This window comes from Danaus plexippus, chromosome 14 (assembly GCF_018135715.1).
Source record: "Danaus plexippus chromosome 14, MEX_DaPlex, whole genome shotgun sequence".
Lineage (NCBI taxonomy): Eukaryota > Metazoa > Arthropoda > Insecta > Lepidoptera > Nymphalidae > Danaus > Danaus plexippus.
Window position 1 is genome coordinate 5,728,985 of NC_083546.1, and position 72,089 is coordinate 5,801,073.

Genomic DNA, 72,089 nt, shown 5'->3' on the forward strand with positions numbered 1-72,089 from the left:
ACTTTAATATTTGTATTTCTCAATCCCTTTCGTTGCTTTATCAATTTAAATATAATTTACCAGCGTAATGTTTTAAAAAAATATATTTATTTATTACATATTATTGGTATACTTACATTTTATATCATTTAAACCCATGTTAATTTGTGCAATTTGTAAGAGACATATTGGAGACCAATTAACATCTTATGTCACTTACCATCATGGTCCCCTGTTATTGGATACAAATCGTGTACCTATACTAATAAATGAGGTTCCGCGGACTAATTTTTTGGCGGTATTTCCACAAAAAGGCTAGAAAATATAATTACAAAACTTGATAACGGACAGGCGCTCCATCCGGGAAATGTTTCAGCAACTGTGATTTTCAAGGCAATAACTCCCTCGATTACTGACATTTTAGAAGCAAGGTCCCTAGTCACCGTCAGTCATGATACCGGTCATGATAATAGTGTAATAGAAGGTGATAAAAATCAAGTGGCTACTGCAGAGAATCAAGAACAACTGCACCTGGGTTCTTATAATGAACGCTCTCTCCGGGATCACAATTAGCTAACCGAATCGTAAATAGAGTTGTGTTATATTAACCGATAGATAGTGGGTTTGTCAGGTATTCGACAACGTGGGGATAACCTGTGAATGTTAGATGTTGGACACTTATTTTTATTTTACCAATTTTCATTGGCTCAGTAATAACCGGAAATAGATGCTGGGAAACGTTTTTTTATTAATTCCTTTTACCACGGATAAAACTCCAATTGGCTACCCTGATTGTGTGTCAAAAACGACATTGACCTTGTAGTTATTTTTAACGATTTAACCAATTTTAGGTTTCAAAGATTTAGCAAGCGACGTGCCAGTTAGTTATACCACTTAGCAACAAATCGTCTTACATCGATATAGACTAGGATAGGATAGCTGTCCCACGACTTACTAACATAGAAATTCTGGGAGAGGATGGAATTACAGTTGACCTGTTTGAAGTAAAGAAGGACCCCGGTTTCAAAAGAGCTAACAAAGCTACTCAATTCATTGTTTTACATAAGTATTACATCAAAAGCATGGAGTAAAGGTGTAATGTACTGTTTTTTTTAAGAATGGTGACAGTATTAATTTGAAGAACTACGAACCGATAACCCTCTTATGAAATGTCTACAAGTTGTTCTCAAGAGTTTTCGAGTATTATCTTGACCATAACATCTCCGATCTTTTACTCAAGTTGGATTTGGAAAAGGCTTCCGTACCATAAAACATATTCACTCACTCCAAAAAACTCTCCAAAAGACCAGGGAATATGATCAAGTTGTATGCCTTGCGTTTTTTAATTATAAAAATATCTACAATACTTGAAACATGGGCTAAGTTTTTGTCTTTGTAGAGTTAAATTATTAATAATCGACAAATCCAAGTGTTGAAAAATTTGTATAACGCTACCACGAAGTCCATCCAATCACAATGACCCAGAATAAGAACAATCCAATTATATCAAGGGATAGGAAAAGTAGATGTGGTGTTTGCGAAATTGTGTACCCATAGTATTAGAAGACGTTTCTAAGACATTTGAATACAACGGCCATGGAATTTTCTGATGATATACTCATCTTGATGAAAACCTGGAGGACTTCAAAGTCATGCTGAAAGACTTGAGCCATTTTTCAAGTAGGTTAAGGACTTAGGATAAACCTTGATAATACCGAAGTAATGGTTAAGAGCCATATGTCATTAAGTCATTGTTGTGTATTCGTTATTATTAAACACATAAAGAAAACATACATTCTTCAAATAATTAATTTTGGCTTTTACAACTCTGAAAATGAAGCCATAAAAAGTTTGGGAAGCTACGACACATTTTTGAGTGCTTTAGACCCAAATTTTTCAACCAGTGTGTTCTAGTAGTTAATCTACGGGACCGAAACGGGGACAACCATTCTAGTGATCCCTAAACTCAAGTAACGAAGCAGTTGAGTAGGTTTTGTTTCACTAAAGTTATTTTATTAACCTTTTTTTTTATAATATAAAATGCTAATGCAAAACAATTTCTCATCGTGATAACATCTACATTATAATTAGAATTTTTATCTGTCTTAATATCAACCCTAGTTTCTGCGTACAATATTAATTAAAATTTATTGACCATTTGTGATATATTCCGCAGTTACCTAAATTACTCGTATTTGGTATAAAGGAATGTTTACAAAACAAATACTTATATTTTCCAAACTCATATTAGTATTATTTATTAAAAAATAATCAGTAAGGTAGTTGTACCTTAACAGGAAAAACTTGACCTTTCGAGTTTTTTCTTAGTTCATCCGTCTATGAGCGTCAGATTTAAAAAGTATGAATACGTGTGCGTTACAGGCTGTTCAAGGTGGGTATTGACAGTGGGCAGAAACTTGAAAAAAATAGTTTAATTTACAAATAATAGTTAACTTTATTTTTAGAAGGTGAATATGATCAATATGATTAATAATCATCTACTAAAAATATGATTACTACTTTAAAGTAAAATTTAACAGCTTCTCAAATATGATAGTAAATAAATTTCGTATGTTATTAATTTCTTTTTTAAGAGGTGCCTACTATAAGAAGATGAGGTTATTAATATAAAGTTTTATGAGACGAAACCTCTTAGCACTCTATGAACGTGCGGGTGCCGGGTTCATCGCGGCATCGATTTAATTTCAATTCTTATCTAAATTTTTGAGAATATTTAAAAATTCGTTGAATACCTTCAATTGTATAAATATCTTTCATATACTATACATACCTACTTTATCTAAAAGTAACTTTCACACAGAGTCGAAACCTCTCAGCATTCCATGGATTCACCGTGTGGATGCCGGGTCCATCGCGTTGCAGGGAGAGGAGCTTCAACAGTGCCTTGGACTTGCGACCCAGGCGTAGGTTTAAGGGGCCCCTATTTAATGCCTTATTATTAGTTCTGAACAGGACCAAGTCTTTTAGTAGATTGTAGAGACATTTTGCCGTTATACCTCTCGCTCCCACTTCTACAGCGTACAAATCCACAAAGAGCTTATTTCGACTGAGTTTGTTTGTAAGCTCGTAATATTTATTGACCTTGATGGCATGGTCTTTTGGGATGTTGGTTTTCCAAGGAACCATAAGCTCTATAATCACAACGTGCTTTAAAATTCGCTAAAACATAAATATGTCTGGACTGGAGGCCGACCCACAAATATCTTCTGGGATTTTGTATTGGTTCTCATACATATCCATCATTACAGTCCTATCCGAAACCGCTTTAAGTATAGAGTAAGGCTTGACGTTTGGTTTAGTAGCCCTAGTGCCTCCTCTCACAAAACCTACTGATCGCTCGTTTGTGGTTATTTCCCCTTTGTTCTGACTACCGATAGACTAACCGGATCACATATGATTTCCAGAACCCTATCGTGACGACGCGAGTATTGACCGCTATCCAGGAGTACCTTACATCCTACTAGCTAATGCTTAGAAGTTCCAACTGCCTTCCCGCAGATATATTATAGATTTTTTCGGTACCTTTACCACAACTTACTAAATGGCTTTGATCTGGGAGAGTCGTTTGGAACGCATTGAGATACAATTTTAGCAATGCTGACGACCTATCATGAATTAAGGTGTGCCATTTTAGTTCTAATGGGATACAAAAATCTCCTGTGTCCAACCATTCGTTGTGCATCTCTAAACTTATTGTATGAATCTTATATTTAGCAATCTCGACCTACCGAAGCAAAAAAAACACATTATGTACGTATTGATGTTTATTTTTGTCCATTTCAAATGTGTTTTATTCACTTAAATCAATTACGTTTAGAGATCCTTTTGAAATTCATCGAAGGTTTTTCAAATGCAGTACCAAAATTATAACTATGACCAACACTGTTGTAAAATTTTAGTGTTGAAATTATATGAATAATATGAAGAGACTCTTACAAAGTTACAATACAATATTCAAAAGTTACGCAATGAGAACAAACAAGACTATAAAGAGTTAATCTGTTTTGAAGTAAGTTAAAATTTTTGGAATGATATTTTAAAACAAAAAGGATAGAAAACAATTTCATTAAGAAAGCTGCAAAAGTTTATCAAGAGAAATATAAATACCTTTTTCATAAAGCTACCTGTGTTTCGGTTTGGATAATAACAAATATCATAATTTTAATCACTCCATGAATATAACTCCTCATTAAAATTAAATGTATGAAGTTTAAAAACTGCCACGCAAAAATTCGTGAAATATAAATTTTTCCTAAAAACATTATAGGGTATATTTTGTAGAACAAGTTTCAAAGTTTTGGATGTGCATAAAATTTATTTTTATGGACAGTTTTGCTAGCTCTGCAGGATCCGAATGTCGTGATAAAAATTTTGTAAAAATACAAATTTCAGGGCTATCAAAATGTAACAAACAAAAAAGAACGATTCAATTGCTGGTCTCTCTTTTGTGATAAGATACTTTGATGCAAAATATAAGTGAAATGCGGTATTTCTTCTTAAATTAAATAATTAATTGAAATACCAATATATCAATTCATTTACGCAATCTGAATATTAAGGGACTGTACTGTATGAAAACACTATCATATTTTTTTGTGGATTCATACTCGTAATATTTTTTATAGAAAAAGTATACTTTGTTAGTTAAATACATATACTTCACAAATAAAACTAAAAGGGAACATAATATTTAATGTCTCTTAGAAATCCTAGTAAACATTACGTACGGTCAGTTATTGACGTTCATCAATCATAAGTCGAAAATAGATCTTAACGGCTTATCAAACAATATTTTTGTATTTTGATGGCTATTTTGATAGTGCTCAATATATATATATATACATATGTATATATATTTATATATTAGATAATGTTAATGATACTGTTATTATGGTCTTGTTTAAGTTTTTGTTATCCTACGATTTTTAAATTGATTTGAAGATAACCGAAACCACAGGAAACTGTTTAATTTTTGTTATTTATTATTTGTGATGGAAAATATAGTTTTTTTTTTTTGTAGAGGTTCGAGTTTGTTGCCGTTAGAACACTTGGGTTTGAATTCGTTCCAGTTTAAGAATTATACAATAGAATGGCAAATTTATGGTCTATTTAAAAGTACTCATTCATTTAATGTTTGATCAGAAAGGAAAATCAAAATACTGGCAACCAGTAATTACAAAAGCCGTTTCGTGTTAAATAACTAAATATATATTTAGTTTGTGTAGATTTTTTAAGTTTCTTCTAGATCCAGCAAAACAAAAGTTTTTCTAGGCCACTCTACAAGATCAAAGAGCTGCCCCGAAGCTATCTGTGAAGAAATTTATGACAGGAATATGAAGGAAATTCTAAAAACAAGACCGTGGCCGCACTTTATAAAGAAAATAATACCCGTTATCTTTCTGACAATATGTATAGAAAATTTCACACAGTTCACTGAGCCACATATCCACTGACTAGCGTTTTATTTGATATTTTTTTTATTCTGATATATATTAATATAAATAAGAGCTCACTCTAAACACTTAATTTTAATTTTCTCAGTATAATTTATACTGTGTTGCAAATAAGTAAGTAAAGTTATTAATAAATTTCACGACACAAGTATAGTAAATCTATTATTTAATGTTGAGTCACATACACATTATTTTTATTACGTAATGAGGGTATTTTTAATATTGTTAAAGAGTTTATATATAACCAAATTATAATTGATATGATGTCATTTAAATTAAGTATATTGCTTTACTTCGCTTAACAATGAATAATTTTCAAAATCTAATAGTAATAGTCTAAATATTTTATTATTTGTTGAATTAAAAATTAATTGTAACAATGAAACGAACATTGGCTAGTAATATTTTTATTATATTAAGCGTTAACAAACCTGATTCTGATATCCCTTTCAAATAAGGGCTCATATTATTTTAAAGGGATATTAAAAGTATGAGATAATTGAATTTTAATTTTAAGAAAAGTGTAATACTAGCTTGTGTGTAAATTTTAGTCTAATTCGTGGAGTACATACTCAACGAATTGTGGAACTCTTTATTACTCAATATTATTACCTATATACATTGAGATATGTATTTACATCTATTATTGCTATTTACACTAAAATTATTTCGTTGACATTAGTGTATAAATAATATATAAATATTATTCTAACTCAACAGTGCTATGCACCAAAAAAAATCTTTTATATACACTTATAATTTTATAATAGATTCTAAATTGCAAACAATTTTAGGAACTAGTTTAATTATATACAATGCCAACTACGTTTTTTCAACTACATATATTTTTACTATTCTATAGACGGTTTCATTTATAAAGACTAGTTTCAATTTCGTTTCTATAACAACATACATATGCATATATAAACATTTTTTACTGAAAATTTTTTTGAGCAAGATAGCGGCATCAATAAGATAAAATTATATAAATTTGAAACAATGAAATCTTACATTCTAATTTTTGGCACCTATTGCGTACAATACCTTTTTTGTTATGGCTTTATACATAGAAGTTTTTTGAAGGCGCGCCTGAAGTCCATATTAAATATGGTGTATATTAAAGGATTTAGGGCTGAGTTTATGTATCCTAGCCATGTCACGAAATTTATAAATTTATTTGAATAGCAACAACTTGAACAGAATGGAATAACTACATAAAGTACGAAAAATGGTAACCAACAAACGACAAAGACGCCCATAATAATACCAAGTGTACGTGCCGCTCTTCGTTCTCGAGTAAGCGATATACGCTGTTTCTCTTCTATGAACTGGTACACAGTATTTTGCTGACTTGTTTTCTGACGTTTTTGAACCTTAGCTATCGAAGATTCAATGACTTCTAAATCGTCTTCGTGGGTTTCTTTGGAATTGCTCTCTGAAGAAGTATTTCTGTTTTCTAAATTCTCTGCCGCATCTGTTACAGAATTGTCATAAGATAAAATTGGTATAATAAGTTTATTGTGAGATTTATCGTCTTTACTCCAATATTTTCGGATCGGTCTAGTTTTTGAAGTTGTGTTTATTGATTTCTTCTTTTTGTTTTTACTAGAACGTAATTTTGTATCTCCTTGGTTATCATTGTGGTTAGCATCAGAGCTTACCGAGTCTTGATCATTTTGTTCTTTCGATGAAAATCTGTTTTTGCCACTAGATATAGTACTTATTTTCGTAGCCTTAGCTCGATCTCTCAATCGTTTTTTAGTAGCTAAATAAATTTCAAAATACACTACTGTCATGATGACTAATGGTATATAAAATGATCCAGAGGAAGAAAAAATAACGAAACCAGGCTGCGAAGTTAATCGGCAAGGCGTGTCTGGTTCAAATATATCCGGCCAGTCGTTCCATCCTAACAAAGGCGGGGAACTAATTATTAGAGATAATATCCATACTATACCAATCATTAGAAGTACTCTTTCCAATGTTCTCTTTTGTGCGTAATTTATTGGGTCAGTTATAGCCCAATATCGGTCGAGTGCTATGGCGCAAAGATTTAATATAGAGGAAGTGCAGCACATTATATCGCATGTCAGCCACATTTTGCACATATAAATCCCAAAAATCCACTGTCCCAAAATTGAGTATGCAACATTAAGAGGAAGAACTAAAATAGCTACCGTTAAATCTGCTACCGCTAATGATACTATGAAAAAGTTTTGGACAATTCTAAGAGGTTTATAAGTAAATACACTTAATATTACTAATATATTGCCAACAATGGTCGAAATAATGATAAGGGTAAGTATTATGGCTGTACAAATCGCCTCCCATTCCGGCACAGCCAATGTAATTCCGAAGCTACTTGGATATTTGGGTTCATCTGCCACGGCACAGGCGTCTTTATCAACGTCTACAACATAATAAGATTGCGAATCATTTATCGAAGTAAAGTTAGCGAGAACATGCGTATATGTTTGGCCCATTGTAGATGTTTGATTAGCTTCATTTCATACAGCATTATTCATGTTGATTTTCAAGATATTGTGAATATCTTAGTGAGTGAACACGGTTTGTCTTCATTTCTCTCAAAGTGTTATTTCTCAGGAGTATATTTTTTATACGGCAGTATTCTGTTAAAAAAATTAAATAAGCTTTTAGTTTCAATGAAGAAAAATAGGAAAGTTTAATTCAAAACATTCAAGTTCAAAATGAAAATTACCCTCTGCTCAAAGCTTTTTGCGGAAACATCCATTTACATAACCGGTTCATTATACAAGATGAAATCTGTAACAAAAAAAGATCTATTTATACATACACATATATAATAAAGTGTAGAAAAATTTCATAGACAGTATAAATTATAATATCCAAATTGATTTGAAGCATGTTTCCTAAATATATTCTTTAACATTTAATAAATTCAATTAATTTATAGATATAAGATGTTCTTATATTATTACAACTTAATGATTTTTAATCATCTGAAGAATTTCAATTTATTTTAATTAGGTAATTTAATCATGTAATGTAATCTAAAATAAGGTAAAATTACCACAGGATGTAATTAATGGAATATCTCATTCCTGGAATATTTAATCCAACCACATACATTCCTAAGAGAAAATTTCTCCAAAGAAATTAATGATAGCTGTCTTACCAAAAAGTAGACACAAAACTCTTTCTAAATTCTAAATGTTTTAACTTTAATCTACTAAGTAATTCCATTAATTAGGCAGTTGCTTCTTGTTTTTCTGTTGTTTATTTTGTTCATAATTCTCTTCATGCATATTGCATTTTGATTGTATTAAAAGTTTTTTGATATATATTTTTTTTACTAAATTAGAAAGTTTAAAGGAAACTAATACTTTTCGTATATACTACGCATGCTTTTTTTTTGTAAAAAACTACATACTCCCGACGTTTCGGTTACTTTTCAACAACCGTGATCACAGTTGCTGAAAACCATACCATCAAACCAAACCAAGTTTCATTTAAATGAATAAAACTCGCGAAAGTCTTAGATCTCAATAAATGAGAAATCCAAAACCTCTCACACTCATTGATCTTACTAGGAGAAACAACATCACATTATCATTAAGTCACAAAATGTTTATATTACTTTTATCTGATGGCATATTATAACGCAGGAGTATATAAAATTATATACTTAAGTGGATATAACCATTATATTTACACATAAGTTTAGTACATATAATTATTTTAGTCTTGCTACTGAGGAGCTCCTAATTGGGTACAATTAATGTTGCACGTGTAATGTAATAAATTTGAATTATTGCACATAAAGTTATTGCAGGAGATTATATTTTGTTACCTTTATTTATAGACCAGGTCTTTTCCAACACTACAGAACGGCATATAATTTGCGTTCATCCTTAAGTAGGTTAATAAAATGCGCTCTCTCTTTTTCATCATTTAATATATTGACACTTTTTATTGCTTTAATGCAGAATGATAGACATCAAAATCAGCGACAAAGTTATAAAGTGATATTTATAAATCATAATCAACAATGTAACATAAAAGAAGAAAGGGAAAATTTGATAAATGATTGAATAACGGACGACGTGACGTCTATAGCTTTTTTAAGACCTTATTGTACGGCATATCGATTTTGACTGGATAAATTATACATTATGGCTAAATTAATATAACAGCATTTTTATATATGAAACGGATATTGGTTATATAAAATTTAAAATTATAATAACTTAAATACAAAGTTCGTGTTGCCACAAAGTAACTGGGACGCTAATCTTGAAGACATACAAAAGTAACCTAAGTTTCGACTTTTGCTGATCCTAACTTATTGCTCAACTTTAACTTGCATATATCAAATAGGTTTAGCGAAATATATTCCCTTCTTAGTGTGCTGTGTTTAACAAAAACGGGCCTCTTTCAATAATTTTAAATATTGATAATATTATATCAATTTTATACCTTACAAAACCAATTCTCGATATATTTTTTTGAACAAGATATTTCAGTAGCAATAAGATTTTATTTCATAATTAATCCTTTGTAATATGCTTTTGACGTGCTTTACTTAAGCGGAAAACGTCGTATACTTATAAGTTGATTATAGTGTTGTTGTATTACTATTATCTTAAGGATTTCTGATTAGAAAAGCTTATAATATTCAATTACATTTTATTTCATAGATTATTTTGTTTAAAAAGTGTTTTTTTTTTTATTTTTTATCTTTCTATAGTAAATTATCAAAATTACTTTTGTAGTTTTAAACAGAAAATTTTTGACTGCCTTTTGATCTAACACATATAATTCTTTACCTTGCAGATAATTGAAGCGTAAGAAGTTTGTAAAATTATTTAAAACGTAAGACTTTGGTGCTTCTAAATATTAAAATATATAGAATATGATATAAGGATCACTCTAACTTTATTATTGTTCTTTTTAAAAGAGACAACACGCTTAACAAAGACTGAAGTTCAAGTATCTAGTGAAGTGTTCTCCGTTGTTTTCGTGTTAAAATATAAGCAGAATATTTTTGGAGGTGTTGGAGGAATATTTAATTAAATCCAAATATATGAAGACTTAAAGAGGAGAAGATTTATAAATTCACGAACTTTGTAGCGACAAAATTAATATCTCAGTAACACCTTTGGCATAGACTATGTCCTTGTATTTTAATAATTCTTAAGAAGCAGTAAGAATCGACATTGTGATTTTGTTGAGTTGCATTAATGTACTCCATTTTAAAATTTTATAACATCAAATACAAGTGGTCATTTTATTCCTCAAAACAGTGAAATCAAAAATCAATATTAAATATAAAAACACAGTATACGGAACTCAATTCTTTAACATGATAGTGGACGGTTTTAAAATCATTAACATCTGGTGGGTAAATTTAAAATTGAACAATAAAATGAAGCAGGTAACAAATAAAAAGCAATTTTCGTAAAACGAAAAATAATTATATAATGTACAGTATTCATTAATAAACTATAATATTATAATTAAATAGCTAAGCAGAAGTCTAAAAAAAAATATTTCTTATTTTTGTTTACAAAAGAATATCTCACTTATTATTCACAAATTTCTGTAAAACAACACATATTTTAGAATCAAAGTCTTTGTTTTGTATTGAATGACTCGATCGGAGTCTGTTGCTCGCTGTTTGTTCGAAGCTGTAGTCATTGATTTTGTTTGTTCCATCGAACACCACTAGATAGCCTAGAATAAGATTAGATTTGTTCAACTGTATTAGGAGTTATATTTTTATACTATAACCTAAAACTTATACTGCGTATTTATTTATATAAGATGTCCACTATAGCAAAATAAAATAAAGCATTTTAAAGTAATTTATGGTCTCTGAAGTACAGGGCAAGTACTTAGGAGTTATGTCTTTTTTATGTCGCGAGATAAATTATTTACTTATAGACAGGCTTGATTTATATATAGACAATATTTTATAATAAAAATTTTTTATACGCTATTGTCTATTAAAGTAGGAGTATTTTGGTACACAGTGCTGTAAACAAAAATCCATGAAGACATTTATTTAGTTTTTTAAACATATAAACCTAGATAAAAATACATACTGATTTTATTCATAACTTTATTAGTTCATATAATTTTTGTTAGTGTGTTATATTACGATATAAAACAGAAGTATACACCTTCAAATACTTGGTAAATTTATCAACTTTCTTCCTAAAAACAGACCGACAATGGGAACTGAATAAGTATTGATAAGTGACGTACAAAAACTACGGATGTACTAAATATTACTTCTTATATGTTTATGCTCGATATATGAAAAAACGAGCTTTGAAATCAACTTTAACTCATACAAGCCACAGAACATACATTTTTATGTATGAGGGGTTGTTCTACTAACATTTATTTAGGGGTCTTTGCATTGCACTTAAGACGATGAGTATATAAGATATAAAAGATTGTTTTCAAGTAACCTTTATTTTATATGTTAAAAGGTAAGAAAATAATTTGATTTTTTTGTTATAAGTAAAAAAAAAGCGACACTTAAAACAATGCTGAAGGATTCCATGTGTCTTATAGATTTCAGAAAATTAGATAAATAAAAACCAATATTATTAGAAAAGAAATGGTAAACAAATCTGAGAACAGTTTCAGTAATAATCGGTAAACTATTGTTTAATAAGTATTTTCCTACTTTAAATATTATTTTAAATGTTAACAACAATAAAATATGTAAAAGAAATTTGTAAACATTTTGTTATTTATCTCTTTTTTATTTTCTAAGACGTTTTATTTTTTCTTTACTATTTCATAAGATTTATTGATATTCATCTCTGCGTGGTTGGCGGAACTTATGAAATATGTATGTCATAGAACACTTAGTCGAAATGTCGGTTTGTACATTGAGACTACAGAAACATTTAATCCTCTTTAGTTCTTTTTGTGTGATTGAAATATATATGGCCACTTAATTTCTTTTGTTTATTCGAAACTAAACTTAATTTATATTTTCTTATGTACGAAAAAAAAAACAAAATTAAAACTACCAGAATTTTGAGAAGAAAACCTTTTTATTATTCTAATTAATCATATATTTATAATTGTTAATTATTAATTGCAACATATAACATACACTTATATATAGTTCATAAAAAAATCTTTAGTCGTAATATTTTGTGGAAAAAGTTGGTATTTATATTTTGAACACCGAATTTATTTCAAAATTATTTTGGGCGTAATCATACCCTTGGTATAAATTCTTAATCCGTCGGGACTGTAATCAGTTCAAATATAATAATTTTTCTTTTAAATCTTTTACTCTTGAAGTTTGACTTAACTATAGGTACTTTGTGTATTCGCATGTTTTTCGCTTTAATATTTTTACCCTATTCTATAATGAGAATTATATAGTGTACTGACATAAATATGTATATTAAAATTATTATTTGTATTCTTATTTCGGATGGTCACCACAAAATGACGAAATAGAATTTTCCAACGCTTCAATAACCTTTAATTAAGGAACGTAAATAGTAGGTAATTATTGTTATATAATTGCCTAATTACGTATTATTTAAATCAATTGGTATCAATATTAAACAAAAAGTCGAGCGGAAAATAGCACACCATGAAATAGACAATATTATAACTATAAATTGTACTTGTATAACATGAATATGTCATCCTAAATAAAAAAAAAACAGCAAATTGCTTTTAAAAAGTATTTTGATAAAAAAATATTATATACAGCTTAGCATTTGTGTGATATCACTCTTTCTTTTATGATATAATGACGATATTTATAAAAATATTCATTTAATTTCTACCGCTTTAGTTTATGTTCGATGAGTGTCATTAATTTTTTGAAAGAGAAAAATTAAATTGATATGAAAACGTGCAACAGCTTATAATATTTTAAAATTGGCGCATCAATAGTACGGCTTTATTTGAAAAATTATTTGATATTTTTCTGTTTCCCTTAACAATTTATACATGTATATAATTTTATTTAATTTGGTATTTTGTAAAATATTACTTTTTTTGAAGCATCATCTTCTACATGCTTATTTAGAAAAATTATAAAACAAGAAACTATGCATATTATACGTATGCTTGAAAAATTCATATACTCGTATATTCTTAAGGTACTTTCTAATAACAGTATATCATAATCAATGATTATATTTTTTTTATCATTGTTCTTATTAGCAGGTTACTTTATATTATAAATTGCGACGGCATTCCTTTTCGAGTTCCTATTACAGGAAATAGAAAAAATATACAAATACTATTCTAGTCTTCGATAATTCCGAGTACATTAGTTTTGGATGACTTAGTTTTATATCTGAATCGAAAGCTAACTGAAGTTAATTTTTAATAGAGGTTGAGGAAAATGACAGCCCTCTGTATTTTGTTGTTTGTTTTATTGTATTATAATTTTAAAATGTATACAAACTGATCATCAAGAATAATATGATTATAATATTTGACGTATGTTTTCACCAAAAAAATTTATATCAAATCCTGAGTGATCTCGATCTTAGGAAACTAAGGTTTTTTCCCATAAAGTTCTGGTAAACAGTCCGAGCACGATTGAATTGTTTAAAAATCCTTTTTTCGATAAGGGTCAAGAGTACATATATGAACAATAATAATTTTTTGCTCCCGTGTACATATTTACATTATCTAACCCGAGTGACACTTTATAGTATGGATGAATATACCTTACTTCACTGACAAAATTTTGATTGTATTCTTATATTTTTGATGTACTGGGATTGCTGTGTTACTTGAGGAAGCACTTTACACCACTCACACGCTACAAAAGTACACTAACCAGTTTGAGTGGTACACGAACAAAGTCAACGCGTATTTTATTTTAAAATTTAAGCTATAATGTCTGCAAGAAATCGTATTGTCTCACAATTGTCACATCAATTTAAAAATTTATACATGTATTTAAGCTGACTTGATTCAAATTATATTATTGTATATGTTTTGTATCACACTATAGAGTAAATGTAAAAATTTTAGACACAATGTTTCATAAGGAACTGTAAAATAGATGCAAATTTATAGTTAAACTAACCATATATCTTTGTCTGATTTACAAAGCGTAAATTGTAAAAGACAATTAGGTTTTTTTTAACCATAATGCTCATTATTTTTAATCTATTTAAAAAATATTACAATTTGCCGTATTTAAAAATCACGATGTGATTGGAAGAGAAGTCTTTAATATTTCGAATCAAAATGAAAAGACAAATTCAAATAAATTGGAATAAATATGCATGTAAATCAGTAAATAGGAAGAGAGGAAAATTTTTTGAATAAGAGTAACATAATTTGATTTTGTATGTCTTATATTTGTAAATAGGAATTACTATTCGTCATTAATCTTGGACCACAGCTGTCTAAACGACTTTCTACTAAACACTTAGTGACCTCAATGTTCGGGTTTTCTCTTACTGCGAAATACATTTTTATTCCTAAGCTATTTTTTCCACAATATCTTTAAAAGATTTAACCATATAAAATATATATTTTTTTGGAAATTGAAAAATTTAAAAAAAAATCCTTCTAGTTTTGCCTAGAAAATGCTTTTATTCCCTTAAACTGGTTTATTGTATGAAATCTTTGAGCATAATTGTGATCTTTTACAAGCTGCCATTGGTTTATTTACAAAGTAAGAAAATGCAAGAAAATAATTGGTGTCTGAACGCGATGGTAACCTTAAAGTAACAGCGTGACGTCACGTAGCTTCCATTATACGTGTTAGACGTAGCAAGCGAGCAACTTAATGACGCGACGCGCGTCGTGAATGGTGTAATATTATTGTAATGACAATAATAAGAGCTCTTTTCACGATAATGTTCCCCTACGAAATTCTCTGGTAATAAGTTACACGGTGATTTTAAATTCTATCTTTATACCGTTCTGTAGATTATTAACCATACTTTATTTAAGGAAAAGGGCTTTAGGCAATTTCTTATACTGATTTTATTTCAGAGGACGCAAAATTTCTAGCTTCCTATTTCTAATGCTCAATACACATTGATAAAATAGAGAACTATTTGAGCTAATATTTAAAAAGAATCCCCCAAATTTCTGAAGTTGAGAGTGATTTTTAGTGTCTGTTGACAATTTTCAACCACATGCCTGCCTTTTTCAAACATTGAAATTACTGATTTATTAGAATAATAAAAATATATCTTTTTAAAATAAGGTAATTGTAGACAAAAGTAATTTAACAATACATGTTTTTTTTTTTAAACGAGAAAACAATTTTAAAGTGCAATTTATAATATAACTCCAAGTCTTATTAAGAGAACTCACATAATAAAAACAGAAAAAGTAACAGTTTTAAAAATTCATAAGCACATTTTTTCTGTGAAAATCTTATTAATACTTCAACTAATGTCGTTAAAAAAAATATTTTACGATATTTGAAGAGAGCAAACTTGTAAATTCTGTTTTACTTGATAGAAAAACAGTTGGTTATTCTGTTTCTTATGGAAATATGGTCATTAAATGAATGATTAATTACTTATTACTACTTATTACGTACTTTTCCCATTTGAATTAAGTTAATATTTGAGTTTCATTAGTTAGGGCAAATCGTATATTATTTTTTCCATCCATGAACCAAACATATGTATAGGTCATTATGCAGGTTTTTATATTTAATATAGATCACAATAAAGGACTCCAAAAGGGGACCAATATCTTAATTACATTTAATAGTTCCTCAAAAGTTAAAAAAATATATGTTTACAGATACTTTTTTCTTATTCTCTTAGTTTGTTTTCTCTCCGTGGGAGGCCTTAACACCGACCGCCGGCATATTTACCACCTATCAGACAAAGTCATGTCGACTTGTCGGGTTCTAGCATGATGTCTGATAAGGCCGTATGGAGGATGGGAGTAGTTGCCTTGGAATTTGAGCCGATTACAAGATGCTAAGATATGTGTTGTGTCAGGTTTTTAGTCATAGAGGATAGCTGGACCCAAAGACGGGTGCTCCACTGGCCTCTCACGATAAAGAGGGGGCCCAAATAGTGGGTTAAACACCAATTGTGTACAATCCTATGGTGGCTTCATCATGCCGATTGTCGAGCGGATAAGAAGACCTGATAGTAAACCCCGGGGGAGGGGGTAATCTTGATGTGAACAAAGGTAGTTGTCCGGAAAGTATTTCAATCGTAGTACTAAAGACATATGCGCCCGAGTTGTTTCCTGTTTGACACGATTGTATCGCCTCTCTTTAATGACTGGCATCCCACGCCTAGGTCTTGGAACTTGCTAACATGGTTTCTGTATCGACGATGGGAAGCTGAGCAGATCCTGCTAGTTATCGTCCGATTTCAATTACCTCCATAGTAAATAACCTTAAAGAACGTATATTGAACGGAATTTCACTTGACATGTCGAAAGCTTTCGACAGGGTCAGGCATGTTAGCCTTATTGGTAAACTTGCCAGATATGATATATTCTCTGATCTAGTTACCTGAATTTCTAACTTTCTGAGGAATCGAGAACTTTAAGAAGTTGTTAATAGTTAATTGGCTGAGCCAATGGTGATCAACGCTGGGTTTCCTCAGGGGCTGTCCTCTTCACAACTCTATTTTTGCAGCACATTAACTATCTGCTTTTACCGGGTGTTTTTCGTTACGCAGATGGTAGAGTTGTAGAGTGGTATGAACCCAGTCCTAGGGCCAGTCGGTATCTAATTAGACTTAGAAAGAGAGGCCTGTCTTTCCACCCCCAAGAAGAGTCCGTTCACCTTGAAATCAACTTTTTGAAATCTATCCTTAGAATACTTTGATCGTCTTCAGGTATTGGGTATTGAGGTTTCCTCAAACCTTAACTTTGGACAGTTCATTGCGTCCAATGCTAAGGAAGCTGCTAGGAAACTCAGGGTGCTTGCAAAAGTGCTGCAATGCTTTACGCGGGACAGCTTGTTTTTTTTATACAAAGCATACTTCAGTCACATCTGGGCTGGCGCTGCCAAATGTCACCTTACTTGCTTGAACTTAGTGGACAGATGTGCAGAAGGCTTATTAGTGACCAGAACTTGGTGAAATCCGATATAGTTAGCCTAGAACAAAGGCTAAAAGTAGCCAACCTCTTGGGATTCTACAGGATACACTCTGAAAAGTGTGCACAGGAATGATAGGATTAAATTCCTTTATCTCTTTTCTATCATCAAACAACCAGACGCACGGTGGCCCTCCATGCTTTCGTTGTAGATCTTCCTCGCATCCAGACGAAACGGTACGCTTCCTACTAACTCATGTGCACAGCAAGGGATTGAAACAGTTTGATTGAGTTTGTGTTTCCTTCGAACTATAATTTGAGTGTCTTCGAAAAAGGATGAAAAGGTTCATACTAAGATAGTGCGTTCACCACCTACGACTTCATTTCCACCGTCCGACTGGTGGAATGTCAGTCAAGCACTATCCAGTCCAAATTAAAACAAAAACATTTCCATCATTATTTAAAAAGCGATTAGCTTAGTAGTGCTCAATAAATTTATATATACAGACAGTAAATAAATTGAAAAATATACACTTAACATAAAATTCACAAGATACTTTATAATTTTGGGAATTTTATTTATATAATAAAGTTTAATATTGAAATGGAAATAAATATTTAAGTCCAAATATCAAATTATTATTATTATATATTCATGTAAAATTGGTTAGAGTCACGACACGTCTTTATCACTTTTATTAAAAAATTATACGGTAAAGTAAATTTTCAATTTTATTCAAGCAGAAAATACGAGAATTATCTGTGTCAAAGCTCTTGGAAATAAAATTAAGAATCATCTATAACTTCAGGATCCAAAAAGTTGTAGAACTTGAATATCTCATTTGAGATATATTTAAAGCTTAGTTTTATGAAATCTAGGGATTTTGTGTTTTATTGAAATGTACCATTTTAACAACTCTTATTTTTTTAGATTATACATTATGTAGGTTAGTGATGAAAGAAGATTAAGACATAAAGAGCTTAGACATAAAAAACTGTACTATCCAGAAAAAATTACACTTTTGAAAGAAACTAAGTTTTTCAGATTCTATCGGAGATAAAAGTGTCCCTTTCATGTATTCTGTTCGTGATCACGGTTGCTGTAAAGATACCGAAAAGTCGAGATTATGTATGTAGTCAAAAATAATAACAAATTCGTAGTATCCAAAAAACTTAGTTCAAAATATTAATAACACTTTTAAATAAAAAACCTTGAAATGTTATGAAAATTCGTAAGCAATATTGATTTGATATTATTCTCGTAGTACGGTATATGATACCTACGCCATAATCAATTGAAGCTTTCTATGTGTTCGTCACTCAAAATGTAAATTACTGACCACAATGTTGATTAGAGACTATTGTGTTATGTTAATTCCTAATAGATATATAGGGTTGATAATATGGTATTTTCAAATCAAATTTAACATTTAGTCATATAATACTATATACTGTTGTATGTTTAAAGTCAGTAAACAGGTTTATACTAAGTTATATGTAAATATATTATATGATCCGTATATATATGAGCTCAATCGCAATACGATATAATGTTTGAAACTGAAATCCAAAAGCCGAGAAAGATTTCCTATGTGATATTCGATTTATACGGCTCTGTGCTCTACATAAAGGACTTCTAAAGAAACTGGACATACGAAAACCAATAAGATTAAAGAAATATATATCATTTATTATTGATAATATTATTATAATATAATACAGTTCGTTCTTTGATGTCTTGATTGAATTTTTAAGTCGACATCAACTGCTCCTTTGCAATGTTGATCAAAAACAATTTGTACTAAAGGCAATTCATATAAAGACGACTCACTGTGACAGATTTATGTTAATGTTATTTTGATTTTTTCCGGCATTGTGCCCTTAGGCGTACATCATTTCTCAGATATATGGCAAATGTGAATCAGATTATGACATACATTGGAAGTTTGAGACCCTCATTTACCCTTGGAGAAAATATGAATGTAGTTGCGAGTGAAATAGAAACCTTAATTGTTTCCGTCACCCAAAATATTTTTGTTATTGAAAACAAAATTTATTATTAAAGTTCATAGAGAGTCATAAAATTCGTCATAGTTGAGAAATCGTTTTTTAAGGATTTATGTCGTAGTATATATACTGATCGATTTATATTAACTATGCCCATATTTATATATATATCATTATTACAAATGGTATTCAGTCGATTAAAATATCTAGTTCTGTCTAGAATGGATGAATTCTAATTTGTTACGTGTTCATATAGTTGTTATTTAAAGTTGATATGATTTGAAGTTTACATTATCTTTGAAATTTCTGAAATGAATTTCTTTTTAGAAGAAATCAGACGTCGGCTACCATCTTCCGCCTCTGATATCACTGACACCAACATAGGAGTACGTTTCTACACTTCCTAAGCAGGTTTAAATAAGACACTAGAGAATCATTTCGAACGGCCTTTAATTTTAAGTTCTATTTTGTACAGTGTTAGAAAATATATAAACTAATTATATTTATACTCATAAAGAAACAAGATTAGTTAAGATAAAAAATGATTATGATATTCAGGAATATTTGTTTCTTGTTAAAATGAACTCGTTACTTTCTGTTTCAAATACATTTACTCTATTTAGCTGTATATATAATAATTTTGACTATAATCATTCACTGTAATTTGACGTTAAGTTTGACACTTAAAAGAAACATTGCAAGTCACAAGATCGTTAACAGACCTAATGATTCTCGTCTTATCAGTTATGTTCTACATAATCTTGATTATGAATATTATAATGTATAGTTACGTTATAATTCCGTATTTTCCGTCGTGAAAATCGTTTATAAAAAAATCCAATTTTATAGTTAAAAATTAAGTACTTTATTTTGTTGTTGTAAACGACTTTAAACCAACATTTTTAAAACTTTCGAAAGAACTTACTTCTAGTAATAAGAAAATTAAGTACCTTTGATAACTAGTAGCATAATACAGTAAAAGAATCTTAATCCAAAACCAATGTATTTAATATATTTATTATTTTTATACTTGCATTAACATCTGTTATTTTTTTATTCAGGTACCTTAATGGATCAACACTCTTATCTACATTTAAATCAATCTCAATCCATCTCTTGATTTCCCAGTCAAGTTGGCAAGGCGACTGGAAATGTATATTTCGAATAGAAAAATAATTTCATTAAAGTTAATAAATCAGAGATTTTAGAAAAAAACACTAGGATTATATTAAAATAGAACTTAGATAAAAATATAGACTGAGATACTCATCAACACAAGTAGGATTTTAACTTTAACCACCGGAATATCGAATATCTAATTGGTTATAGAGTTCCACTATAGTAATGTAATACTCATATTCAATTTATAATCTTTTAAATACTCTGTATTTTAATCAGGAAAAATCGAAGTCTCATGTGCTTATTGTCCCTCTGTTATACTTTCGGTTTATCCATTTGTCAAGGCCCTTTTTTCAAGAAGGTGCCGACACAAGGAGCCGAAATTGAAATCGATTACTTATGTTTACTAGCTCTTAGAGGAGTGAAAAAATCAAGTTATAAGTCAAAGCGATCTTAAAAAAAAAGAACTTAATTTCACAATGTTTTGACGGTCTCGAGAACATTAAAACGTACAAAAAAACCTTCATCTGAAGTCAAAATGCAATGTTATGAAGCATAAATAAGGGGAAAGTTATTATATTTGTTTTGGGTATAAAAAAATTATTGCAGTTTTGCAGAATCCGGGGATCGGTATCAGTTTTGGTACAAAATCGAATTATATCTCTTTTATGTGAATAGCATTAGTTTCTAGCAAATAAAGGTACTCAATAAACATACTTCACCTGAAACATAAAGGTTCAGTTTAGTAACAAACAAAGTTTTTTTAAAGAATTGTTTTAGGCACGGTAAATAGAAGCTGACTGAACGAGTTAATATTCTTGGTGCGTATGGGAGGTGAGATCAGTATTATCATTGCTATATATACTTCAGAAGAAAAAAATATGCTATAGGTTAAAACAGGGCACTGTAAAAAAAGTTCTCTAAGAAAAGTAAGTATTTTCATATTTCAGTTTTTCATAATCCTAAAAAACTTTTTGGACTCAAAATTTAAATTGGCTCTGATTTAGAAACTATTAATCTATCTTTATTTCTAAAACATTATCACCTTGGATCCCTATCTAGACTGTTAGTGTTTTGTCTTATTTGGACTTAAAGTGGGAAACGTTGACCAAAAAATGTCACAAATTGCTAAACAGCGTAAAATATAAAATTTTTAATAATTTAAGTAATACAATTTGTTAGAAGGTAGATTTTGGAATTTACAATTTTTGGTATGGTAAGAATGAATTGTTGTAAAAAAATTATCTGGTCTATGAATATTATTATCATTTAGTATTGATTTAAAAATATTCATATGTTAATTTCAGTCGAAAAAAGCCTCCTCTAAAGATTTCAATGCGGTCATGTCTTGACGACAAACAAGTTAATCTGTAAACACCTGATTGCCGATCATTCTAAAACAAGCTGGAATTGATTCAATACATTTAGATTTAAAAGGTTAGAAATATGTCATTTATATTAGAAAAAGAAACAGTCGCAAAATAAAATTTCTTTGCTCTTACCACTATATTAAACATGTATATATTTGACACTATTTCATTTATGTTGCCTTAATATTAGGTATGATGAAAAGAAAATCAATATTCATTCTTATTGTTTTTTCTCAACATATTTATTAAGTGCTCCGATCAATCATTTGAAATAGGACGAGAATTCTGCTTGCCTCGAAGTAAATAAATCGGAAATAAAACGTCAATCGTATTTGTTCACAGCCAAACACTATAAACCAATGCTATACAAGGTTATCCGTCGAAGACGGATTATAGCACTTTATTTCGCAAGTAGTAAACATTTGTATAAATAAGTACTTTTGTAAGTAGTAAAAAACGAACGTTTCTTATTAGTTCTAAATATGTGTTGAATCAATTACAACATATTTTTCTACTTCTATTTTGTTATGTTCATAAAGAATCAATGCAATACTTCTCCTGTCCTAAAACTCACAGTTATATCTTTAAATAATTTTAGAAACAATTGCTTTAGTCGTTTATTCATGCAGAGAAATTTATTTAATAAACATTTTACTTTTCAAATAAAATAAATTTATTAGCGATGCGATATTATCAAGACATTATATGGTATTAAGTTGTGTGTTTCTTTAAACCTTTTTCTATGTTTTTCCTAGCCACAGTCTCTCCGTTTATTAAATTTCCAATCCCTTAAACCGTTATGCCGTAAAAAGGTTGTTTTGAAATCCCGCGGGAAAAACTCTTTTTATGGACGAAGGATCTCCGTATATCTTGCCAGTTTTTGTCCACATAATGTATGGAAAAAAAATCTAATGGTTCAGTACTTGTATAAATGGCCTAACATTAATTATTGGTAAAGTAATACGTATAAAACAAAAAATGTATTACCTACTTTAGTCACTCATTATTTCTTACAATATAAGTTTATTAAGAGCTCCTGAAATATATTTATTTTATGATTATTATTAAGATTCTTAATTTTATCGTTAGTTTTAGAGTAAGTCATTTTAACTTGTTTTTAACTATCAAAAGCCTACAAAAACCATCGACTTCTATTTGCAAAAGTTTGTTTTAGTTAAATGAAACAATATAAAAATTTTGTATGCAAAAAACGTTAGGACACAGAACAAACAATTTTAGAAACATCAGGGAAAAGATTCTACCTTACATTCATAACGTACTAGTATTGGAATGAACTAATTAAACACTTCAATAATGGTTTCTCGAAAGGCCGCATAAGAAATTCAGAGTTTTAAAAATGACCTACCTTTTATAAGAATCCTTGTATTATTACTATAACAGTTACAAATTTTATAAATTTAGCTTCATAAATTAATAAAACTTACGTAAAGTTAAGCATTAATTATTTCATAGATATGGAAGAAAAATAAAGATTAGTATGAACGCTAACGCTGGTATAAAAGCTAACGAATATTTGTGTTAACAAAAAAAGAACAGTAATGAGATCTAAGACTTTCGCGAGTTTTATTCATTTAAATGAAACTTATATTTTTTGGATATACTACGCCTGCTTTATTTATTTTGTAAAAAACGACATACTCCCGACGTTTCGTTTACTTATCAGCAACCGTGATAACGGGCAGACGAGATGTGAATGTCTCTCAGTTGGTCCTGTTATTATGTTATATATAATCTACCGCCAATGATTTCTTAATTTTCTGACGTACCACTCTGAATGCTGGCATAATGCCCTTACGATGTCCCGAGGTCTTGCGGTATGGTCATGGAATTTTATATTTTTAAGAAGGGGGTCCCAGGTGTTTAATAGATTCCAGATATCTTATCTATTGAAATTGGGATGTTTTTTTAATTTTAAAAGCCTCGCGCATTAATCTCGGTATATGCTTATCTTCACGAGCGCGGATTTGTGGTATATCAAACCGAATGTAGTCGCCTGGTTTGTTCATTGTGTGTTCACACACTGCTGACTTCGACGAGCGCCTATTTTAGATGTCTGAAATGTATTCTTTGACCCTTGTACCGATGCTCCTCTTGTGCTCTTCTTATACTTCTATGTGGTTAGCATCACAAAGGTGTTGGGCTCTCTATAACAAAGATTTGCCAACGGTAGCTAACTGGATAGGAAGATGGTGTGAGTTACCATTAAGATATCTATCCGTATGTGTGGGTTTCCTATAAACAGTATGTCCCAAAGTATTGTCAGGATTCCTAATGTCAAGTATGTTAAGGAAAGCTAAAGAATTATTTGCGTCTAATTGTATAGTAAACTGAATCTTGATATTGATAGAATTAAGGTGGTTCAGAAAAGCAGATGTCTTATTTTTATTTAATATTGTGAAGATGTCATCTACATACCGTTTATACATATATTATAGGTCTTATTGGAGGAGAGCAAAGGGCTCGCACCTCAAAGTCCTCCATGAATATATTAGCGACAACGAGGGAAACCGGCAAACCCATTGCAACTCCATCTACTTGTACGTAGAATTCATGCTTCCACATGGGGTAGCTAAATGATAGGCAATGTTTTAATAGCTCTGCATATTCTATAGGCATATTTTTATCGTTTAACTCATCTCTTACAACCTCAATGCAGTCAAGAGCAGGTAGACTAGTGAATAATGACTATACATTGAAACTGACCATACTGTTATTGTCTGTCAATTTTAGGTGTTTTCTATCTTTGACAAATTGGTAGGAATCCTTAACAAATGACATTGTGTTCCCCCATAGTGGTGATAATATCTTTGAAAAAAAAATTGCCAGTTTACAAGTTGGTGTGTCAATCTGGCTTACAATTGGGCGTAATGGAACATCTTTTTTATGGATTCTAGGTTACCCACACAATTTCGATGGTTTTCCACACGATGGTGCGAGTAATTTGATATCTGCATTAAGTTTGGAACTGTATTTATTCATTAATATTTTTGTTTCTGTTAAAACTTTACTTGTCGGGTCTTTGCCAAAATTTTTATACATAGAATTATCCGAAAAAGATTTAATTATTTTATTATCATAATCACTAGTATCCATTATTACGGTCGCGTTCCCTCTATCTTCACGGAGGACAGTCATATCTTCATTGTTGTGAAGGTGTTTGAGCGTAACTGATTCTTGACGAGAGATGTTTTGTCGAGGCAATTTGCTCCGGCGCAGAACATACGATACTTCCTGCCGGATTGCTTCAGACTCTTCTTTCGTGACCTGATTCTTATGAAGACATTCTTCAACGTTACAGATAATGTCTTCGAACGGTAATTTTGATGGCACTAGCGCAAAATTCAAATAAGGTAGATGATAAATAACAGGACCAACTGCTGTAAGTTGCTGTCACGGTTGCTGAAAAGTAACCGAAACGTCAGGAGTACATAGTTTTTTTCAAAAAAAAAAATAAAATCACGCGTATTATATGCGAAAAATATTAGTTTCATTTAAAAAAAAGAACAACCAAAGAAAGTGCTTTTAATTTTTTTTACGAATAAATATGTAACCTGAAGCGTTATTTGTCTTAAGTACTTTGTATAAATACCTTATGGGATAAAAATTACTTAAGGGTCTTATTTACTAATTTCGACTTAAACTAAGACAAAGTTTGGAATGCTTAGTTCTGTAACTTTGCTTAGAAGTTAAACGTCATAACGACCCTACACCGAAGTTTAATTACAGAAACGACCACATGCAAAACTTACTTAATTACTTCTAAAACGGCTAAAAGAGCTAAAAGCAGTTTTAGTGTTGTATTATTAGAATTACCCACATTTATATCTTTTAAATTTTCGATTCGATCAAAAGATTGATTTACTTAAAGCCAGAACTATGGTCTATAACTTTCTGTGGAGCTTAATGAATCTGTCAGACTGTGTCAGAGTATAGAACAAGCGAATTTTCGTCTTTGATTATATTATAAATTTTAAACGTAATCTGAACTTTGTGTGGCTATCAAGTACCTAAATTGAGTTATCTATACAAATTCAGAAATAACATCTTATGTAAGTTATGTATTTCTATATTACGTACAGTACGTATTAATGAGGTCTAAGACTTTCGCGAGTTTTATTAATTTAAATGAAACCAATATATTTCGGATATACTACGCTGATTTTATTATTTAAAAACTACATAATCCCGATGTTTCGGTTACTTTTCAGCAACCATGATCACGGGCAGACGAGATGTGGGATTATGTAGTTTTAAAATAATAAAATCAGCGTAGTATATCCGAAATATTTTAGTTTCATTTAAATACAATACGTATTTCTCACCAATTGTAAGCACAAACCATGTACCATTCGGATATTTTAAACATAAATACACTATTTTTAACCTAATTGCAAATTTTATATATTTTTTCAATAGTTGTCTGTGTATAAAATATATTTAATCATTTTTATGGCTTTAGGCAACTATTTATTTTGTAAACGAAAATTTATTTTTAAACGGAAAGACTCATAAAATCTTCCTCGTAAATCTCAACCTCATTATTTTGAACAAAATAGTGATCATACATAAACTAATCATCACAAGTATATAGTAATGTTCTTATTTTTTAAGTTATTAATAAAACGAAATAATTTCAATGAAATCTCTAATTATTATCGGAAATATATAGGATAGAGAAAGATTTCAATTTAATTTATGTCCAATATTTATGATTAATTATCAGATAACATAAAATCCATATATGTATATATATTCAGAAATTTCAAAGTTTACTTTCAAATAAATCAGTTATATTTGATTTTTACATTGATTCCATTATTTTGATTCTATTAACATTATTTTGTTGTGTTTTGGGAATTTGAGTTTTAATTTAGCAATTAAGAATACTAATGCTACCATCACTCAGACAGATTGAAGATCATTTTTCACACCATCTGTAGCACTTAGACATATTCTTATGTTGTCAATAAATACATAGAACAAACAATCAAAATATAATTGAATTTCTCCCGCAATTTACTTGAGAGCTGAAATAGAATGGGTGTCTTCTGCAGTAGGTACGTTTATTTAAAGCCGATTGGAAAGTATTTGCTCTTAGATTTCTTTCATACAGAAAATTTAACATGAAGTTTATACTATTTGTTCGATACCTTTTTAATTATTCCTAATTTAAAAATTCTTTCTTATAATTAGTTTATACATTATAACAGATATATCCCATCAAGGACATGTACATACCTAAGTTAAAAGTTTTTATTTATTACCATTTCTTTGTGTCATAAATGTTTAAACTATAAAGTATATCTTTTGCTTAAATTTTCGAAATACAAAAGAATAAGTACATTATTAAAATAGGAAAATTTTAATATGACTTTTAAGTGTATATAAATAATAGTAAAAATGGGTGAATCAAAACAGATTAACGGTCAACTGTAAATAAGTGTTGAAGCGGGAGTTCGCGATACACGCGAGTACCTTGACAGAATTTAAAACTTAAAAATCAAATTTGTGGAGCACTCAAAGAAATAAGAACGCAAATAATATATAAATCAATGTAAGACAAAAATCTTAGATGAGAATTACAGAACGCAGAACGTTAATGTTATGGTTAATAATGAAATATTTGATATAAAGTTATTTTTTGTTTCTTGTGAAACCCATGGAATCAAAGTAGAAAATAAAAATATATGTAGCTTACATTCAACGCACTTAGAACTGCAATATCAACAACAGTATTCTAGAATTTAATTTTTGGTTTTAATGGTCAGTAGAGTTAATTTTCAGTTTTAATAGTATGATAATTTGAAAATTTTACTTTAAAATGATATTGAGGAAACTTCATCCTTTATAATAGAAAAGAGAAATTAAAGTTTGAACAAATTTTGAAAGGCTTTATTAAGAATTGAAATCAAATAATAATTTGTTCATTCTTTCTTAAATAATAAAAGAAATATAATCGAATTTAATCTTTCGTTAAGATTGTGTTAATTCATGCTATTTGTTTTTATACAAAAAATCATAGCGTATATACAACAAAAGAAAATTTTTTCCTTCTAAATTAATTCATATTTTGAAATAAATTTTATTATTAGTAATAAATAAACAAAGGCCAGTTGCATAACAAAAGTGTTTATTGCAAAGTGGTCGCGCTCGAAATCACAAATTGGACAGCTGGCACTGTAGATAATTCAATAACAATGCACGATATTTTTTGTGTAAGTAATTTTATTGCGGTCATAAAATGGATTGCATTTATAAATATGAATGAAATAATATCTTCTACTTTTATGAAATTTTTAATTAGATTTCAAAGACATAGCTTTCTATATTACATTGTTATTTTTATAAATTGCAATATGCATTGATTTTTTCTGCGAAAACGATCTTATATTTGTTTGTTTGTTTGTTTCTAAAATCATCCTTAATAACTCCTGAATTCACATTTGATTTCGTATATTTTTATTTAAAAGTTTTCAAGTCTTATAAACGGCTACTGATTACATGGAATAATAGATTTAAATTGTTTCTTGTAAGAGTAAACAATTTCCATTTAAAAAACAACTTCTCGTCTCTGATTGTAAAAGAAAAATTACAAGTTACTGTGAAAAAGCTGGGTCATATGACATTGATAGTCATTTTAATTTTTTGTATATAAATCTCTTTTTTATTTGCAACATCATTTCAATGTCTAAGACTGTCTTTGTTAGAATAGGATCACAGTCACCTTACTAAGGTAAAGTAATTTACCCTTTATTTTATCCTTTATTATTCACTCCAATTCCTGGTTTGTTTTTATGAATTAAAAACTTAAAGAAAAAAGTATTTCAAATTGCAATTTATCTGTGTGATAAAGTTTAAATGTAAGAAAGTAATTTCCAAATTCTATGCTTCCGATATATATGTATATAGAGCTCATGTTTTAGGCAACCTTATAATTACGGAACTTGACGGAATATGGGGTGAAAAGTTTCTATCGACCAAAAAGTTGTGATATTATTCGTTAAGGAATTTTCTTTTTGAGATGGTATACAATTTTTCCATTCAGAAATATAATTATTTAATCTTGTTACGTTAAGAAATATACTAGCATTTAAGACTGAAAATTAAACTTAAAAATATTTTAGTAAGCTTGAAAAATTCCGCCGTTTGAAAAATATATTAAATGAATATAATCTTTAGATGTAGATTTTAATAGAATTTTATTTTACGTACGCCAGCGTTTTGCATAATTGCATTTCTCTTTAGATGTCATGCGCTGAACGAGTAAATATAGAAATATATAATAAGCGTTTAATGTTCCTACATTTCCTTTATAATTGAAGAAGCAAATAAGAATAACCATTTCATATGCAGTGTGCATTTCATTGTTTGTAATTTTAATTGTTTTATGATTTATTCTAGACCTTTAAAGTTTAAAGAATATTTTTTTCACCTCAATAATATTTAACAAAGCAAAAACAGTAATCTCAAAGGAACAAAGCTTTGAATTGAGACCTACACTCAGAAATAAAATGTAAAGATTTTGTTATTATAAAAAAATATTGCCATGTAAGTATAAACAGCTGTCAATTATTTAAAATAATAGATAATAATCCCAAGTCAGGTCTTTGAAGTGGTGAATAAATGAACTGGGAACCACTGTTTTAATTAATCAACTTTTAAAATTAAGTTACTGAGTGATATCGTCATAGTTTTAATTAAAATATATGCATTGTTTTTTCATTTACTATTTCAAACAATGATAAAAAGAAACGTGACAATGCTAAAACTGGATCTCTTATAATGTATCCGGAGCCGTGAAAGCTTTTTGTACAGTACAAAGTATAATAATGGGCTGTTTTTATGACCGGACAAACGACTCTAATTGGACAAGTTACGAAACTTGAAGTTTTTGTTTGAATAAACACATAAATTGCCAGTGACATTTTTTACGTATGACTTTAAATAGGCTTAACTTGTTGGAACGTTTTCTTGTAATTATTTTTGTACAGTTTCTATGGACAATGAAATTATAGACTATTTTTAGATTTTAGTTAAAACCATAATAGGTCCTAATTATAGTACAAATATGCTTCGAGCACAGTTTTATTCATCAACAACATTAATATTTTTTTGTGTTACACCCATTTCGAGGAAAACAAACAAATAATTACAGACGGAGTTATTAATAGCAATCATAGCTGATATTTTCAAAATATATAAATAAAATTGTTGCTTAAATTAAGGCAGAGAAATTATTTTGATTTTGCATAATACAAATTTTAATTAACATTTTATTAAAAAAATGTAGCCCCGAGCTAACTATACAAAAATCATTTATAATACACCTTAAAAAATTGAATAAATAACTTTTAAATTTACATTTAAATAACTTTTATTAGAAACTCTTTAAATAACGTAGACGAAATTTTTCGGTTTAAATGTAGAAACTTTACTTCCCTAATCGCCTTAGAAAAAGTATTTGAGGCTAAGCTACAGACTAAATTTTAAAGTAACATCTTATAGAATAAAACGTTTAGACTTAGAAATTATGTTTTAACAATGGTTATGACATAATTTCTTAAATTTCGAACATATTTGGTTTAACGAAGCAATTGTAATGAATTCTTATATTTGAAAAACTATGCATATTTAGCTATATATTGTACAATAAATCTAATTTTGACATCATAATCTTCACGAGTACGCGTAAAACGTATGCCTACAATGCGAAATGTTTGTTTAATATTGGAATTTTTAAACCTAATGAGTGAAAATATTTATTGTGATGTATTAGTCATGAGTATGGACAAGAATATTTTATGATTCAATATATCAATTTATAAAATTTTACTCAGTTTTCTATTTTTTTATATAATATGAGTAAACAATACACAGAACAATAACAATACTGTGTCTACGGTAATAAAATACAAATAACGTAAGTCATCATATTACTATTTAATAATTATAAAATAGCCCACTTATAGGCTACGATATGATCTTTGAAAATTAAGAAAAACGTGTTTGTATTATTAAAAAATATTTTTTTCACTAAATGTGTGAGTCGACCAAAATAATTTCTTTGCATTCCTTTTTGACTTTCTGCGTTTCGAAATAAAGTCGTGGGAACAGCATGTCCTCTATAAACTAAAATATTCATAAAACTCATTTTATCTTTTAAAAGCGGTATATATTATTCCATGTAACGTTACAAAATTTCATTTCAATTTCATTCGGAAATATGTAAAGGTTGTCGTAAATCAATATTACGTTCTAATAATATCCCGTCTTTAGAAATCTTTATAACGAACATGTTACATACACAAACTCTAAATCAATAGATAGTATACAAGCCACGTTCAAACCTAAAGATAACTTCGACAGAGTTAATTGTGACAACGACAACTTCTCACAACTAAAATCACCATTTCCCAAACTTACAATTGTCATTACTGAATTACAATTAGCAAGAGTTTCGCAGATTTATCATATATATATATATATATATATATATATATATATATATATATCATAAATCTATAGTTTAGTCGTTTTTTTTTTAAATAAATTATTTAATAACCATTGCTCTGTTATGAGACGGGTTGATCGAAATAAGGTCTTCGTTTTTATATTCAACACAAATTGTCATACTGTCAAAAGGCGCAAATTGTTTTTCTCTGTGATACAAAGGAAAATTATAATTAGATTTGAATAAGTTTCCAAAAATTTTCAAAGTACGATAATTATTTTACACTTGCTAATTTTATAGAATTTTCTCTACATCGTTTTTTTTATAAGATTCCATTATATTATAAAGGTAAACTTAGTTTTATTCATAATTTATCAATATACATAAAATTATACTGCTATAATGATTCATTTCTTAGGATAACTTAAATTAATGTAAAATAAATCCTTTATAAAAAATCAGTCTCCAACAAGACAAGCTGATGACGTTTCGAATCTTTATTAAATTCCAAACATTAATTTCAATTTTCTACCCTCGAATCTCCGTATCTATTTCCATAAGGTCTGATTTATATTTATTATTTAACGTAAAAGTTCTAGCTAAAAGATAATATTACAAGAGCTCCGAAAACATCACAACTGTGTATACGAATTTTCGTTCCAAGAAATGTTTATATACTGTTCAGGCTTAAAGAGGTTTATCTTCACTAAAACTAATAACATCAACCTCTATACTACGAACGTCAGGAAGCATGAAGTTAACGGGATGATATGCCAATAGTATTGAAATTTTAAACAATGTGTTCATAGATGTAAATTATCAATACAAAACCTGTCTGTCAGTTTATGATACGAAAAATATAACATCGTCATGAATGTTTGAATGGGAAATCTAATAGTTACATTTTGAAATAAACTTAAATTTTATATGATATAGTAAGGCTTCGTACATCGAACGGCAACGATGGACTCTTTGTAGGACCATTTTATTGTCCATCTGTTTATTAATATGTTCTTCTATATCAAATACTGCGTGTAGCTTTTTGGAGCAACAGACGAGTAAAACTTCTTAGTCACAGCAATCCAGGACTAAAGTCGTTTATGCTTAGTTTACTCCTCATATGAGAAAACTAGGACGAAAATTAAATGCTACAGGCAAGTTACCCGTCAATCTAAAATTATTAAATTTGAAACAAAGTAATTTAATACAATAAAAGTAAATAATAGAATTTATAACTGTACTGTTCTCAGGATATTATATACATATTTACCTTGTTTACCAAATAATTACATATATATATAAACTAATAAATTCGATAAGTGTTACTAAGACTTCAAGTCATAATCACTAATAAAGAAACATTTAGACTGCAGATCAAGCTTAGACAAGCTTGATCTGCAGTCTAAATGTTTTTTATTTGAAATAAAATATAAAAAACCTGAATAGCTATTGTTTGAATGAAGTCAAGTTCAGTCTTGTTATGTTAAGCACGCGGGTTGAATGTTTCTCAAGTATGACTTGTACTAGTTAATTTATCTTATAAGCGGAGTTTTTAACTTGAACATATTCGCTCACTGAACATGGTACTGAAGGTTATAAAACTTAGATATTTATGTGTACCTGTACCTTCATTAAAACAATAATTTATAATTTCTGGGATTTTGTGGAACACAATTACATTAACTATAACATGTTTAAAATATCTAATAAATTATAGTCTTTCCTTTTACTTCTTACAAATCTTCACTAAGGACAATAATTATGAGAAATAGTAGTTAGAAAACACACTAAGTGACATAAAATATGAGCAGGCTTTTAAAGAAAGATTGGACATCGTTCAGTTTGGAAAGAGTCCATTTATACTTAAACCTTTTTCACGACGCAACTTCCTCGTTTGTATTGAAGTTTCACGCAAACTATTTATGACTATAACAGAGCGTGTTTCATCCAGTTAAAGTGGTTAAAACATATATCAATACTGTAAATGAACAACTACAGTTCTACAGTTTTTAAATCAAAAAATAAAAAGTGGTTTTACGTTTCATCACTCGGAAAGCAATTTCCATAAAAATTCTATTAGTTCTCAGATAAAGTTGTGACTATGCACCAAACTGAAATTATATATGAATGTGAATTTTAAACTGTCTATAAAATAGAATTTATAACACCACGGGTGTTTTACCGTTTTATCAAATCATACCTTTGAAATAATAGTATTTCAAAGGTATGATTTGATATTTTATTACGAACTTCTAAAGAATATGAATATCCATCTTCGTTATTATTTACTTATTATGTATCATCATTTGCCGACTTAGTCATATCCATTTAAATGTCAACAGTTATTAATAGATTTATAGTATATATCGGCGCAAGCAGCTTCAATGACGGATGCAACATGGAAATAACTGGCACCAATTATTATAACAACTTATTGGTCGTCGTTACTATTGTTAAAAGTAAAACGAAATCAAAGAGAATAGAACTATGTTTGAATTCTGGTTTAAATATGACGTCTGGACGCACGAGAGGGGACGGCAGAGTTCAGCGAGTGCGGAGCATAAAGAACCTTCGAGAAATACAAGAACATTTAGAAGAATTGACGTTTCATTTTAAAATATCTGGAACTTACTGAAACAAGTGACATTAGAGACGCCAGCGAGGCTGGCGTCCTGTCTTTAAAATAATGAATTTATAATAAAATCCGATATCAGAAGTGGGATCGCTCCTGTGATCAGTTACTGCCGGTCTTAGTGTATTTGTAAATCCTGATCCAGCTCAAGAAAATAATCATCCGGAGAACTTGCGTAATGAAGAACGCTCCTCAGTCTTTTATGCAAATGATGTCAACAATGCAGAGCGTGACCGAACGTTTGCTACTAATAAAAAACAAGGGATACGATTAAAATTACTAACAAGATTTTTTGATCCCGGTGATAGTGTGTGTGTTCGGGATTGATTCAAACGCATCTTTACGGCTGTAAATACGTACCAAATCAGTAACTACGACATTCGAATTAAAGTCTTTTAAAGGAGCGAGCTAGAAAGTGTGCAGACGATTGGTTAGTTGCAACATCTACACAAGAGGCATTACGTGAGACCATAGGTAACATTTGTTATTATCCTTTGAGCTAACCTCGTGTCCATGATGTATTCTGAAGAGAACCATGAGATTCTGTAGGGAAGGCTTGTGGTACCGTGACAAGACAATTATACACCACAGATCTGGAGAGCGTGACCTCTGAGCTAATCGCGTGTTACCCTTGAGCTAACCACGGGTCCTTGATGTATCCATAAGAGAACCATGAGATTCCGTAGGGATGCCTTGTGGAGCCGTGAGAAGACAAGTCTACACCACAGATGTGGAGAGCGTACCTCTGAACTAATCGCGTGTTACTCTTGAGCCAACCACAGGTCCTTGCTGTATCCTTAAGAATACCATGAGATGACGTAGGGAGGCCTTGGGAAGACTTGAGTAGAAAGGTACTCACTCGATCTATAAGAACTTGCATGATTTTAATATCAAACTACTGAGACCATTGCTTTATTTAAATACGACAATAGACATACTCTTCACAGTAATATTTGCAACATGTCTGGTTAACACACGGCAGTGCCTCTACAAAAACGATGCTGTAATTCAAACGAAAGCATACTCGACTCCAAAATCCTGATAAAATACATCTATTGTGAATATAACTAATTTCTGTTCCTTTTCTGCTAACCGTGGTCATGCGTTTGAATCGTGTTTCCGACGGGAATAAGGAGATCACGCCCAATTTTAATTTAATACCAACTGGTAAATGTACTCTTAAATAAAATGCAAGATCGCAGTGGTGCGTTATACAAGAATCAATTGCAAATGATATCTCTGGGTGTAGAAAACAAATCGTAAACTATTTGCGTGGATTGAGATCGGACCTTACTATTTCAATGAAAAGTTAAATAGTTATTAATGTAGAAATAATTTTCTATAGTTCCAGGTTTTGAAACGACTGCTGATATATTAACCGGAGCAGATTTATTACGTGATAAGAATACATGTGGAAAATTTAGTATCCTTGCCGATGTTTTGCACATACGAACAAGTCAATTATGCTTTGACAGTTTAGATTACAATTCAACAATCAGTCCGTTTAAATCGAAGTAATGCATCAACACATTCAAAACAGGATGGTCGAGGCGGAGAGAAGATACAAAGCTAGGTTTTTGAGAGGTCGAGCTACGATTAAAAGATTCCAGAAGGGAGATATTGTAATAATGAAAAAATATAGCCCCAGAAATCGGATATCCCTATATTTAAAATTTTGTGAACTATACAAAATCCAGAAAATAATTGAGAATGATTAATATCTTGTAAAGTGATTTTAGACCGTGGATGACTTTGAAATGTGGCACATGACCAGCTACGAATGTGGCACATGACCAGCTACGATGAGACTTCACAGCATCTGAGGGACGACACAGAATTACTAAGCAAGCAGTAAGGTGGACTGTTCGCCTACCTAATAGTTATCCGGTGAGCGTATTTCATTTTGTTCAAATTGCTTCATTCAAACGCATTACCATTAATCATTGCTAGCAATGTGATTGTCTAACACTTAGTTTGAGATATATTACTATAAAAGATGCATTTGGCGTGCGGATCCGAACCATAACAAAAAAAAATTATAATAATAAATAAAAAAAAAATAAAAAAATATTGTACATGGGTGGAGACGTCTTACGCCAAACAAATAAAAAAAAAAAAAAAAAAAAAAAATTTATGTAGACGGGTGGAGACGTCTTACGACAAAAAAAAAAAAAAAAAAAAAAAGAATTGTACATGGGTGGAGACGTCTTACGCCAAACAAATAAAGAAATAAAAAAAAAAAAAAAAAAAAAAAAAAAAAAAAAAAAAAAAAAAAAAATAAAAATAATATTGTAGACGGGTGGAAACGTCTTACGAAAAAAAAAAAAAAAAATATTGTACATGGGTGGAGACGTCTTACGCCAAACAAATAAAGAAAAAAAAAAAAAAAAAAATATTTTAGACGGGTGGAAACGTCTTACGAAAAAAAAAAAAAAAATGTCCATGGGTGGAGACGTCTTACGCCAAACAAATAAAAAAAAAAAATAAATAAAAAAAAAAAAATGTGGAGACGTCCTATGACATGTTATGAGTGTTCGTGTGATGCCCCAAAGCCATAAGTAGATTAAATAATTGGACCTGATATTATGATTTCGTCTCACGATGAGTCGTAATAAACAACGTAACCCATACGACCACAACAAATTTGTTAACCATAACTATAACAATATAAAGTTATCTAGGTTTACTGTGGAAGTACCTAGACTACATAAGTATCTCTCTGTTATCACAGAAAACAATGCAGAGCACGCATCAGTATAACCGTATCGGCATGACTTCGGACGATGAAGCATCAATTCTTGAACCTGGCCCATCTACTCTACGAGACCTGCAACGGGTACGAGAACATTACGAAAGCTAAGCAAGAGAGAACACATCACCAGGCAGGTGCAGAGCACGCACCGCCTGCCAGAATGGCCGTATCGGCGCAAGCAGCTTCAATGACGGATGCAACATGGAAATAACTGGCACCAATTATTATAACAACTTATTGGTCGTCGTTACTATTGTTAAAAGTAAAACGAAATCAAAGAGAATAGAACTATGTTTGAATTCTGGTTTAAATATGACGTCTGGACGCACGAGAGGGGACGGCAGAGTTCAGCGAGTGCGGAGCATAAAGAACCTTCGAGAAATACAAGAACATTTAGAAGAATTGACGTTTCATTTTAAAATATCTGGAACTTACTGAAACAAGTGACATTAGAGACGCCAGCGAGGCTGGCGTCCTGTCTTTAAAATAATGAATTTATAATAAAATCCGATATATACAATAGAATTAGCCCTACAGTTATTCCTGTTTGTGTGAAAACTTTTCCAAAGTTAAAGACAAGATAAAGATAATAAAATAGTAAAAGATAATAGAATAGCGTCGTATAAATTGTACAGTACCAGTTACAATAAAAAATATCATAACGTTGGTGGAATTTCAAACTAAAATTAATTATTTCTTTTTATTAGACGTGGAGTTATTATTTTTCAATCCTATTATTCAAATTAAAAAATATTTCGAATCCCTTTGACACCTGATTTAAAAACGATGAAAAATCTTCAAAGCAGTATAAAATAAATCTTTGGATGAATAAAGTCAAGGTCAAATATAAAATTTACTCCTTTATTAAAAACGGTTAAAGGATGTGATTCCTTTTTGTTTGCGTGTATATAAATCGGTTAAATTGAGTAAATTTATCTTATTGTACTTAAAATTTCATTTAAATTTTCCTTTTTTTTATTTCAAATGACTATATCAAAAACAATATGTTATCAGAATTTTTAGTTATAAACACTGTAACTCGTAACTCTGCCCTACTTTTCATTTGTATAAAATATTTATAACAATTAAAAAATTTACTTTTCATTGACCACACTTCAAATGAATTATACATTGTTTAGACGAAAAATAATTTTATTGATACGTAATTAGATTGGATTGGTAAACAATACAACAATACATTTACGATTACAATATGTACTTATATATCGAAAACCGTAACTGGTCCACATTTCACGTCGATCGATCACAGGTCAATCTATCATTTACAATGGAAAAGATTAAATAACAGAGAAGTTGGTCAATTAAAACAATGACATGTGTTTTTTTAATAAATAAATATTAAAATGTATTATAATTTTATATTTTTAGTATCTTGTTATAATATTAATTAATTAAAATTTCGTTGGACGTATAAATTCATAACAATTTTTTTTGTTATACGTTTATATTAAAATACGTTTTATAATATATACACTGGAAATTTTTTATTGCAATACAATTAAATTCGTTTCAAAATATCTTTTAATAAATATTATTTTTATTTTCGTTTAAATATTTATATAATTTTCATGGAATACGAAATAAAAAACTTTTTTTATTTCAATTTTATATGAACGCTATATTTCACGAAACCATCGTATTACTTACCATCTCATTGTTATACTTTTCATTATAATATTCGGCCCATAAAAGTTTTTTATTACAGCCAACACTCGAGAACTCAAACAGATTTATTGTAACTACACAGTTTTTTAAGTTCCATCAACAATTTCGTGGTCGGTCATTTTTAATAAGTGAAAAATAAAAATCCACAATATAAATACGTAACTAAGTAGGGAGATGGTTACGGCGTAGCCAGGTTCCGTGTGAACGGCGTAGCGCTTGGTTATCAACTGACGCTACGAGTTCTACACCGTAGCGTACGTCATCTACTACGACTTCAAAATTTTAGAAGCTGTGGTTTATTATAAATAATAATTATTATAGATATAATATCTTGTAAGAAATCCTAAGATAAAATTACTTTTTCTCCTAACTGGTGAAGTACGGACATATCACGCACAAAAGAACATTGTATTTTATCGAAAAAAATATTTTTTTACGTGTGAATATATCTATATTATGAATTATATAAATGGCTACATCAGATATAGTCATCTTAATTGATCTAACACATAAATTGTATACTCGTACTAGGTTATGAGTTTGTTAATATTTCACTCATTATAGCCAGTAAATATGTTATTCCGAAATTAAAAAGGAAGGTAATACATTCTTGTAATTCTAAATGAATATTTTTTTACAAACAACATTTCAAAATAATGAAATTTAAAATAAAATCTGAAACAAAATCGCGGTCTTCTTATTTTGTTCAAACTTAGTCTTGTTTATTTTTAATCAAGCACTTTATTCATTGGATTTGATTTCCAATTAGTTGATGACTACATTTGTGTAAGTTATTACTAATTGTATGGACATTTAGCATTACTGACATGGCTGATACGTGTATACCATGACTCTTAAATTCCAAGGAAACTGTCATTTAGTAAAATTTGTTATATTACAGAACACCCATATTAAGTCACATTCTGACAAATGTTCTATAACTTTTGTATCCACTCGTAATTTAAATATAATAATTCTCAGCATTACGATGACAAATTTAAATTAGTACATCAATATATAATGGAGGGAGATAGAGCTAACTGTCGGTAACATAATATGTAACTACAATAAAAAAAATGCCTCAAGGAATTGACTGATATATTTCACTTGTTTTTTATTCGTAATATTATTAAAATTAGTGATAATGTAGAAATAATTACAACCAGTAATTAATACGTTATTGTGACAAAGCAAACAGAAACTGAGAGACTTGAAATCGATGTGATATAACTTGTGATGTAAATAAGCGAAGTAGTTATTAAAATTAACAATAATTTTATGTCAATGTTTTTCATCATTGATTCATAGCTTTAACCATTTTATGGAATAAAACTTTTTTTTTCCGATTATGCTTCATTTTCTAGAAATTATATTGATCATTTATCTGTTATTTATCGGATTGACCAAGCATGAATTAATCTCAGATGTAAATTCATCTTTAGAAGGAGATTGGCAACGCCTCATTGAATATCCGAGCCCGTCTATGATTGTATTATTGACACACAAATTGTTGGTTATAGAGGTTAACTGCAGATAAGATTAAAGCTATTATATGGGTTGCCATTTACAATCAGAAGGCTGTTCGCCATGTTACTCAATCTATGACTCGAGATTTAGACATGCAGATATGTATGTAGGCATCGTTAGTAAATTGTAAAAAACGTAAAAGGAAATTTTTACGTTTTTTTGTTTTAATTTACCATCTGAAATAACGAGCTGAATTGTTGGGTTGCAAAATAACCCAAAAATTCAGAGCATGTGATTTGATAAATTGTGCGTCCTAATTTGAGAGACTTCGTGGTGACGTCATATGAGCAAGTATTTTAATTTATTTAATGAAATTTCGTTTATAACACTTAGTGTAACATATGTAAATTTTAAATACAAATAAACTTTTACAATAGAAAAGTATTACTGAATAAATATTTATACGAACAGAATACGCGAAATGATTTTATTGCAAGCAGATTAGACGTAGAGCAATGTATAGGTTTAATTAATTCATACTTCTGAAAAGAAATTTACGAAAAAAATGTAAGAAAATAAGTAGATTTCAACCACGGATAAAATTTTATTCATAATATATATTTATAATATATACGTATGGGTTCCCATTAAAAATGAAACTTAAATATTCTGAGATATTCAAAAATTAAAGTAAATAAAGATGGTATTCCTTTATTTTCTACTGGAATATCTCAAAAATGAACTCATACAGTGAACAAAATCTGTGACGACACATACAAAACAATGTTAGAGAATGCTTGTTATTCAAATATGGAGATGTTACCGTGTCTTTTCATGGAACAAACTGACCTATATCCACGGCACCGGAGAAGTGCTCTGTTTATTGAATAGCCTGTCTTATATTTTTGAATATATATCATATACATTCTCTTTTAAAGTGATCAATACTATACGGTATTATGTACTTTTAATTGAAAAATAAACACAAAATAATTTTATTCAATAAAAGCTTTTCTTTAGCACTTAATTAATATTTTGATATGCATTCACTCTTGTGTAATATATAAAAGAGGGAAAAGTTTCTAGGGTGGAAATTTTGAAAGAAAAGAAATATAAAACTTTATTAAGTACCACTGGGAATGAATGTAAGTCGTAAAACACAAAATAAACAATACTTTTGTAACAACTTTTTTTAACATGGTGTTTTTTATAAATGAAGTTAAGTAAAATTAGAATTTCTCCAAATTATGCAGTGCACTTATTCAATCAAGATTCAATAGACATAACATAGTTTCTTTTATAATTCCTATTATATTTTATTTCTAGACAACATCATTTAACAGTAAGCGATATAGGCTATAAGCAACAAATCGTAGTACATTTCATATGAGAAACTAAAATGTATTTTTGTATAGAGGACCTATTACTTGAACAAAAGAAATCGATTACTTTAAACAGACACACTTATGTGTGCCATTGGAATTATATGCACGTTGATACCAATATATAAAATAAAAATAGGTGTGATTTTCATAATTTTGTTTTCGTAAACTTTCAGATTTCATACAAATAATCACGTTCCAATCAATTGTGATCTTATTGGCACCATCGCACTAAGGATGTCTCTACTTATAGACATCCTTGTAGAAACGCAAGTTATATTCGATGCCTCCTTTTAAAACATATTAATTTCTATAAATTCTAATATGTAGTAGTATATTTATATACATACACAACTAATACTCATCGGTCTGGTAAATCGGTTTATATTTTGCAATTTATATTAATCCGATTCGAATACATTCATTTCAGGTTAGGAATAGCTTCCATTGAAATTAAATTGAAATGTGAAGAACCTTTTGTATGTGACTCCCTATGCCTGTTGTTGGCGTATCGTAAAAACCTTGGATAATTTTTCCCGAGAGGATCTTTACAGAAGCTCTTATCCTTTTAAGGAAATTGTTAACCTAAAAATTTAATCACTTTCACATTATATTCATTAAAATTAATTTATAAATAAATATAAAAGTTTTGTTAACTAAATATTTACATATATTTTATAAATTAGATGCAAAAATTACTCTCTTTAAATATTATAAAGTAAAGTTTAAAACTGAGTAATAAATTTTGATTTGGTTGCTCATACAAAATTTTTTTTTACAAAATATAAAAACTTTCACATCCAACATATGTATGTACGTTTATTTCAAGTATTTCATCAACTATTTCCTCGGTTATCAATCTTTAGACGGTGTGTTAATAGGAATATCTAAAGTCCGTGTAACAATTGTAGTGAGCTACACTCCAGAACATTTTACTAAGGTCGACTCCAACAACAGGACTTTACACGAGAAACCTGAGAAAATGTAATCGATTTACTATATGCAATATTTAATTTAAATAAACATCGAATTGAATGTGCTAAAATAATAAAAAAATCATCTTTTACGACCTACTTATCACGACATTACATTATTTGTATAATACAATATTTTTGTTTTTTCATACCAAGCAAATTGAAGTGAATTTTATTCAAACCGAACTTGAAGGAAATTTTAACTCAATAGGTTAAGATACTTTTCTCAAAATTGGATTGCAAGATTTCACTCGAACAGTATAACAGTTACGTATGCACATAAATTGCTAGTTGAATAAAGGCTCGTAAAAATTTGTATAATACTTATATTATAAAAATTGTTATCTTCGTAAACACAATATGGTCTTAGTAAAGAATTGAAGATTTCTTTAAATAACATAGACATGTTAAGAATTGGGATTATTTCGAGGAAGCCCTATATGGACCAGTTAAAAAATAATGAATTTATAGTGATATTCCGATTTTCGATATGGAAACCTCAAATTGCTGGCCAATTTGCCACGTCTCTGGTTTTTTACCTTTTACTTCACGAGGTTGATTCTATTTTGAGTCTCCTAGTCAACCATATCATACCTATACTAAAAGATAAAAAACTGACAAATACTAATACTTTTCAGTAAATGTTGTCCTTATTCATATATACTTCTGAAAATAGATTAAATTTTGAGAAGATTTATAATTATTTTTTGGACGATATCACCCAAAAAATATATATAAATGTAACCAGAAAAATAAATATTAATATAATTAAAATGCCAAGATTATTTGGTTAAAAATTATTTGGTTTGTCATTAAAATTTTGAAAATAAAAAAAAATGTCTTATCAGATAAATGGTACATAGATTAATGTTAGAACGTCTCAATATTTTTTTTTATTATATAAAATCTATTACATTTAGAAAATTTCAAATTTGTACTTCTATGAAGAATAAATAATGAAAAATGATTAACAATCCCATACATCTTCATATTAAAAATATATTGTGAATATAAGACTAAAAACAACAGAAATCACTAATTACAGTGTCTTGTATTAAATTGATATATGTACTTCACTTGATTGTTTTGTATTCTTTACTGTAATTGTAGGCTGTACTCTCATATAGTTTTGTTTACTGTAAACACAATAATGAACAGAAAACATTAACCTCTAGAATTAATAGGTTTTTCATAGTTATACATGACATTCTATCTATAATTTCTTTGTTAGTAATAAAAAAAAACTTAATATTTTCAAAACTTTCTTTTTATTGAACGAGTTATATTATATTTTTTAAGTGTGATTCGATTGTTTATGATTGATAGCAAAATTGTCAAAAGTGTCCACGAAAACTGTACTTCATCATTATCATTGACATTCCTCCGTCTAAGTAAAACAATCTATTAGCTATTAGATTATAAACATATTTAATTCTAAATAATCTGACTGGAGATTACTGTGAAAGCTCCCTTAAGGGAATTTTTATTAAATTTATTATATTCATTACAAATATATTTTGGTTGAAATAAAAATAACAAAGTTTTAAAATTACACTAAGTGCTAATAAACATTTAAATTCTTTTGTCACTTTGTTGCTTACTAAATATGTGGACACCTATGATATCTTCAATATTTTTTGGAAGTCAGAGAAATTTATTATAATTTTATTAGACGAGTTTGGCTTCTTCTGTGAAATAAGTTTTGAGGTCATGTTTTGCATATTATCTTCTGTGAAATTCGTAACTAGATGCATTTTTTGTGGATTATTATTACCTATAACAGTGCTAACATCACTGTCACTACAGAGTTCGATTATATGCAAATCAAAATCTTCTAATAATAACAAAAAAAAATATTTTTATTTATAAAACCGTCTAATTCCTTGGGGTAACTTTTAAAATTGTATGAGGTATATCAGAAAAGGTCTAAAAACATAGCAATAACAATGTTACCATCGTAAACTTTCTATAAAAATTGTATAAATGAATTTTTCATATACTATCAAAGCAATTTGATTAAAACCATTTGCTGTCTGATTAGATAATATTAGAACATGTTCATAATTCAGTTTTCTTTTCAAATAATAAATCCATTAATAACTTAATGTATTTATATACTTACAGTTTCACTCTTTAAATATGGAAACATGATTAAATTTGTCTCAAAGAACTCATATTTTGTAAGGTATTTTGTATCACTAGATTAAGGAGTAGTTAAAGAACTATTTTAGAACTATTTAAAAAAATGTATTAACGAATCGGACTTATGTATGTAGTTGAAACAGCTTTTGATTCTTTTAAATTTGGTCTTTAATAAAAAAAAATGGATCTTTAATTTAAAAGGCATAAAATACACAATTGAATTTATTAAACGTAACTAATTTCTTAAAATTGAAAAAAAATATTTGATAGTAAAATATTGCGAATATTATTCGTATAACGGATAATATTTTATAAGTTTAACAATGCGAACAAGACTTGAAAAACTTTCATAAAACTATAATCGAACACAAAATTGAAGAATTTTTGTGCGGAGCGATTTGAGTATTTTGAAATATTATTTCGTTATCGCATATTCCGAATTTTTTTTTTTTTTAATTTGTACACTAACTGCTTCTCATAAATTAAGAATTGTTTCAAATCCAAATAGTTTTTATAAAAAACTTGCAATTTTTTAATGAAAATATTCTACCTCTTTTGAACACGGCATAGTGTCTGAATCTTGGAAACTTGCCAAAGTGGTAACCGTAACTAAGAACGGAAGCTGTGCAGACCTGCCAATTATCTTCCAATATCAATTACCTTTATACTCAACAATATTACAAAACATACTTTAAACCTACGAATCATAATGCATCTGGAATACGATGATCTTAAATGAAACTAGTATTATTCGGATTTACTACGCGGATTTTATTATTTAAAAACTACATAATCCCGACGTTTCAGTTACTTTGCAGCAACCGTGATCACGGGCAGACGAGGTGACGAGGGCCCGTGATCACGGTTGCTGCAAAGTAACTGAAACGTCGGGATTATGTAGTTTTTAAATAATAAAATCCGCGTAGTAAATCCGAGTAATACTAGTTTCATTTAAATGAATACTCGCGAAAATCTTAGATCTCATTATACGATGATCTTCTTAATGACCGACTTTCATTAAAATTGGTTGGCTATGAATTTTATGGTGAACAATAAATAATTATGAAGGAAGTTCTAGAAGAAAACGGCTGAACTCTAGCAGGATCACTTGACGTCTTAAAGTTTTCAACAGAGTACGGCAGCTTTATTCATAATCTTTGGAATGCACTGATCAGCTTCAGTTATTAGATATTGAACTATCCTCAAATCTTAACTATGAGCGGTTCATTAAGTGAAAAGGAAAGTGAAAAAGTTCGGCAGTTCTAACACAGCTTCTGTTCCAAAATCCAGGTCCAGACGTGAGTAGAACACCTATAGTACACCTAGATAGGTACTGAAAAATGTCACCGCATTGCTTTGGGCTCCCTGAAGAGACGTCCAAAAAAGGTTATTGGTGACCGTGATTTAGTTAAGATTAATGTAATCTGCCTTAATAACAGGTATATATATAGAGGTATAATTGGGGTGTTTTGGTTTTTCATAGGATAGGGCTTGGAGAATGTTTGCATTACATAATTGCACGATTTATACCTTCTCCTAAGACCTGTCGGACGACCAGAACTACGGCGCGCGGGTCTCCTCCTTTCATTGTAAACTTTCCTCGCATGATACGAAGCTATACGATTCCCCTTTCTTCATGCTCACCACAAAGCATTTGTTCTATTTCCTTCTAATTATAACTTAGATGTCTTGAAAGCTAGAGTGAATAAGCTGTAACTGATATAGTACGTTCAAGATCTATGGCTTCATTTCCACCATGACTGCTGGAATGGCAGTGGGTGGAATGAGAGTCAACCACTTTCAATTAAAATAGCAATATTTATTTTACCTTAATTATTTAGATTAAAAAATACAAACAGTTAATGATATCTAATATTTTCTCCTGTATTTATTTAAATAAAACTAAGGTTTTCGGATATTACTACGCGTTTTTTATTACTTAACAACAACAAAGACGTTTTGGTTCCATTGCAGCAACCGTGATCACGGACAGATGAGATAAAAGTGCCCGTGATCACGGTTGCTGCAAAGTAACCGAAAGGTCGGGATTATGTTGTCGTAAAATAATAAAAAAGGGCTAGAAATATAAAGAACCTTAGTTTTATTCAAAGAAGAGTTAACGTTTTTGCACGCTTTTATTAGCTATGTTGTATGTATGTACGTAACGGAATCTTTGACCTTAATTTTCACCGGTTTTTAGAAGTCTGAATAATTTAAAACTTTGCATACGTATCAAGGACCGATGGCAATGCAATAATTTGCTAACAGTTTTCTATTATTCTTATTAGGACCGACTTGGTTAATGAATTTACCTCAAAATAAAATTATAATAAAATTAAAATTATTACTAGAATAATTTAATTCAGAGTCAAAAGTGCGGGTCGCATTTGACTACACTTCATATCTCTTCTCTCATTGTATATTGATAGTTGCTACTAGAACGATTGTAACATTCAATATCAAGCACCCCACGCTTTTTACTCTGAATTAAAGTATTCTGTTACTAACTTCACGAACGAATTGTTTGACCTTCTACGAATGTAATATAATTTCTTTGTAATTGAAAATTATTTTCTATTTTTTATTTCGGTTAGCTATAAAAGCTCGATTTTTTTAGTTTTTTCAAGCGATTGTTTATCACAAAATAGTTTTGCTTTATATAAAGAAATACAAGAGCATTGAATACAAAACAATGAACTGTTGCTGGGAAAATATTTTTGTATATTTTAATTTATGACGGGTTGAGATTTATTAAATTGCAAATCTTATAAAATATTGTCTATTTTGTATCAACTTAGTAACACAAACAGAGAAATAAAAATATTTTCGTTCTAGATTTCTATGACTTTCTTACTTTTATATCTTTCTAACTTGGGTTGTTTTGTAGACAGTACTAAGTCTTTGTGGTATTACAGTAATAGTTAAAAAAATATTCAGACGTAACTTCTCAGAATTTCATGAATTCACCGCTATAATGCCGGATCTATCGAGTTGGAGGGAGAGAAGCTTTAACAGTGCTTGGGAATTGCGACCCAGGTGTAGGTTAAATAAGCCCCTAACTAGCTCGCATTAAACGCTCAATTCCATCCTCCAAGCTCGTCTGCCTAGCTAAACAAATTTAAAACGAAGATACTGGGGCTACCTTCGAAGTACTTTCTAAGAATTAATTGATGTTAGTTCTGGACAGTCCCAAGTCTTTTAGTAGGTTGTAGAGAGATATAGCTATTATACCACCCGCTGCCACTTCTACCGTGATCATATTTACAACGAATCTATCTGAAGTGAGTTCGTTAGTAAGCTGGAAATACTTATTGACCTTGATGGCATGATCTTTGGGGATGTCGGTTTCCCAAGGTACTGTAAGCTCTATTAACATAACGCGTTTTAAAATTCGCGAATACATATATATGTCTAGTCTGGAGGCCGACGCACAACTTCAACACCAATATAATGCCTGCATTGTACAAAGTCTAAGTGTAAAATAAAATATTAAAAAAATTATACATTCAAAAATTATAACTGTTTTGGCCAGGCTTTTTTATCATCATGTATTTATGTCCTTCAGTTGAATTTGGTTACCTTATCATTCTGACACTGATACTGTAATTTGTTTTTTAAGTGTAAAATAATATGACGATTCATATTAGGTTTTATTGTAATTCTGTCATACAGATAACTCGATTTCATTATCCTAGATATTTCATTAAAAAATACATAAATCATAATAAAATTCCCTAATTTACAATTAGTCGATTCAAGATAAGCCAATATTGGTCAATTTCTATTTATAGATGTCCTGATAATATTTCGTTAAGGATAATTGGGCAATATAAAAATATTTTTCACATTTATCCAGCTTAATTAAACCTGAACTCTTATGGGAATAGAATCCAAAAGTATTCCAACCTTAATTTTTCATAGTTAATTAGTTGAAATAAACTTAATGACCACATTAATGACACGTAAACGTGGCGATATGACGTCACGTTTAAAATAAATTGCTACTTTAATCACCGATATTAAATTAAACTTATTTCACCTTATTATTTTTGAGTAAATATAAATTTATTTATATATTTTCTTTTATGAATATGCTGAAATTATTAATCAATATTTTAATTCTTGGGACTTATTTAATTAAAATAAAAACGTATAATAATACAGGGAAACAATTATTACGAAACAAGGTTTTCGAGGGTATTCAGAAATAACGAAGCATATTGTTCTGATTATTTTTATTCAGACCAAATGAAATGATTTTCTTATTCAAATTTGGTAACAATATATATTTTAACTATAATTCAAAGATCGTGTATGTATGTGTGTAAAACTCTGTTAGTCAACAAATTTTGTAAGGACTTTAAAACCTAAGCAGAGTATTTACTAAAACAGTGAACAGTAGTATTTTTTTAGATTTTTATTTAGTCGAAGCATTCTATCCCCCTGGCGGATAATTATTACAAATGTCAATACTTTCGGCTTATGAAGAATTAGTTTCTGAATATTTCAGTTAATATATTTATATATATATATATATATATATATTTGTTTATTTGTTTATTTGTAAGTAAGTGAAACAAACAGCATATATATATATATATATATATATAGTAACTGAAATTGATTTCTAAATTTAACAAACTGTTCTTACTTAATACGGCGATTACGAGTTGTGAAAGAAATATTAATTATATAACCCCTGTATTGCTATTTATAGCTATTTAGCTTTTAATTCATTACATTATTAAATTACATAACAAAATGCTCATGAATATTTACAACTCCTTTAAAACAAACTGATATTGTCAGTATTTATTTTTAATTATCCAAAGCTTTGAGAGTTGATGAAATGTAATTTTGTGTCCAAAACGTGTTTTCCCTTTCAACGGTAGGATAATGAATTATTTATGAATTTGAATTCTTACATTCATTAAAAATATCAACTTATTCTTAACTGCATGAAGTTTTCCCTATGTTTTCATTAAATATGCATTTTATTGCGCTTGCATAATGCAGTGGAGGTAATAATTGATTTCTAAAATTCGTTATCTTTATTTTTCCAGTATTGGGATGGAAAAAAAACTTAATTCATTTAAATTTCTGTTAAAAAATTACCTCATTTTTTCCTGATGGCTTTATAACTGGTGAAGGGCTTAATTTATTTCACTCATAAAGTTGTATGACGTGTTTTAAATCATGAAAAGTTATAACATTATTATGTTACCCAAGAAAATTGTTTAAAAACTTTAAAATATCAAAACGGTCTAAACTTCCTTTATTGTGAACTTTTTTACTCTAACTTTAGTCCTAACTTTATATATCCTTTGCTATGAACTTTCAAAACAATCCTGTTTCTTACCAGTTGTCTCAGATTTTTAGAGACATACCATACCGCCTATATAGTTGAGACAAGGATTGAATAATTCTAAAGTAGTGTTATATTATTTTGTGTGGTTCGACAACAAGGACTTGTCAAAAGAATCCATAGTGAGAATTAAGAACGAATTATAATCCTTACTCAGATCCCTGGCATGAATGATTTTTGACATGGTAGGAAAACGGCTGTCGCGTTTATGTTAATATATAACAATCGAGTCCAATAAAAATAGGGAATCAAATAATATATTGTCATATTACGGTGCGTGGGCAGCAGCGATGCCCAATCTTTTAAAAAAGATTTCGAACACATTTTTTTGTTAAATAATAAATATTAAACAACACGTCACATAAAGAAATACGAATCGATATTGCAATCTGAAAAAGTGTTTTATAAACCATAATTAATTGGTATCTCATATCGATAAATATTTAAAAAAATAAAAATATTATACTATATTCAATGCATGAACTTGATTCAAATATTCATTATAGTACATTCGTTTTTTTTTTTCTTATAGTAATTAATCACAAACCTCTATGTAACACAATGTTATAAATGTATTATTGTTTAAATTCCCACCCAGCTCGGCAATTGTTTATTATCATGGTGTTTATTTTGTTGAACTGGGCACTAGCCAGAGTTTATAATCTATATTGAATAGCGATTTCAGTACTGAAATTATTGCAGGACATATCGCTAATGAAATGACGACAATCGGATTGAGCAATTTGCTTTGAAATCCAAGTCGGGATAACCAAGCGGATGTCAGTCAATTACATTGTTATCCTTCTTATCAAAGATACGTTGTTAACTATAATTCTATATGGTAACTTTCCTAGAAGTAACATTGTTGTATTTTCAAATACAGATATTTTCGAAGACAAATTAAACTTTTCTTACTTGCTTTAACTAAGCATTATTAAATTTGATATGAATGAAGAGCTTAAATTAAACCATGTCATTTCACATCTCGTTTGCCCGTGATCACGGTTGCTGAAAAGTAATCGAAACATCGGGAGTATGTAGTTTTAACAAAAAATAAAGCACGCGTAATATATCCCAAAAATATTAGTTTCATTTACATGTCATTGTTTAAAAGAAATAACATTTAAAAGCAACAACCTTTATTTTTTAAACTATTTTATGTCCTTCAAAGGATTCTTAATAGTTAATTCGCAAGGGATTAGAAACAGTCTAATGTAATCATTGTTATTCTTTGTAGAGACATACGAAACTATATATTTTTTTTATCGGTTATACTTTTGCTAAATGTTAAAAACTGTAAACTATAATATGTTAAAATTAATGACACGGCTCGTTTCCAAAATGTAAAATTATGTTTAAATTAATTGAAAGAAACATTTTCTTTTCAGAAGGCTGTCTTGCGAGACAAAGCTTAATATAATGGGTGATTAATTGAGAGAATCGAAGTGTTTTGATGATTAATTAATCCTTAATTATTGAACCGAAGAGATTTGGGAATACGCCCGGAATTAAAATAACTTCATTTTAACCACTTGTAATATCCTTTATTAAAAGCAAAATGTGTTTTGTTTTCTTCTAAATTGATGTAATAATATTCTTTATAACAGAAAAATCTAATTAATGGCGCTATGATAACTCATGTTTTTCTTAAATTGTCAATATTTTGCAAGTAACAAAATTATTGCAGTTAAAGACATCTTCTTTTCAAACTAAATGGTAAACGTAGCTTCAGTTTGTGTCCTGTAATCATGAAAAATGGTAACCAATTAGATGTTTGAAATAGTTCGTGTAATTAACAACTAGTTATTCCGATATTTTTACTGTTTAATATAGCAGACAAGCAATTGTTGAGTATATTTAATTCTTAACACAATAGCAACTGTCAGGTCAGCTCAAACATTTCCATGGTCCAAATCCGATATAATATATTAAACAACAATTGCAACGATCATAACATTATTGGTATTTTGAGATAAGCACTAAAATAACTGAGTTCATTTATTCTGTGCTTTAATTGTTAAATTATAAAATGAAATTGGATGCATCTATTTTAGATACAAAATGGGTTTTCAATTTCTGTACTTGACTATAACTTTTTATAGTACAAGTTCTGAAGAATCTCAATGTTAGTAAATTTACCATTTTAATTTTATCATATTCTTCGTTCTTGCCTAATTTTTGTTTATTCGAAATTTATTTTTAAAATGATGTTATTTAAAAAAATGTTTATGTCTGAATTATGAAATGCGTATGTCCTATATACTCGTATATATAAGAATAATTGATGATATTTAAAAGTAACGTATATTTAGTATAAAGTTCTATCATTTTTAAGTATATAATAAAGCTATTACATCATTACCATGCTTAAAACGTTTGTGGTTCGGAGAAAGCATAACGTCTGTAAAATAAATAAAAATATATTGACACGGAGTAGTTTCAAAAGCTTTATATTATTCAATTATAACTAAAATTTCTGCAAAAATTAATCATTGTTCATATTTTATTCAACATAAGCAAGATATAGTATATATGTGATCGAGGTCGAGGGATGGTGTGGGGCAACCCAAGAGATCAACACAGTATTTATTCAGTAAACACTATACTATGGTACGCCCTGATTTGTTGCATGTTGTCGTGTTGACTTTTATCGCTGCTTCAATCGCCAAACAAGTGCATTATTGAGATACTACGTCTTCTGGATTCTTCAGTGTACTTCCCATTATTTACTCACATTTCACATAACAGTCTTTTGTCAGATCTATCGGTAGCCATACCATAATTTGATTTTGCGCTCTGATAGTCACGGCTTCTTGCACGCTCTAAAAGATTATTATCCAGCTAATTGCTGCTGCGATTTTTAAAGCCAATGTTTGGCGCCTAGGAGATTATTCCTAATTAACAATCTGTCATCTCGAACGGCTTGTATATTTTCTGCCTGTGCTTGGTTTATTTTACAGGCTATCGGTCTCTTTAAATTACATTATGGCATATCAAAAGGCCTTAGCATTTCACATATCTTCTTCTTCGATAATATTTTTTTGACATTTTCTCACCGAGTTTATTTCTTTTAACTGACTTCAAAAAGGGAGAGAGTGTGTTCTCCAATTTCTTAAATACTCTTAGACCGATGAAACAAATTATTTTTTAACTTAACGGTTGCATCCTCTAGGTGGTTCCAGGACTTAGTGATCAGTCATATTTTTCAAATGGGATGTTCTAAAAAATTTGAAAAATCAAAAAAAGATGAACATTTTTGTCAATTTCAGATTCATGAGCTCGACTCTTTCTCATAAGAGATGCACACAAGTAGGATTTTCCCATCTTGAAACAGCTTATCTTTACCTATTTTATAATTACCCAAAAAACAATGTTATTTTTAAGTAAAAAAAAGGTTTCAAAAGAGCGACATAGTAATACAGTATTTAAAAAAATATATACTTAAGTCTCAACTTTCCTTATCTAATAATTAATTTCAAATACCAATTTAAAATCAAATTTTATAAATTAGATTGTTAAAAAATCCAGTTGTAATATCATAGCTGATTAAAAAATCACTGATCATTCGCTTAATTTTTTTATCTAATTTACACAATGTTATTACAAATCGCTTTTAAAATCAAATATTTTTCTAAAGTCAACTTTTTCAAATCATCCACTCGAGGTACACATAGTACTTTTATTCTTTTATCTTATTATTTTCCTATAATTTGTTCCCACCTGCAGAGCAACCTTCACACCCTAGCCTCTTTCCACCCGTAATGAACTTAACAGACTTACAAACAGCCTCTCTGTGCAGGGCCTAGTGTGAAAATTTTTAATTGTGTTACTGTGTAGTTTATGTCACTATTACTTCAGGCTATTTCTAAACCGCTCCTGGTCTCACTGAGCAGTTCACGGACACGGACTTTTAACAACCATAATACAGGATTTAACGTGCTGGATTATTTCTTTTGTTTAAGGGCCCCAGAGCATTACTGCTGCCTCTAAGGTCTAAATCGTGTCTCCCTCAAAATTTTTGTTCAGACTTCAGCAAAACAGTCAAGATCAGTGTAGTCTTTCCAAAAACTTGCATTTGGTCACGATATCCATTATCATGCTACTACTAAAGTTCCAGTCCATGGAGTACTGGCTTCACGTTTTAGAGCGCAATTCCCACTTAATAAATACAAAGGACATAACCGAACTTGTATTTTTTTCAAGCTTAAAATAACAACCCAACCCGAGTCAGCTCCCACTCGGCTCTAATCCGACCACCTTCTAAATACAGATGCCTCCGCTTACACGCCATTACTCCTGAACACGCGGACGCCGACATATATTCGTCTCCACCACCCCCACCCCCATCAAATAGCCCCAGCAAGCGCCATGGCTGGACAAATTGCGTGAGCTTCAACTTGGGCTACATTATCCAAAAAGGTCACTTATGGTCAGAGACTGTCTAGACCTCAGTGGTCTGAGCTTACACTAAGCACACATTTGATGTTGATGAGTTCAGTTACAGGCGTTAAGATCGTTTCCTATCCAATCGCTGCCTCAACAGTTATATTCATACCCATCATCAGTCCAAGAATCAATGGGAGTGCGAAATTGCGCACACCCCTCTCAGACACAGACCTCATCTTCCATTTCAAACGCGGAAACAATCACAATACACCACATATATACAATGTTGTATTTGTAGCTTTTCCTAAAATATTCCTCACTATCCCCAAAGAAGGAAAAGTCCGACTGGATTATCGTCAGGTCAAAAAATTTGGGAGATTTCTAAAAGCATTGGCGGAAAGGAGTCAATATCTCTGCATATTTCTTCTCAAACCAATATACATCCGAGACCAGTCCCAATTTTTATGTGCTGCCATACGTTGCAAACTGCAAGGAGCATAAGTTAAAAATTACCAAAACCCTCTACAAACCACAAACCCACTGAATATAATGACCCTATTCAAAAGCCTTCGAGTCCAAGACCCTTTAATCTGTCCACAACGGTCACGGCCCCTACCTCTCTCCCCTCGATCTTCTGAGATCGATGCAATAAACTTTAATTTTTGCAAAATATTTTTTAGTTTATTTTATACTTTAAATATTAATAATTTTCATAGTTTATTCTGATATCTAAATTTTCAAAATGTTATGTAATGTTTTATTTTTTTTTATTCACTTATTAGAATAATATTTTAAATTATTTACAAAATATTCAGAACTATTTTGTTTTCAATTATTTATTAATACCTACCGTTCTTAAATAGTAACCAGCTCAAGTGTATTTCTAATGTATCACTTTGACAAACTTTCCAGACATCTAGTACCTTCTTTTAAAATATTTGTTGTCAAATTTTGTATTGCCTTACACCGGGTTTTAAATCAGTGAAGCAGATATATATAATATTTATTATGATTAAACATTTTAAGTAGATATATACACATATTAAGTAACCTTATTATTACATTATAGATATTAAATATTACTCAACGACGCTGTTTCAAATGCTCCTGCACAGCACAATCACATAATCACATGGGTTCTCTCTTGAGATCCTTCATGATGTTTGCATCCAATAAAAGGTTTTACTTTTTTATTGTATTGAAATTTAACGAAAAACCAAAGCTTATTCTTAACAAATATGAAGACAAATAATCTCTTGGAATCTTCTTGAATCTTCATTCACGTAAAATTTTTTCTTTTTTATTCATTTCTCACTATTTTCTTCTTCTTCATTCTTTTTTTCTTTGTGTCTGAATAAACGCTATCCAGAAAATATTAACATTACTTTGGAAATCATTATGATAATATTCCTGTATTGACAGATGTCTTAGAATTTCACGAGTAAGTTAGCAAGATTTAAACCAATGAAAGTGAAAGGAAATATTACAGTAGCACTTTACGTAAATTTTCTTTTAATTTAGTTGCAGAGCAGAAACGAAACGAAAGAATGCCCCATCTGATTCTATCTTTTTAACCAATATATAAACCGAGCAATTTTTTTGACGAACAACTTTGAAATGTATTTTACTGTAATATTACTTCCTTATTTCTTTACCAGAAATTGCTCTAAGAATATATTATACATTTTAAGGTATTTGAATTCTTCAAAATTTCGTTCTGTAATTTTTACGGTAAACCCCAATTTATTTACTAAAAAAATGTCAAATTTTTTGTCTGTCATATTATTTTTTATGACTTTTATCACCTTATTTGGGTTATAAAGAAGAATGTTTCTTATAAAGTAACAAATTAAACAAACAACGTTGTTTTTAAAATTGCTGTACCCGAATAAGGATTACGTTACTAAATGTCAATATAAATTCTAGGCAATAAAAACATTTTCAGTAGATAATTTTAAAGTATCTATAGCTTAACATTGAACGTTTATCTCGATTTTAGATTTAGATAAGCCCTTAAAACCTCTTTTTAGACTAACCACATCCGGAATATACAGAATATGACTTATACATTAAGTTTATATATTATCACGAAATAATAAACGTCTTAACTATAATAAACTTCTAAGATATAGCAGATATGAAAAAAATTCCTTTTTCATTCCTTGTTTTTATAAATACAAACCAAAAAGGTGTTTAATTTGTATACAAATACTAACATTTTACAAAATATTTAAGTTTTTTACACCACAATACACGTTTAAATGAAATTGATATTAAAATAGAAGAAATTTATAATTTAATTAGACATTGTCTCAAATAAAATTAACCCATATTACCTCGAATATAACCTCAGTGTGGAAATTAACTATCTTCTAGATCCGAGACTGCTACAAAATTAATCTATCACTAATTTTAGACTAATTATTATTATGGACGGTCAAAATAATCAGGTGTAACCTGCATAACCACCTGCGTAGTCACCTGTGCAATTGCAGACACAACAATGAGTGTTGGTTGGTATAAATAGAGGCAAGAGTATAGATTAAAAAAAACCTTGACTTTATTGTTTCTGCCTCCAAAAAGTGGCCAACACCTTAGGCAAATGATTTTGTCGATGGTGAGTAGAAATCAACCCCGAAAAAATCACTGCAGTCATCTTGAGCAGAAACATCCGAGTACATCCCATCCTAAAAAATACTATTTACGATAGTCCCATTCCTTGGCAAAACCGAGCCAAATATCTAGGGTTCACCCTGGAGAATTATCTCACATTCAAACAGTAAGAAATAGGATGGCCTACTTCTTAGGTAACCTATACCCCTTGATCTGCAAGAAAAGTTAAATGTCCGTTAGAAATAAGGTCACTCTTTACAAGATCTGCATACTTCCTATCATGTCGTACGCAAGCTAGTGCATCGCCCAAGCTCGTCCCTCAGCAATAAACAAACTGCAAGTCCTCTAAAATATATTTATGCGCACTGCCATGGTGCACCCAATATCAAGAACTCCGATCTCCGCAGTGTGATTAAAGAAATTTTCAAGACCGCTATGATAAATACCAACAGGATAATAGTCAAAGCGTGCAACTATTCCCCGTCTTCGAATTCCTCGATAGGCAAGAGGCGTCATAAAGACGTCCTCTTAGACCCTCACGACATAACAACGACCGATAACACAGACATGAACACGCCCATGACACACAATAACAACACCAACACACAACGTTTTCGCCGCTGAAGAGAGATCATACACCTCGCTCCATCGTTCTGCCGTCGGAGGCCGTCATGCAGTCCCATCACCCCACTCCCATTCAACGATGTCCTGAGCTAAGGTCTGGCCTTTTAGAGTCCCTCTTGGGACGGGCGCACTAACTCCCCCCCCCCTCCCACAGGCAATTTAGGCTCAAATTTTTTGTGTGTACATTACATATTAATATTTGGACAAGAATTATGAAAATCTTCATGTTAAGGATAAAATCATTGTGATTGTTATAATATCAAGATATCAGAGACCATATGAAATATTTTATAAAGTGGATAAATTTCTACTTATAATTAATGATGAGCATCCTGACCTGATTTGATAAAATTAATCTTGTGAGTTAAAACAGCCCAAACAGTTGTAGAATTTGGAAGTAATATTAATCAAAATATTCCCCTTCTAAAGACAATTTAATGTATGTACAATACAATTAATTGAAAGAAAACAAAATATTATTTATCTGAAAAGTATATTTTATTCTGAATTCCAATGTTAACAATTATAAATAATATTTTTATGTTTTTTTGTGAAATGTACAAATGAAATTGTAATATATGTACATGGTTTACTAGAACCGTATTTTGTTGCGTATATTAATATATTTTTATATAAAAAAAAAGTACAAAAGAATAAAGGATCAAAAAGATCTTTGAATATATTCTTTTGCGACAATATAGTTATTTTTAAGAATTGCATAAATATATACTGAAATCAACTCTCTGTCTTGTCTGTATTACATTTAAAAGTCAATAAACTTTGTCAAACCACTCTAATGTTTATTAATTTAATTAAAAAGTTTAAAATTTTAATCTGCAAAAGTAAAGTTTGTGCTTCCTTTTACTTTATCATTTCGTATGAGAAATATTCAGTACACAACAAATATTAGTTGTTAGGCACGAAAATCCAGTACTATAGATCAGATTTGCGTCTATCTTTTGTTTTTTTAAGCAAGGAGTGTTTTGGATTTCTGTCAAAGAACTAAACTGAAGAGAACGGTTATGTTCTTAAACTCATGAATTATTCCTTAATTTAAAATAATACAGCATACTTTAAACTTAAACAATTTGTCATTAAAATCTATTAAATTTGTTTAAGAATTATAAATTCGACTCAAAACATTTCAGTTCATGTTTTTTACATTATTCCTGCCTTTTATTTTTATTCTAATGCCTGACTGCAAGAAAAGTAACACAATTTACTAAATTCTACTTGTGATCTAATAAAAAATTGAGGAATATTTTTTGTTTTTTTTTTTCAAGTGATCCCACTAGTAAACATTGCAAATATATATATATATATATTAAATAAAAACATATGTAAAAAAATCTTTATCTTTCATTGTTATTCATTATTTCGCAAGTAATTTTAATTTTGTTCATTTATGAAAAAATACTCTAGGCATTAATATTTATATTATAAATTAATTGAAAATTTAAATGCATTACTTGCTGACTCAGCGTTTAAACGAAATCGTGTTTGTGTAATAAATTATTACATTGAAAAGCTTAACTGCGCAAAAACTCAATCATCTGGCCGTTATAGGTTCCATCAAGAAAATTTAGAAGAAAATAAATAAATATTGGCTCGTTTTGACGAACGTTTAGAAAAAGAATACGAACTAAATAAAATATTATAATATAATACATATATCTTTTATGCTTTCTTTGATTCAAAATATTATTTTCCCATGATATTTTTCCTTTAATTTCCTAACTAATCAACCAATATTCTACTTTTTTGTACGTAGTTAACGCCTAATTTACATTAATATTTTTATGTTATTTTATGTAGATAATTATCGATAATTCAGGTTCTCAGAGAAAATATATTAGACGAACTTCAAATGTACAAAATGAAACCACGACTTTACTCTTTAACATCGCTTGATGCATAATTTTTCTATTAATATATTTTTTATACATAAAAATATTTTTAATTTTGTTTAAATTATAAAATAGAGACTTTTTGACTATACCGGTCCAGTAATTACAAACATATATATATATATATATATATATATATATATATATATATATATATAGATTGGTTATAAGAGATTGGCAGTGAAATTTCCTTTATTCTATGAATCTATAATTCCCTAGAAATTATATCCTCACGTATCAGGGTAAATCCTTATGCTCAAGGCTTTATTAATATGCAAATGTCAAGTTTGTAAACTATGCCATTAGCTTTCATTATGCTTATTAACATAAGTTCTTAAAGTGTGATGATATGAATAGAAAATTTTATATTATTAATTAAAAATATTCTTTGAATTTATATGGAATTAAAAAAAAAAGTTCCCTCAGAACCGCTAATATAAATAAACATTCTATTTTCCTGAGAGACTAATAACTTTCCATACAACACCTGGCGTTTATAATTGGAATAATAAAATCGAAATTAAACTTCCGTTTAGAGAGCATATAAAGGCTTTGGGATAGGTCATTTATTTCTGTGCATAATATATTGCAAAGTATCAATTTATAAATCACATAAATTAATTAAAGCGATATTATTACAATAATGAAATAGCGAATTAAATTCAGCAAATTTATAATTTGAATTAAAAAAGAGAGCATTTATCTAAAAATAACCCAGCCATTCTTATTTAAGATTATTTGTAATACTGTATTTACTGCCCTTTATTTTTGTACTTTATATCAATTTCCAAGCTACCAAACCACTATAAAAGTTTCTTTAGTACGTTATGTGTGATGCCAAGACAAACAGGAAAATAAAAGTATTTTCTTCATTTCATAAGTTATGCAAACATTTAATAAAAAGAATATTTTCATGGTCTCATATCTTCAAAGTATAAAATATAAAACTAAGTAAAACATCTTTTTTCTGCTTTGTATTACTGGATTAAAAACTTTAGTAAAAATAGCGAAAAAATAAAGACCTATATCACAACAAAGCAAATATATATATAATGGTTATGTGCTATTATAATAATAGAATAGGAGATAGATAATAAAAAATGAATGGCAGTATGATAAAAAAATTCAGAGTTTTTAAATCCACTTATACAAATACATAAGTACATACATATGTAATCTTGATAATTTATTTAGGTGATTGGTAACTTAATGAAAAGCCGAATTAGGTTCCTACTGGGTAGAGATAATCAATTTAGGTAATATAAAAGTCCTGAATGGGCCTTACTCAGCAGCAAAAATCACAAAAATTACAACGTAGAAATGATCATTGGAAATCTTTTCTCCCGCACACAATCAGGAGATTTGTGTAAATATTTTCGCATCTTATTGGATTAACAATGTTATATTAATACAGCTTATCTAATCTCTATACATATATGTTTATGAGGGGTTACAAGAATTGTATTGAATGCTAATAAAAACTTTTATATATCTAAGATATCTTATATTTATATAATCTTTTATATTTCAATAAAATCAGAAATGTTTAAATATCTCCTACAATTTAATTTTGTATAGTCATTATTAATATATTTTTATGAAATATCAATATATATATAGATAAATTTAACTTTTGTAATATTGATTCAATTCTTGACTAGGGGATTTCTGTTAGAAAACCTCATAGATAGTACCTGTCTCGATATGAAGGTGAACATATAAAATGCTTTCTTCAGCGACTCGAGTCAGGGCACGATAATTTAATCAGTAAAGAAACCAGAACCAGATATCTGAAAGGTTGCGATTTCGATTCTGGCTGGTGTCCATGAATTGTTAGTTCCATATTTTTATTAAATGTTGAATCTTATTAAATTCTTCTATTTTTTTTTTAATCCTACAATAGCCACTACATTTAACCGCTTTTTACAATATTTTCAATTCAAATGCTCATTCTTTCGTGGTTAACAAGCAATTGTACCTAATTATGATTTCGACGGTCGGTGGATGCAATGAAACCAAAATTTAAATGACTTAATTTAATTTTAAATCTAAATTACAATTAATTGGTTCGACTATATTGTACGAAGGGTGAACAAATAGTGACACAATATTCTAAATATTCGAAAAAGAAATATAAAACTAAAAAGTCTGTTCACACGGAACTGCTGAGTCAGACCCGTGTAGAATGAACAAGTTTACTTAGAAGCTTATCGACCTGCGATTACACCGTAGTTCTTTTAATATCTAATTTAACTATCACTATGACACCGTCATGTAACAACCTTCAAAGCAAATTCTAGGATTACAACACAAGAGAATATAATGGGATTTGGACCTGCAACGAAACTTAAGATGGCTATTTCAATATACAAACTCATTGCAAAACCATATTATCTTATTTTATAACAATGGTACAGTCATTTAAATTTGACTTTTAAATTTATTTTAAGCATCATCAGCTATGAATTTAACATTCTATTCCGTTCAGCGAAATAAATAATTTGCTGGCTCAGCTTTTACACTTGGATCGAACCATTCGCGAGTAATAAGTTATGTTTATTGGAACATTTACATATTTACTACGTGAAAAGTCGATCAGATTTAAATGCCATTTTATTATTAAACATAACATGGCTAGCTTTCCCTCAACAAAAACATTATGGTAACATCTTTAACAAACGTGTGCAATTAATTTGTAACTATTTAGTCGAAACATTTCCAACTTAGAAAAAAAAATCCTCTCAACCCTGGGAGGAGTTTACTTTTATTTGAGGTAACTTTATATTTTTCCCTTTCTGTGCATATATTTAATTATCCTTAATTTCAGATTCAGTATAAAATACAAACATATTCAATATTTCATTAAAGTTAAATTCATACTTTTAAACTATGACCAAAAAACCAAAAATATAAGAAAATAATTCTTCCTCTTCTTTTCGTTATTAATATTATATTATCGGTTACTGCGTGAATACTCACAGTTACGCTGGTGTTTATTGGTACAAGAGTTATATTATTACTTATTCTATTTAGTAATCTGATTTACAAGTATTATAAGAAATTTCTTAGAATAATAATTTCCCAAAATATCAGAAAATCACGTTATAACCTGAATTAATTTTATATAAATCAAATAAATATGTTTCACTACAGCTGTTATACTATTACAAATCTTAGGTATTTATTTAATGTTACAATAATGATCCATTAGTAATTTTTTAAACATTATTTCTAATAGCTTATTTACGATTGAAAAATGCATGAAAATTAGGTAAATATGAGAAAATGTATATAAATAAATACAAGGCTCAGTCCGTTTATCGCAATTCTTGCAATTAATGATCAACACGTCCAATGACAATAACAGTTATAAAATATTAAAAATATTTCGATGACGAAAGAGATTAGTCTTACAAAATCCTTGTATTGTATTTAAGTCGAGTGACAAAACATTTAGCGATTGGTGACACTAACATTTCTTCTGAATTTCATGTGTCCTTCGACAGCGACTTGTTATTTTTCGTCAGATAACCAGTGACCTAGTCAGATAACCTTGCTTACCCATGTTTTATTTATATATAACCACTAACAATCAATAGACTCACTAACTAACCTAACCTTAAAAGACGTGATATAAAATATTTTGATTATAATGACAATATTTTGTTTTCGAAAACAAGCGAATGCCGCTTAAGGTATATAAATTGGGGTGACTTAAATGAGAATTTCATTTCAATTTAAACTTTCCCTTTAAACACGACAGGTGGTGTATTGAAAGTTACTTTATTATACCCTCGAGCGAAGAAAATGTTTATTTATATTAACCCATTCAGAGAATAGCCTTTCGCATTTATTTAAACACAGATTAAAGTCACGATTATTCGATACAACGAAAATTTATAATAATAGATATCTATAAAAATAATTCCTTAAAATATATCATATATGTATATAATATCATACTGTCATTATTAAAAGTAAATTATTTCATATAAATTTCATACCAAGCTAAGAATTGAGTAACAGTAATATTAACGTTAGACAAAGTATAAGTTGAACAGAAATAATATTAATAAACATTACTTTCTTCTTCTTCGTTTTTAGTTAGTGGCGTTTTCTTATAGATTACGCCAATGTCATGTACCGATGTTATACTGAACTATGTAAAGATTCGTGAATGAACTAAGAACTTTGATACTGCTGGGGTATAATGTTGATGTTCCTAAAACAAACAAAAAAAAGACGAACACTATTTATACAAATGGTTAGTTGATTAAAAGACACGCAGTCTACAGCTTGATGTTATTTTTGTTAATAAATGAACATCAACTATAAAAACATTATTTATATATGATTTCATTTTTAATTACGTCAGTTAGAAACGACCCGATGTAAGAAACATATCTATTTAGAAGTAAAATTTAGTACCGACATTGCCTATAAATTTCTTAATATAAAAAAGGATTTTTGTAGGAGCATCAGTCATTGAAATAAAATGCTAGATTGGCGTTAGATTTAAATTATACTCTCGAAATCCAATGTTCTGAAATTATAATTCATCAAACGAAAGAACAAGACAATCTTTTATTGTCTCTGATTTAATAACAAGGGTAGCTTGAGTCGATTGTATGAGTTTAGTAGTTTATAAAGTTGAATCTATTAAAACACTTTCGCTTTGTTGAAGTAAAGTATGTTGCTACTTTTGATACATTTATTCAAATTGCTGATAATTTATAATATCGTTTATATAATTGCAATATCAAGTATTTATTTTTTAAGCAATTATATCGGTTATTTACGAGTTCGACCTAATTTAGTCATTTGTAGATAAAAAAATAATAACTGTAACAATTAATTGTCGCAAATATAATAATTGTAGTATACTTTAAAAAATCCGTTTAACTTTCTTCCTTATTTACAAATGTTAGTTTTGTACAAACTCTGTCTATTTTTTTCACGTACGCCAATATTGTGTCTTTTCGTGGCTGTAAATTGAAGTGGTTCAAAATAAAATACAGCCATTAGTTAAAAATTCAATACACTGAAGCTGGTAGAGTTTCATTTATCTTGTATATTTTTATTCAGGTCATTATCCTTTCAAATATATTCTGAAGATGTCCCTTTAAAATTAACTTTATATAAACTATTAAAAAAAAACTTTAGAACATTTACATGATGTAACCATTTCCTTTAATTAATGAAAGAAGATTAAATTAAACCAAAGTACCTTAAAGATGAGGTAATGTTAGTTTCTTTAGTACTTAGCGCCATTACTGTCATAATTGTGGCATATATGTTATATTATACATAGTAATAGTCTCAGTTGTGTTTTTGTTTCATCCATTTCATTGAAATGAAAAATCTGAATTCGAACCCCTTTTAATTAATTATTCTCGGAATTAGTCTTTCAAGATTTTAAACTGTTTATTTTCCAGTCGTATTTGTACTCTAATTCCTGTATAAATTTACACATATAAATTAATTATTAAGAGCAAACTCTGTGCTACATATGCGCGTGCTATGATTAACTTAAATATTTTATGACGAACGTGCCGTTTACATAAATACTACATGTGACTAAACAAAAACACTATTCAGATAAAACTGAAATAAACGAGACTGAGTCAGTTAATCTTCATAGATAATTTATATTTCAATTGTTTATTTACCTTTATTATACCTTTGATATGATTAAATAATTTATACACGCTTCACCATGCTGCTACACTTAGGTACTTGATAATTAAAATGTTGCAGTCAACAATGTCGTAATTTTCTTTAATAAAATTAGATATAAAGTAATTTCGACAATTGTAGGGCCCCAAAGATAAAAACAATTGACTTTACATACAATCTTAAAAAACAAATAACGTTGACCTTTTCTTAATGAACTGTTGGAAGGCCTATAAAAGTAACCAACATAACTTAGATGGAACAATGACTACTTTGAATATGGACAGACTTAACTTTGACCTTCTAAGCTCTTGACTTTATAAATCGGTACATGTAGCAGTTACATATTTATTTTTTGTGTTAATATATAATCTGTATTTATCATGACTCTTAGTCACCTTGAAGGCTAGAAATAAGTAACCAATAACATAAATATCCACGAGAAATAAAAATGAATTCCAGTATTATTATACAAAAGTCCCCAAAGACAAAAATAGAAAGGAGAGATATATTCTTCACTATTCGTCACGTTATATTGCATACATCTCTTTATCCACTTCAATAAAAAAATTAAAAAAACATTCAATTCAAAAAACGTCATACTCAGACTGATAAATGAATTGACGTCACAAAACGAGCCATCATATTTTGATAATGTGTACTGTTATAAGGTCATATTTTTTTAATAAAACTTATGAATTTTTTTATATAAAGAACTTTATTATAAACTTTGTGTATAGTAAGCTCTCAATATTTTATGAAAGAAGTATTTTTAATGAAATCTCGCTTTATTCAAAGATTTCACCGTACTAACATTTAATTTAATATTTTTTATGAAATATTTGTTTCTCCTACACGATATATTGTACCATTAATAAAAAAACTGTAATTTTAGATATATATGTATATATATATACATGCATGAAATTGTTTAAAGAAATATTTAACAACTATAAATATCGATTATATTTAGTACTAAATTTGTGTACAGCTAATAATGTTTAATGTTTGCATAAGTTTTATGGCATTCCGCTTTTCATTGGCATTATTACTATGACACAATAATGTGACTTGTTATCAAATTAAAGAATCAAAATCGTTCATAATATTTATTGTGTCAAAGCAAAACAAAATAGATTGCAGGGTATTACGTTCTCTCGAAAGATCGCCGTCGGCTAGGAGGTGGTTTCGTTTAACAAGTAAAGAAGCTCTAGGCAATAAATTCTCTCAAATTACATACAACCTCTTCACACCGTGTCGTCATAGTTACCCGTCTAAAATATTATCACCCCACATTATAGTATTTAAGAACTATTATACCAGAGAATACGACGCGGCATTAATAAATAATGAAACTGACTGACTGAAATTAAATGATTAAAAAATCGGTTTCCTTAAAAAAAATATCTTGTTAATTTATTTTCATTTGAAGTGAAGCTTTCTGTTTACCAGAGATTCATTGACATACTCGTATATATCATTTCAGTTTAAGAATTAGTATTAAAGAAGAATTAGTATATCGTTTCAGTTCACCACTTGGCGTAAACTGTTGCTCCAATGAGAATAATAGTGTAGTGTTATTACAATTATTAATAAAAACGCGTCCTATCATAATAAAAAATACGATATAAATAACTTTATGACTGTGAAATATTTTTTGTTTTGGATAAACATTTCTTATATTTTCTTATTTCGTTGTAAAGGAAATATAAAAATTTAAAACATTTAAAATATGTCTGTAGTTTTAAAAATAATTGAAACCCTACTCCGATTGTTCCAAAGATAATTAAAGAATGAAAAAAAATCAAGATAAAACAAATGTTGAAATTGAAATCTTAGAATCTTATTTAAAGAAATAAGCCTCATGAATCTTAATTTCGATTAAAATCATCCAACTTAGGAGAAACAAACATTTAGCCGCAGCTCAATTTCAGTGTCCCTTACAACGAAAGCCTTTAATATCTAGATTAGAAAATGGTCATTCTGTCTAGACGTCAGCCCGGCCCAAATACTTAGGACAATTTATTTGGAAAATAATTTAACCTTAGACTATTTACGCTGAGAAAACTATTTTGTTATCTGATAGTTAGAAAATTTTTGATTATTTTAATTCCATGTTTCATACTACTCTTTCTAATCTTGCACAGATGATTTCTTACAAAATTTCTAATTCCTTTTTTGACACGAGTGTACGAAAATGTTGAGACTACAAATAATCGAAATCCATCAAATTACGTTAACACAAAGTTTTTGCTTTGCATTACAACTTACTTTTCAGGATCAAACCACTCCAATTCCGACATTTTTATACTCTTAACAAATTACCTTTCTGAAATACTGGTACATTTATAACATAAAAAAAAAATCTATGCTGATAGTTTATAAGATATTTACAAATGCTATACAGCTATAATATTAAAAACCGGTTATCTAAAATTTATTGTTGTTTTCAAAAATATCCAATAGTTTTTATTAATATTCCGTCATAATAAAAAATTTAAGCACTTCATGTTATGACTGCATAGTCACTGATTCATTTTAATTTATAAATATACATATAATTTTCAAATTTTTGAGAGTAATAAACAAAATTGTTGTTGAAAATTTTCTCTTTATAATTCTTTATATTTTATTTTTAACCCACTCCAAAGAGGAAGGTTTCGGGTCGATAATATTTTAATATTTAAGTTTACTGATAACTCCGTCATCTATGAACCGATTTCGATAATTCTTTTATCTTGGAAAGGAGATACACCGAGAGTATTATCATGACAACGAAACTGGAAACTGATGATGGCTTCAGATCATAACTAATTCGAATTCTCCTCTGGGTTTTATCCGCATAATTTCCGTTTCGTTTTCAGATCAGAATCTCCAGCTTAATGTATCTAATATTTATATAAATAATTCTATATAAATTTTCATAACATGCTTCTTAATTCTAGAACCATACTTGTTAACAATAAACAAATGACTTTTAAGCGATACAAACGATTTACTTTCTACCAACTTCAAACATATAAAATAATTTATGATTTACTTAATCAAAAACCAGTTATTTGGTCGAATTATATTTTTTTAATTTTTTAGATTTCTATTGAAGTAGGTTGTTTTTGTGGTAAAAAACAATAATTACACATTATTTTCAGTATGTACATATATATATGCAGGTAACCTAATGATTATGAATGTAATTTAATCAAAACATTATCCATTAAAATTTTGAATCTTTTCGCTTATCTTAAAATTTTATTATCTTCTTAATCGCAAGCCTTAATGATCTTTTTGATACTAATGACGTGGCACTAAATTTTGTTTATAAATGGACCCAAAATTACACAATACGGTGGATGTAATAATCCTAAATTTTTATCTCCTGGTCCGAGTTCGTCGAAAATAAAGTGAGCCTCAATCTCGGCTTAACTTAACGATCCGCAGCGTAATTTCTTCCCTTTTATAAAAGTTATCCAAGACATTTCTCTGGTGATAATCAAGAAAACATTTTTGTGTAATTGAGGTCCCAAATTATTATTAAATTACATGTGTTGTCTTAGATTAAAATTGAAAACAGTCTTATATTGGAAACCCTATTTTCAATAAAAATTTGTCAGTTAAATATCATTTCGAATTAAAAAGTAAGTTTTTTATTTAAAAATATAATATTCAATTTGAACACCTAAAAATTTTTGAAGCATGAATATATCAAAGCCATTAAGATAAATTTAACAATATATAGAGATTTGGAATGTTCAGAAGATTATAAATTTCTACCTCAAGAACCGAAATACTGTTTTGAAAACATACTAAATATGCCAAATCCATAAACTTTTTACCTACAAATCGTATGATCGTAGAATAATATTTAATCACGGCGTAGACATACATATATTCTTTAGTGAAATAATTCTTTGAATATAATATATTTTTAAGTTATGAACATTTTAGAATGGAACAGTTATTGTAAATTTATTTATTATTAAAAAAAATAGTAATACTTTAGAAAGTTTTTAATGTAGCTATTTCATTTATATTTTATAAGTTCCGCATTTTTTAACTGAATATAATATGAAAATAAGTTTGTTGGATACTACGAGTGTTTTATTATTTTATACTACACAACCCCGACGTTTTGGTTCCTTTACAGAAACGTGATCACGGTCAGACGAGATGAAAGTTTCCTTGAATTTAAGATAATTTAGCAGATTGCCAATTTTCAATAATGACAAGGTTAAAAAGTTAAATAAATAATAACCTTTTAATATCGAAACGGAATTATTACTCTTGTCGATAGGACATAAGAGTGATAATTAATTAATTGGCTAGCTTCCCCTGAAAATTTTGCTAAAAATGGTTGGTTTTTATTTTACAGTGAAATTGGCTGATTTTAATTAGTAAATATACGAATATTTTGAACAGTTACAGTAATGTTTCAAGATGTATTAAATTAAAAAATTATAATCACTGAGAAGCTTTTGAAGTATTTTCCCTTTTATGAGTTTGTTAACGGATTTATGCCGGTTACTACTTTCGGGACGACAACTTTATTACTTAATATGATTTGGATAAGTTTCTGTTCATTAGGTACTCATATTTTAAGACATAGTTGCTTTAATGCTTTAACACATAATAATTAAACATTCGCCATAAAACAACCAAGTGATTACATGAAACTATTTTTACTTACAGGGGAAAAGAAATGTTATACTATATTTAGAAATCAATTTAATGTATCGCTGTGTAATTAATTTATAACTTAGTCTTCCTAGGAGATGTAGTTGTTTTTCATAAAAACTCCCTCATTTCATTTATTGTATTCTGTCCTCGATGCTTTGACACAGTGAAATGTGCATACACGATAACGTTAGTCCGATAATTAAGAGATAATTCTTGTTTTTTCTTAGTTTTTGCATCTTTATCTTTCTGACAAAAAAAAGGCTTTGAAGCCATGATGACAATAGTCTTCAAATTATTCCAGCACGACCGTACATCATCCGTCAATCTCTAAAAATTTACTAAATCTTTCCTTCATGAATCTTTCACGTCGATTATTGAGGGAACTTCTGCTAAGCATTCAGTTTTGCGTGGCACACTGAATTTACTTTATACGCTTCATATATTTCACCTTAGGTCGCGGACAAACTTTTACTTCGTCCGCGTTACACTAAATATAGCCATGAAATTTGAAATACCATATAATGTAAATGAATTTAAATTCTTTCAATATTTTACTAAAGTGTTTTTGTTTTTGATGTAGCCATTTCGGGTTAAAATAGCTATTCAATTTGAATAAACAAAGCCTATTTATATTTCTATAATTAACGAAAACCTTAAGCGCTGGATGGTAAATTTCAAACAAATACTTAGACGAAGTCGAGTTTAAAATCTAATTTCAAAACAATAATCATCAAAACAAATTACAAACAGATGCTTCTATAACAAAATATTAATTAATTATTTACTTTATATTTAAACAAATAATAGGTTGTTTTCGAGATATCTATGAAACAAAATGTTTCCTACTTTAAAACCAACTTTGTACACCCGCAAATTATTCGAAATAAAATCAACGAATCGTGAACGAGAACACTCACATATTATATAGATAGTTGTGTACAAAATTACCGATTCAATATGTTATATGACTTGGGCAATGTAAATTGTGGAGTTCGATATAAGTCATTAGAATAAGACAATGTCTATTTAGTTTAATCTCTTAGCGGTCATTTCTAACTAATGTTCCTGGCAGATGCTGGTAATAGCAATAATTGGAACAACTTAAAAACAAATTGGATTAATTCAATGACCAGGAAACGATATAAAATACCTTTTGATCAAAAAATATTTATTAGTGTCCTCTATATCTTTATTTTTTGTATATTATAATGGTGAATTCTTAAAGTTCTAGTCCATTGACATTTTAATCTGAGCACTCTATCCATCATTGAAATTTGAACCCTAAACTGTGTGACTTAAATTTCAAAGTTTTATGTAAACAGATATGAGAGATTGTGTAGAACGCGCGAGCCGATCCTCTTTGTTATTATGTAAACTAGAAGTCAACGCCCTACATCACAATCTGCAATGCACACGTATTGCCGATAAGCTGGTCTCACCATAGTTAATAAATTTATACCGAATACACTTAAAATATTAAAAAAATCATTAAATAATTTATTTTATACAATGTTCATATTATTTGAGACGAAAAAAAAGAACACCGTAAAATTTTTTGATTGATATATGTGTTTGTGATGTTAAAAAGAAATCTCCGGAAACGACTAAGGAGTGATGATAAATAATATAATTAATTTTATATTTTCGATATTATTTATTAAACTTACTTCACTAACTTAAACTTACTTTAAAGTTTCAGAGTTAAGTTGTAATCAGAATATAAAATAACTAACACGATTAAAAAGGAACAAACAGGAAACTTAAATAACAACATTATCGTAAATTAATAAATAGAATTATCACAGCCAACAGATTTATAACATTTTTCAATCACGCATATCTCTCCCGAACTTTCGCAAACATTTCAGCGCTGTCGATTTTGTTGGGGCCATCGTTTTTTCCGAAGAACGTCATTTTGGTAGTCTTCAAGAGGCCCTTGCCGTCTTCTGCTGTCCGCCTCCAGTATACTGTCTGGACGGCGTGTCTGCCAGCGATGTACCTGGTCGCGCTACCGATGAGCTGTCTTTTATCCATTATAAAAATACGCTTTTTTGCTATGTTTTACAAAAAACAGAAACAGCTGACAGCTGCTTGTGTCAGAGAATATCACTGGGTAAGTTTATACTAAAACTTTAGTATAAGTACAGAACAAAGCACTTTGAACGGTGTTGTGTTCGCAAATGTAATGTGGTAACGATCACATCTAGCTTATATAGTTGTGATACACGAGCTGTGACGTATTTTATCATGATGTAGGTGCAAACTTTGCACTCTGCAGACGCGTGGCACTAATTAATTATCATATAGGAAATATTATATGAGTGTATACTTTGAACAATATTATGAACAATTAAATATTCTTTAACATAT

The 72,089-nt window shown here is 29.2% G+C and overlaps 1 protein-coding gene and 1 long non-coding RNA gene across 2 annotated transcripts; one reads left to right on the forward strand and one right to left on the reverse strand.

Annotated features, from left to right (window-relative positions):
- Positions 1-6,419: 6,419 nt before the first annotated feature.
- On the reverse strand, positions 6,420-38,730 carry LOC116769462 (octopamine receptor). Its single transcript, XM_032660564.2, has 3 exons — positions 38,495-38,730; positions 8,173-8,237; positions 6,420-8,083 (listed from the first exon to the last, which is right to left on the reverse strand). The coding sequence occupies exon 3, from the start codon at positions 7,934-7,936 to the stop codon at positions 6,506-6,508; it is 1,431 nt and encodes a 476-aa protein (XP_032516455.1). The 5' UTR covers positions 7,937-8,083; positions 8,173-8,237; positions 38,495-38,730; the 3' UTR covers positions 6,420-6,505.
- On the forward strand, positions 33,986-35,961 carry LOC133319174 (uncharacterized). Its single transcript, XR_009752857.1, has 2 exons — positions 33,986-35,696; positions 35,814-35,961. It is a non-coding gene; the product is annotated as an uncharacterized LOC133319174 (long non-coding RNA).
- Positions 38,731-72,089: the final 33,359 nt, after the last annotated feature.

Bases quoted from the DNA above. Each gene is read 5' to 3' on its own strand.
- LOC116769462 (XM_032660564.2), bottom strand. From the start codon at position 7,936: ATGGGCCAAACATATACGCATGTTCTCGCTAACTTTACTTCGATAAAT.